The sequence below is a fragment of the Camellia sinensis genome, chromosome 9 (genome assembly GCF_055761805.1).
Source record: "Camellia sinensis isolate YWXY chromosome 9, ASM5576180v1, whole genome shotgun sequence".
NCBI lineage: Eukaryota > Viridiplantae > Streptophyta > Magnoliopsida > Ericales > Theaceae > Camellia > Camellia sinensis.
Window position 1 is genome coordinate 178352695 of NC_138969.1, and position 72089 is coordinate 178424783.

Sequence of the window (72089 nt, forward strand, 5' to 3'; positions counted from 1 at the left end):
CATAAACACAAAAAGAGTAACATTTCAAAATGTTCATTTCAAAGTGTTCATAACACAAAAGGAGTAACCTTTCGAAATGTTCATTAACAAATTGGGAGAACCATTGAACAGTTACCACCAACGGTTTCTCTGTTCTGTCTCTCACCCACACACATACACACACACACACACACACAGAATAGTTACCACCAAACCTCACCCCCGCTCACCACCCAACCATCGCTGGCCACCGTCGCACGCCACCGCCTCAAATCGCCACCGCCGCTGTTGCAGGTTTTTTTTTCTCTCTCTCTGTCGATCTGTCTCTTCTCTGTCGATCTTCGTCGATCTTGGTCTCTTCTCTGTCGATCTCCGTCGATCTTGGTCTCTCTCTGTCGATCTCCGTCGATCTTGGTCTCTCTCTATCGATCTCCGTCGATCTTCGTCTCTCTCTGTCGATCTCCATCGATCTTCATCTATCTCTTTCGATCTCCGTCGATCTCGGTCTCTCTCTCTGTCGATCCGTCTATCTCCGTCTCTCCGTCTCTGTCAAATGCGAAGCTTGAAAGCTAGGGTAGTTAATTAAATTAAAAACCCTAACAAGAAGAAGTCTCCAAATTTTGAAGAAATTAGAGCTCATCTATTTGATCTTGCTTGACCTTAAGTTAGGTTTCTATAATTTTGATGAATCATTAAGCTTCACCTAATTTTGAAGTTGTTGATGAAATTCTTGAGCTTGAGTTTGAATTTAAAGGTCTACTTTTGAGTGGAACATGAAAATTGTTTGTGTATCATGATTGTTAAATTTTGGTCTTTAATTTGAGCAATTTGTACATACATCTATACATGCATTCTTGAGTATGACAATTGTCATGTTCTCTCTGGCACTGTGAGATCAACTAATGATGCTTATCCATCTGGGTATGGTGTTGGAGTGTAATGGGTGGGAAATTGGTTCCTTTGAGAAGGGAAGTTTATGGCAATTGAAGAATTTTTTAGATTACGCATAGGTTCAGTCCTAAAAAATTTTTTGGGGGCTTTAAGGGGTTTGGACAGTTTCTCTCACTTTCTATGAGCATGATGAATGGTTCATATAGTAACTTATCTATCATGAAATGACCTATTTGTATGGTATTCGTGTTGATGCACTGGGACATTTGTTTGATAGGATATTCTTGACAGTGAAGTACTCAATGGTATTAAATTGGTCAACAGTGCTCTTTTGTCATTGTTTGGCCAATTATTTTATTAGCTTGATTAATTTATTATGTAAATTTTGTAAAACAATTTGTTTTTTGAATTTATGTTTTTAAGAAGTCTTATGACTTTGATGGTCAGGGTCCTGTGGATATGTTAGTAAGTAACTACTCTTAGATGGCCATTGTATATTTTGAACATGAAATCAACTTGGCCTGTTTTTTAGTAATTCCGCAACTAATACGAGTCTACTAAATATGCTCTTACTAAAGTTCATCATTTTCTGGAACACTTGATTTTTTCAACAAATCTTGAAATTTGAGAGGTGGGTCTAGAAACTAAAGTATGAAAAATGTGTAAGACTTCATGGAAAATGCTAGTGGAGGGGTGGCAATGGAAGTTTTTATGCTCACCTTAAGGGTATGGGAATGACCCTTGAAGGTGCAATTACATGGGAAAAAGCACTAGTGGAACTAAAATTTTGAATGCTTTTCTTGTAAATTATAGTCACTAGGATGGGTTGGAGATTTTTTGGAATTACTTTTCTTATTGAGAAAATTGTGCCATTGGGAGGTAAAGATTGATATAATTTTTTTTTATTTTTTATTTTTTGGTTAGGTTGAAATCCATTAATGCGCATAGGATTGTGCTTTGGTTTGGTAAGGAAAGTGAAGAAAATTATTATTTTTTAATTAATCCATTCCTATTATTTTATACTTTGGATGATTTTACTATTTTGGGTGCAGTGTTTAAATAAGATCCTGACAACTGAGTCTTTGGGTTGGTTGTTTCCAGAGAGGTGCTTTTTAATCTTTCAGAAAAATTGTTAAGTAGTGTCTTATGTATTTCTTTTTTTATGGGGAAAACTTAAAGCTTTATTTTAAGTCCTACCTTTTCCTCAACTTTCCTATTTTTGATCTCTTTGTGGTAGGTGACTTTATGTTGCACTCAGTTAACAAGTAACACCACTTGACATTATGTTATGAGGTCCACTGGGAAGAGTAAATAATTGGCAACCCTTTGAAAGCTCTGGAGGTCTTTAATTGAAGTTAAAGAATATCATGAAAAGATAATTGTTCTTACAAACTTTTTATTCTAATATTTCTTCCTCTTCTTGCAGTATAGTACTTACATGTATGCTTATTTATTTGTTATTTGATGTTTAAATTTGTTTGCTTTAATAGGTCTAGCTTTGTTAGTTGATGTTCCAAGGGATGAGAATATAACTGGTATCCATTTATAGTAAATTGCTTTACATTTGATAGAAAACAATTTTTCTTTTTTCTTTTTTACTTTCCTTGTTTCCTTCTCTATAATTTGTTGATGTTTCTAAGAGACAAGAGCATAACTGGTAGCCATTTGCAGTATTTTTCTTTGCATATGATTGGAAACATGCCTTTTTTCCACCTCGTTGTTGCTTGCTCTATTAGTTGAATAATACACATTAATTGGTAAGATTTTGGGGTTCTTAGCAAAGAGATTGAAAGCAATAATATTGGACAACAATAATACAAAGGGGATTTTGGCCATAGCCCTTTACTGATAGGAATTTATTGTGAAAGTTAACAGTCAAAAAGTTTCACATAGAAGGTCCCTCATTTAAACAAATGCTTGCTGAATGATATAATGCCTATATATATAATTGTAAATTTACTCACTATCTCATATAAATACTCACTTAACAATAAGGGGCATTCTGATAAGTGCTTATCCAGGTTTACTTTATAGAGTAGCTATTATGTATTTAATGTTTTCCATGTTTTTCTAGTTTGGGAAGACTAAATAAGTGCACTTTTTGACTTTTTATGAAATATGGGTTGGGTTTGGGTTGGGTTTGAAGTGATGTGTTAGAGAGGTGATGTGACTTAAATAAGATGATGTGACTTAAGTAGGATAGCGACTTTTTGACTTTTTGTCTTTTTTCAATCATGCCAAACTTGGCCTAAAAATTAGGTGATTAAATTATGACTCTCTCTCTCTCTCTCTCTCTCAGCTGAAGTTATGAAATCCTTACATATTCCCATGGGAGTACGTCGTGTGCTTTTCAGAACATTAAACACTGACAGGTAAATACATGACATTTAGTTTTGCAGAATGATCGTATGTGTGGACCATGTTTCGGTTATGCTCTTCAAGGAAGTCTTGAGTTCTTGGGTATTTACTACTTGTCAACTATGTTGATTTGGAATGAAATTGTTTCAGTTGGACATATAATACCACTGAAAGTTGCTGTGGAAGTTAATTCAATTGGTCCGTGTTATCATTTTTTACTATATGAGGTTAACTGAGAATGCTTTATTACAATTCATGTAAGAATTTAATATAGAAAAATAGGGCGAGTCGCATGGACAATAGTCTTTATTGAAGTTCCATATTTGGTTGAAAGCCTAATGCTAGTGACATTCTAAAAGTTTGTTTCAGCTGAGCCTGTGTGGCTACAAATGTGTTGCGGCTTTCAACAGTCTTACTAGTGCTAGTCTGCTCCAATTCAAGTGTATATGGACGTAGTAGACACCCAGAAAAACTTATTGAACTCTATGAAATTATAGGAGATATTGGTAGAGATAGCCTTTTTAGGCTCAAATTTAAGAATCCGAAAGGGAATATATGGTTCATGAGGTATGCCACAGCCTGTTGGGTGATGTTTTTATTCCTAGAATCCTGGTTAAATAGTAAGGTATACATCAGTATTAATAGTTAAAATCAAGCGCTGGTGGCCTTGTGGCCTAGTGACATGGGTGCAACTCTTAGGTGCTTGCAAGGGTGAGGTTGGGGGTTCAACTCACCCAGGGTGCTAATTTAACAACTAACAACTGACAAAAAAAAAAAAAAAACAAAAAAAGTTAAAAAAGAAAGTCTGTGTAAAATACAACCGATGTTAAACAGATGGTTGTTTCTTGTACTGTACTTTTTAACCACCTTATTTGTTACTACTTCAATGTTTGGTTACCTTTTTTGTATACTCCAATTCAAGGGCAGAAGTTTTGCTGCACTAATGAGCTAAATTATGTATTACTTACAGATGACTTATGTGGAAAAAGGAGTTTGACACAAGCTACGTGGGATTCACGAAAGATGGGACACAGTGGTTGGTGGAGAACACTGACATCAAACTTGTTGGTAAGGACACCCACTAGTATAGCTGAACACATTTATGCAGCCAGTCTATTTGTTGGTTGAGAATTACATGGCAAGGACACTCGGATTCTTGCCTAAATTACTTGTTGAGTATCTTAAATATGCTGCATACTGGCTGTAATAATTCTGTCCATAACTATAATGGATATGGTATGTGTAATTTGTAGTTCAATCTCTATTAGAGACTTGCATTTATATGTCACATGTGATGCATGCTCAAATTGTTTGATTTTTTTTGATCGAGTTGCACCAGGAATAACTTTCTACAGTTGAGAAATAAAGGCACGACAAGTTTTTATTCTGATTGACTTGTATGTTCAACATGTGTGACCTATTTGTAGAAAACCATAATAAGAGAAGTTTGCAAAATTACAATCTAAAGGCGAATTTTTTTGTTTGATTACTCAAGATTGTCGTGTTCTCCCTTGTTTAGTTTAAAAATAGATTGTTTTAGCAGTTAAGTTGGGTGCTAACCCATTAATTGGCATATTTCTAATTTAACAAAATCTAAATTCTTTAAGTTCATCCAGAAGTGAAATTGTTGTCAATAATGTCTTAGAATGTTGTAACATTGAGCCCAACTAGGACCTGTTCGGCATTTCCTGGAATTTGAATGGTCTCATTGAGAATATATGTTGCATTTTCATGTAGACATCCATCACTTTGTAGGGAGCCCAAAAAAAAAAAAAAAAAGAAGGAAAAAGAAAAAGATTTCCAGCATATTTCTTGTTACATGGTCATTTTAGGTTTCCTTGAAATGAAAAACTACTAGATTTTATGCATTCGTGTGTTTTGGTCATGTGGTTTTTAATATTATAACTCTTGTCATAGGAGTATCTTTCTCTCATTTTCCTTATATTTTTCTGACGAACGTGTAATGGTTGTTGTACTTATGCGTGTATATATGTGTGTATATAAATATATATATATATATATATGAATAGCAATGTCATCTGAATGCACAGCTCAATGGACACTTTGTTTTTACATAATAGCTTCCGCTAGCCCCCTTTTGTTTGCTTTGTCAGTTAGGCCTTCGGTAATCACGAATTACTGGCCGGTTACGATCCTAGACCTATGGGGGCGGGTTGGGGTCGTGATAGTTTCTTTGTTGGAAAGGACATTGTTATTGAAAAATATATAACAAGACACTAATCACATTAAAAAAGTATATAGTTCATAACTTAAAAGTCAATATATCATTCAGTAATAATTATATTCTAAAGAATACAAAACAAATTATAGAACATTGTAATACACATGATGTATTCATTTTATAAATATTTCCAAACATATTTAGAATGCATAAGTTGTGTTTTTTTAAGAATGTAGGACATTGTTATTGAAAAAATTCATCACATAGGAGGTATTTAGAGGGTTCAAAAAGTGTCACTGAAGTATCCACGAAGTTTTAGTGAAGTGTTCGCTGTCATGGATTTGTTTTTTTAATTAAGACACGTTGAAGAAGTGTCTGAAGAGTGTCGGTGTCGGACACGGATGTTGGACATGACACGCTTCCTTTGCAGAAGTGTCCATGCTTCTTAACTGAACACATATCCCATACCCTTACCCAAGTGTTGAGTGTCCAAAATGGATACACATTTAGAAGAGTTCGTTCTCTCTTCTTTCTTAAAAAATTAGGATTTTTTTCTTTCTTTCTTTTACTCTAAGAAAACTTAACTGAATAATGCCTTATATCATCACTCCACATTGGCCGTTTCAAGCAGGCCTTCGAAGTGCCCTTTACTACAATTTCCAAGAAGATACTTTTTGAGGATTTGTTGCGACTGTTTCCAGTTGCATCTTCACCAAAATCTGCATCCTTAAGTTTTCGTACATCAGTATCATATTACCAGGTATGTCCTTCAGCACATAAGGTTTTCTTTCAAATTTGATACCTGCTAGGTTACATGATAAATTGAATATCTGTTTTTCTTTGAAATTCGTGGAACTTAAATTGAATAAATTGCACTGATTTTGTTGGTCGTGTTGTGGTTGTGGATGTTGGTGCTGGTAGTGGTATTCTGTCAATATTTGCCGCTTTGGTTGTCTAAGTTTTATCTATGTTTGCGCATGAAAATATACTGACATAATAGATTTATCTTTGTCTGTTGGTCTTCTAATAGTTTTATCTGTGTTGGTCTTGTCAAATCTTTGTCTGTTGGTCTTCGATGAGAACATTAGTGATCATTGTTGTTTGTTGACATTGCATATCTTTCAAATTCTCGTTTATATTGCCTTTGGTTATAGTTAGTAAATTTTGTGCCCCCCTTTTAAGTGTAACTGTGTTCTGTGATGTTCAGGCAACTGAGATTCTTGCGAAGGAAGGGATCAGTGCTGAGGTATAAAATACATTAAATGAATATGGTAGTGTTGGTGTAAGACCTAAAATCATTCAAGTATCAGTTTTAAATATGGTAGTGTTGGTTTACTATTTAAACAGGTTATAAATCTTCGCTCAATTAGGCCACTAGATAGGGCCACAATCAATGCTTCAGTTCGGAACACAAGTAGACTGGTGACAGTTGAAGAAGGGTGCCCTTAACATGGTGTTGCTGTTGAAATCTGGTGTGTATCTCTTCCCACGTGCTTTCCTCATGCAGAATTTGATTGTGATATATAATTTACTTGTACATAGATGGATATACATATACATGCACACACACATGATATTGTTGTTTTGATTATGTGCTTGTTATTTTAAATAGTGCCTCAGTTATAGAGGAAAGCTTCATGTATCTTGATGCTCCGGTAGAGAGGATTGCTTATTTCTGAAAATTTAATTAGTGCATCACTTATGTCTGTGCCATTGTTTTATAGAGTGGAAAAGCTTTTACTGCAAAGCGAATGCAAGTGCTTGAGCTTGTAGGCAAGGAGACCATGGATCTTCTGATTATAGAAACTGGTATTGAAGTTCATAAGAAGGGAGCGCAAGCACAAGATGATGAGGATCAATTGTTTGAAGAAGTGACATTTGATAGATGCTTCTACATATACGGAGGTCCAGAACAGTTGGAGATCACCTTCTTTTTCTTCTTGGTTGAATGTCTTTCAATTCAATGCCATCTGGAATGATAGTTCTGGCTGAAGATTCTAAATTTCTATCATTTGCAGGAATTGGAGTCTTTGTCCAACCACTATGCTTTGTTATTTAACCAAAGAAAAGCGAAGCAATTATCTGAATAGAAGTCCTTTTATGATGGAAAGCTAAAACAGGTGCAACTAATTTTCAGTTCAAGTTCTAAAATTGATGGAAGTGCCACAGCATCAGAAAATGGAAAGAAAATAGAGACTGGAGTTGAGGGGAGTGCTGATGAGATGAAGAGTCTACACAACTCAAGTGTCAAAAAGGTTACTGAAATGGCTGCGGCGTAATCTTGCCTCAAACAATGTGTTTCAGTTTTCAACTCTATTAATGCTATTAAGTTGGTATAACCTGTGTTGTCTGATTCCAATTGCAGATCCAAGCCAGATCTATTCCGCCACTTTTGGAAGGCAAATATATTCTTGGAGCTGCAAGGACAGGTTTTGGAAAGACCCTTGCTTTTCTGATACCTTGCTGTGGAGAAGTTACATCAAATCCGAACAGAGGTAATAGTCATCTGCCCAACTAGGGAACTTGCCATACAGGTAAATATTCTGGTTTTTATTTTATTTTTATTTTTTGACTTATCGATATCAATCCTTTCCGAAGATAGCTTGTGATGTGATTCCAATTATTAATCCTACACTCCAATCCTCTCAATTACAACTCTGTTTGTGATATATGTACTTTCTAAACAAGCAAATTGAAATGACAAAATCATTATAGAATAAAGCCATCCCTATTGTATCCTTTTTTCTGCAACGATAATAAATCTAGAAGGTTAATATTGATATGCATTAACAAACTCATTATTTTAAATTTCAGTTCATGTCTATCTGAACAAGTAATCTTTTAAATGGTTACAATTGTGTTGGAGTTCTTCATGGTCCTTGATTTTTACTTCCACAAGATTGTGTATAGGAGATATGGAAGGCTTCTCTATAATGAAATATGTCTTGAGCACAAAAAGGAATAATTTGCAACTGGAAAATTAGTCTGTCACGCTGGGAGCTGTACTGTGTACTCAGTTACTATTTATCATAAGGAAATACATTCTGGATTTTTAGGAAATTTTGTGTATGTAACTTTATTCAATTCTGTGATTAGAATTTCTTTTGAATTAGGTTACCAGAAGAGAGAGAGCTTAACGATTCAGTTAAAACTGAATCTCTTAGATGACATTGGCTACGAAACTGTTTGTAAATGCCTACTTATTTGGCTTGAAGAATGGATAAGAACTACACTGTGTCCCTCGTTTGAATAGGTGTTACGTGGAACGACAACATGTCTAATGAGAATTAATGTTGTATGAGTTGTAGTAAGTGGATGCAAGTATAGTTGTTCCCATTTTGGTGTTAGATTTGTTGCTAAATGGATTTTGGATCTGTCATTTAGCAATCCTAAGGCTGTGTAAAGGGGCCACAATTGTATTGGTGTACAAGATCACACAAAATTCTTTCAAATCCTAAACAATAATAACAATATTTCCATTCGAATTTTTGGCATTGTTATAATTGAGTAATTTGAGTGATATGTTTACCTCATATTTTGTCCTTAACTAAGAAGAAAGAAGTTTACCTTATATTTTGAGCAAGCAACAATACTTCCATTCTCTTAGAAATGTTTCCATATTTGTCACTAAGCTATTATGTATACTTCATTATGACCATAAATTACCCTTATTTATTTATTTATTTTTAAACTACACTTTTCGTTATGTTGCATGATATTTCCCTTATTTGTTGGCTGATTGGCAGTTTTGTTTGCTTTGTAAAAAAGCATGATTTTCCTTTCTAATTACGTGCCTACCAACGTCATTTGAATTGTTTTACATAAAAGCTCTACTCCGCATTATTTGGAGGTTACCAATTTATTTTTTAAGCTCTGTATTGTTACTCAAAAGAGTGGACATTTTAATTTGACTATTGTTATTGTGTTCTACCACTTACAATCAATGTTTACCATCGCAGGCCACAGCAACTGATGGAATCCAATGAGTGCTCTAATAAATAAGGTCTGAGTATCTTATCCTTTTTCTACACTTCACATTCCTCGTTGTTTTGACTAGTTACATGCACGCTTGTAATGGTGGATGTAAAAGCTCTACATTATATATTAGCAACAGGGTCAGAGCTTCAAAATATCCACATTAATTGGTAAGATTTTTGGGTTCTTAGCAAAGAGATTGAAAGCAATAATGTTGGACAACAATAATACAAAGAGGATTTTGGCCATAGCCCTTTACTGATAGGAATTTATTGTGAAAGTTAACAGTCAAAAAGTTTCACATAGAAGGTCCCTCATTTAAACAAATGCTTGCTGAATGATATAATGCCCATATATATAATTGTAAATTTACTCACCATCTCATATAAATACTCACTTAACAATAAGGGGCATTCTGATAAGTGCTTATCCAGGTTTACTTAATAGAGTATCTATTATGTATTTAATGTTCTCCATGTTTTTCTAAAATTGGGTGATTAAATTATGACTCTCTCTCTCTCTCTCTCGCTCACAGCTAAAGTTATGAAATCCTTACATATTCCCATGGGAGTACGTCGTGTGCTTTTCAGAACATTAAACACTGACAGGTAAATACATGACATTTAGTTTTGCAGAATGATCGTATGTGTGGACCATGTTTCGGTTATGCTCTTCAAGGAAGTCTTGAGTTCTGGGGTATTTACTACTTGTCAACTATGTTGATTTGGAATGAAATTGTTTCAGTTGGACATACAATACCACTGAAAGTTGTTGTGGAAGTGAATTCAATTGGTCCGTGTTATCATTTTTTACTATATGAGGTTAACTGAGAATGCTTTATTACAATTCATATAAGAATTTAATATAGAAAAATAGGGCGAGTCGCATGGACAATAGTCTTTATTGAAGTTCCATATTTGGTTGAAAGCCTAATGCTAGTGACATTCTAAAAGTTTGTTTCAGCTGAGCCTGTGTGGCTACAGATGTGTTGCGGCTTTCAACAGTTTTACTAGTGCTAGTCTGCTCCAATTCAAGTGTATATGGACATAATAGACACCCAAGACACTCGGATTCTTGCCTAAATTACTTGTTGAGTATCTCAAATATGCTGCATACTGGCTGTAATAATTCTGTCCATAACTATAATGGATATGGTATGTGCAATTTTTAGTTCAATCTCTATTACAGACTTGCATATATATGTCACATGTGATGCATGCTCAAATTGTTTGATTTTTTTTGATCAAGTTGCACCAGGAATAACTCTCTGCAGTTGAGAAATAGAAGCACTACAAGTTTTTATTTTGATTGACTTGTATGTTCAACATGTGTGACCTATTCGTAGAAAACCATAATAAGAGAAGTTTGCAAAATTACAATCTAAAGCCCAATTTATTTTGTTTGATTACTCAAGATTGTTGTGTTCTCCCTTGTTTAGTTTAAAAATAGATTGTTTTAGCAGTTGAGTTGGGTGCTAACCCATTAATTGGCATATTTCTAATTCAACAAAATCTAAATTCTCCCTTGTCGTGTTCTCCCATGTTTATTTTTTTCTTTCTTTCTTGTGCTCTGAGAAAACTTAACTGAATAGTCATGTGGCTTGTTTCTAGTTATTAATGCCTTATATTATCACTCCACATTGGCAGTTTCAAGCAGGCCTTCGAAGTGCCCTTTACTACAATTTCCAAGAAGAAACTATAGCGACCCCGGTCTTCACCCATTTGATTATTGTATCCGGACTTAGGTTCCGTAGATTCTGTCATTATATAACGGTTGTTGTTGTCCCTTATTTCTCATTTGGAATTATAGGATGTGTTGGGCAGGTTTGTTTCAGGTTGGTTGGGTTTAGAAATCAAGTGTTGCTGTCCAGTGTTTTGGATCTTCGCTCGAGCGAGGAGTTTGTCGCTCGAGCAAGCTGTTGTTTTTGGTTCTTCGCTCGAGCCGGGGTTTGGTAGCTCGAGCGAGAGTTTGTTTCAGGTTTGGACCTGTAGCTTTGCATTCTTGGCTCGAGCGAGCTTTTATTCGCTCGAGCAATTGTTCCTTCGCTCGAGCGTATGTCTGGTTACAGACCTGAGGGTTTGAGTTCTTCGCTCGATCGAGCTTTCTTTCGCTCGAGCGAGCTTTTGGCTTGTTGGCTCGAGCAAGGCTTCCTTGGCTCGAGTGTAGTTTCTCTGTGTCTGGTCGCTCGAGCGACCAAGTCTTCGCTCGAGTGAGCCTGTCCAGTTTATATACGCAACAGCGGATTTTGATCAGTCCTTTTCACATTCTTTTTGATTCCAAACCCTAGGTCCGACTTCTCTCTCTCCCTATTCACCTTCTCTCTTAGATTTGATCCACTTAGGGTGTATTTCTACCCTAGATCCTTCATTAGAAAGATAGAGGACGGCTTGGGCTTCATTCTAATCTGAACATTTGGTGATTTGGAGCACATTGGAATTTGGGCATTTATCTCTATCTTCTCCATTCGGGTTATTTTCTTTGAGGTAGGGATTTCCTACTCCATTTTATAGGTTTTGTTCTAAGTTTTGGTATTTTGATATGTTGGGAAGACTTGGGTAAATTTTGGGAAAACCCCTAGTTGTATTATTGAATTAATTTGTATAAGTAATTCATGGAATTGGGAAAAGAGGGTTAAATTCATGGAATTGGGGAATTTATTGATTAAATGGCATAATTGGGTAGTTGGTATCATTTGTCTATTGAATTGTTGACATGGTTATTTTCAGTTTAGAAATAACTGTTTTGGGCTATCGGTGGAGGATAGTCGTGATTGTTGTAGACATTGCATGTGGATTAGGAATAACTGAAACTAATCACATTGGTTAAATCATTAATTTTGACTATGGCATTGATACAGAAAATACGTGTATTGATTGAGCATTGCATTTGCATACATTGTTTTGTGTGTGGGAGGAGATAGGGGATGTACTCCACGGTTTAGGGGAAGATAGGGGATGGACCTCTAAACCGGATTTTGTTTGGGAGGAGATAGGGGATGGACTCCATTAGCATCACTTTTATGTGTGCTTATTTATATAGAAGTGTTTTATTGATACAGCACTAAAATGTGTATCAATCTGGAAGTATGAAGTGTTTGATATGAGCTTGAGTCTCATTTGTTGTTGATAATGGAAGGATGTGAATATGATATATGTGATTCACTGTTGTAACTTTGGCCAGGTTCTGAGCCATATGGATAAAATTGGAAAGTAAAACGTATCTTTGGCAATAGTGTCATGAGACTGTAAAATGAAGTAATTGATTATTTTGGTTGACCATCTGTTGAATGGTATTGCTTTATTCATTGCTTATATGTGGTTTAGTATATCTCTACTGGGCTGTGGCTCACCCTTTATGGGAACATCATTTTCAGGTTCAGGCGATAAACTACCTCCAAGGACTTAGCTTCGGAGGGTTTGGCATCTAGATTGAAGAAGATTATCTTCAGTTAATAGTTGATATTTATTTGTACATGTAAACATTCAAGCCTAGGGCTTTTCTTGTATTGAGATTAGAACACATATTTTTGAATCCAAGTGTTGGCTTGGAAAGATGTAAGCCTGTAGGGCATTTTATTCGATGTTACATGTAATGCTTTATTTAGTAATACTCTGATGAATGAATTAATTAATTGTCTTCTTTAAATAATGCATGTTTATGATATATATAATGGGTTAATTTTGAGGGCGTTACAGAAACTTTTTAAGGATTTGTTGCGACTGTTTCCAGTTGCATCTTCACCAAAATCTGCGTTCTTAAGTTTTCCTACTTCAGTATCATAATACCAGGTATGTCCTTCAGCACATAAGGTTGTCTTTCAAATTTGATAAATGCTAGGTTGCATGATAAATTGGATATCTGTTTTTCTTCAAAATTCGTGGAACTTAATACAAGTTTTCTTTGTAATTCCTCTTTTGTATGTTTGAAATAGTTCTCTTTTTCTTGTCATCGTGGAATTTATTAACCATGAGTTGCTGATAAAAAATAAAAAATTTAAATAATAGCTATGACTATGAGTTGGTGCATAGTTAAAAAAAAAATTTTAAAAAAAATAAAAAAATAAAAACCTTCTTAGTTAACCAATCAAATCATCTTAGTTGCGTTGATATCATCGTAAGTGGATGGTCCAAAGAACTAGATCTCTATCACCTTTTGTGCTGGAAGAGGTGGCTATCAATCAAATTTTGAATAAGATTACAGACGCTCTATTTTCTACCGTTTACTCACAATGGGAGTGGGGCTCACATCTTCAATTGGTGTGGGGCCCAATCCACCCATTTTTCCATTTATGTTTATGAGATGTTGATTGGCATGATGATTTGTAAATTTAAACCATTAATATAGAGCGTGATGATACGACTTCTTTATTATCGCAATTGTAGCAGCTTCAAGCACATTTTAGTTGACCACCACTTAATACAGGAGAATCTCATAACTGGATGAGATAATGAAATAAGTATTGTTCTGTACCTAATATGGAGACAAACATATACAATTAATATCAAGCAAATAAATGAGGATAAAATAAACTTGCACCTGGTTATGTAAGGCTCAAACATATCCCAAGGGCTGGAGCATGACACAATTGACTCATTCTGTTGCCACCTCTACTCATACAACCATTTTTTTTGTTACTCTCAAGATGTCTCGGGTAAGGACTGCTGTCTTTTTTAATTTTTTTTATTGAATTGCCCCCCCAGTGCCAAAGTTGTGTGGTATAAACTGGATTACTATGTCTGAGTTGGAATATTAATTGAGAACATATAAGTTTGATAGTAACCCAACAAAACAGAATATTTCATTCTAGGTAATGTGTGTTAACAACATGATTTCTTTCACATGCTCTAACCTTTAAACTGTAATTTGCGTGAGCCTGTGGAAAGCCTTCGACCAGATATGGCTTCATTCCTAAATGATTTAATTTTAGTCTGTACTGTAATTACATAATTATTATTTTAATTTGATTCTCATTACCTGCTTTGTCTTCTCTGTTTTTTAATCTTTGGCAGTTTATATTTGATGCTGCTGCAAAGTTCTGCGTTGATATTGCAACTCATCAGCATGGATGTTGTGTTCTGAATCGATGCATTGATAAGTCAGTTGGGAAATATCAGGAAAAGTTGGTTGCAGAAATTGCTGCTAATGGGCTTCTTCTTGCTCAAGATGCTTTTGGGTAATTTTCTTTGAAAAGTTTGGATGATATCTTTGATTGAATATTTTTTATGTACTATGTATGCATGCTTATGGGTGTATTTTGATAGAATGATCCACATAGAAATATATCCAACAAATGAGTATTTTTGCCCACTAAAGCAATAATTTTCCTGCTGTGATACGGTTTGTTTACATTCTTGTTAGGAATTATAGCGACCCCGGTCTTTTCTCTTTAAATTATTGTATCCGGACTTAGGTTCCGTGGATCCTGTCATTACTTATTGGTTGTTGTTGTCCTTTAATCTCTTTGTATTTAAAGTATAGGTTGTGTTGGGCGGGTCTGTTACAGGTTGGTTGATTTTAGATGCCAATAGGTGATGCCCAGATTTTGGCCTTCACGCTCGAGCGGAAGTTTTAACGCTCGAGCGGTCCCTTCGTTGTTGCTTATCCGCTCGAGCGGGAATTTTGACGCTCGAGCGTGATTTTCCATCTCCCAGTATTTTGCTCTGCAGTTCTTCCGCTCGAGCGGTAGTTTTTACGCTCGAGCGTGATCCCTTGTTTTTGCTCCTCCGCTCGAGCGGGGAGTTTGACGCTCGAGCGGGTGCCAGCGCCTGCAAAACTTCTGGAAGGGTGCAATCGACGCTCGAGCGGCTTTCTTCTCGCTCGAGCATGATTCTGTGTCTTACGCTCGAGCGGGGATTTCTACGCTCGAGCGTAGAGTCGATTATATCAGTCCGTGATTTCACTTTTTGGATCACTTTTTGACCTACTTTTCCTTCATAACTTTTTAAAAACCGCCCCTGGAGTGTTTTTATCTCTCTCTCTCTCCCTCTACACACCTTCTCTCTTTCGATTGATCTACTTAGAGTGAGTTTCTACCTTAGATCCTTTATTAAAAAGTTAGAGTGAGTTGAGGGCTTTGTTTTAATCTGAGAAACTTGGGATTTGGAGCACGTTGGTCTTTGGTCTTTATCTTCATCTTCTCCATACGGGTTATTTTCTTCGAGGTAGGGATTTTCCTACTCCATTTTATATGCTTTGTTCTAAGTTTGGTATTTTGATAGGTTGGGGACACTTTGAAAATGTTGAAAAAAAACCTAGTTGAATTGCTAAATTGATTTGAGTAATTAACTTAAGGAAATTGGGGAATTTGGTTAAATCCATGAAATTGGGGAATTTGGTTAAATCCATGAAATTGGGGAATTTATTGATTAAATGGTGTAGTTGGATAATATAAATCACTCGCCTATTGAATTGTTGGTATGTTTATTTTTCGAGTCTAGAAATAACTATTTTGGGCTATCGGTGGAAGATAGTCGTGCTTGTTGTAGACATTGCATGCGGATTAGGGAAAATTGAAACTAATCAATTTGTTAAGTCATAAATTTAGACTATTGAATTAATACAGAAATTACATGTATTGATTGAGCATTGCATATGCATATTGTTTGGGAGGAGATAGGGGATGTACTCCACGGTTTAGGGGAAGATAGGGGATGGACCTCTAAACCGGATTTTTGTTTGGGAGGAGATAGGGGATGGACCCCATTAGCACCATTTTTATGTGTGCTTATTAAATTGAAGTGTTTTTACATGATTATTGATACAACACTAAAATGTGTATCAAATGGGAAGTATGAAGTGTTTTGATATGAGCATGAGTCTCATTTGTTTTGTTGATATTGGAAGTAATGTGAATATGATATATAATTCACTGTTGTAAGTTTGGCCAGGTTCTGAGCCATGTTGATAATAATGGAAAGTGAAATGCGTCTTAGACATTAGTGTCATGAGACTGTTTAATGATAAAATTGATTATCTTGGTTAACCATCTATTGAATGCTATAGCTTTATTCAATGCTTATATTTGGTTTAGTATTTTTCTACTGGGCTGTGGCTCACCCTTTATGGGAACATCATTTTCAGGTTCAGGTGATAAGCTACCTCCACGGACTTAGCCTGGAAGGATTTGATGTTTGGGATTTTGAAGACTTGTCTTTAGTTATATGTTTTATTTTTTGTTATTTTTTTTAGATTTCATGTAAACATTCAAGCCTAGGGCTTAACTTGTAAATGAGTTAGTACTCATCCTTTTTGTGTGTCCAAGTGTTAGCTTGGAAAGATGTAAGCCCTTAGGGCATTTATTTTGATGTTGCAGGATGTTACATGTGATGTCTTTCAATAAGAATACTCTGATGAATAACTCAAATGATTCGTTTTCTTTTATAAATGCATGTTAATGTTATGGTTATTATGGGTTTATTTTGAGGGCGTTACAGGAATTATTGATTTCTTTGTAATTCTATTATTTGTTACTCAAAATCTTGCCTTTTGAATATCACTGCATTTAGTAATATGGTAACGGAAAAAAAAAAAAAACAAACAAACAAACAAACAAAGCTTTCATGATTTGAGCAGTGTAAAGAAGGGAAATGCCTCACTGGAAGCTGTCTTGTTATCTGTTCCTGATGGCTACCACTGCGTGGATCTCTGTCTATATAAAGTAATGATCTTAAGAGTTTCCATGTTTATGCCGTTAATTTTCATAACTGGTTGTCTATATGACCTTTTCTTGTCGAAAACAGGAAAGTCAAATCGTACTATTATTAAACGAATCAACTACCAGTTCTGAAAGCTCCAATAATGGTTGTATGATGATTGTACAAGCAAGTGACCTTCCATTTGTATCTATTTCAAGATCCACTGGTCTAAACCGTTGGAATCTGCATGAACTGAAGATATATTCTTGTTGAGTTTGATAGAGCAACCTGATACACATGGGTTTATTGTGCTTGCAAAATCTATCAGTTTTGTTGTGTTGCCATGTCTCTGAAATTCTACTATCTGTGAAATTGAACTTCTGCTTCTCCTCACATGCAATTTTGTTTGTGTTGGTACCACTCCGACATTTGGGCAATCAACTTCAGCTTCTGCTAATAGCAGCTTTTTTGGAACTGCTTTGCCTTCTTTTGGGGATCAGAATTCCTTCTTGGGTGGGTATTTAAATAAGTTATTGCTGGTTACTCTATAATATGGTTACATATTTCTTTTGCTACCAATATGAATCATTATTATTTTCTCAATCTATTTTGCAGGATCCCAGTCCACAACACCAACATTTGGAACTACAGGCTTTGGACAGTCAGTTTTTTGCAGTCAACATGGACGAAGTATAGCAGCTTACACTGCTACTGCTGAAGTAGATGACGGAAGTAGTGCTGCTAAACTGGAGTCCATTTCTGCCATGACCATTAACAAAGACAAAAGCCAGGAAGAATTGAGGTGGGAGAGCGTTTGGAAATTACTGGTGTTGGTGATCCATCTGGAAGGGGTCTAGGTTTTAGCTATGTTCGCACTGCTCGAAGGCTCCAAAATCAAATGCAATGGTGAAGAAAAAGCAAGCTGTTAGTCGGGGAGGTTCAACTGTAACTGGAACAAATGCTGAATCTGTGTGTTCTGAATCTGTTGTGAATCTGTATTTTAAATTTAGATGTTGTAACTGGCGAATCTGTTTTTAAATTTAGATGCAATGGTGAATCTGTGTGTAACTGATGAATCTGTGTGTTCTGAATCTGTTCTAAATCTGTATTAGATACTGAATCTGTTTTAAATTTAGATGTTGAATCTGTGTGTTCTGAATCTGTTCTGAATCTGTATTTTAAATTTAGATGCTGTAACTGGAACAGATGCTAAATCTGTGTGTTCTAAATCTGTAACTGGAACAGATGCTGAATGGCGAAGAAAAACCAAAGGCCTTAATATTTTATATGTTCTGAATCTATGTGTTCTGTATTTTAAATTTAGAGCAACATGTAGTCTAATGTGCTGCTTTCGTTTTTCTGGTCATGGACTGATTGCTGTGGTTGCCTACTATTGGAGGCTTCCTTCAAGTTGGAGACTTCCTTCAGGATGATCTGTGTGACAGGTAGAACAAAATGTGTAAAATCTAAAAAATGTGTAAAATCTGCCAAAATGTGTAACAGGTAGAACTAATGTGGATGTAAATTTGATTTTGGTAATCAATGTATGTGTAGATTATTGATGTGTAAGGTTATGAATTTGATTTTGGATGCCGATCTATTCGGCATAAAATGCATCCATATTGCAAGAGTACAGAACAATTGATTGCACAAATGATTGTGAGATTGGAACATTGCCTAGTGCCTAATAGATTCACTATGATTTGATTGTACACAATATTGAAGCAAATTATACAAGGATGCCAAACTTTGGCATTTTTTTGTTTGTTTGTCATGGCCATGGCCTCCAAAATGATTGGCTAATTGATTGGTGTTAACACTTTTTTTGCAAAAATTGATTGACTAATGGGTCCCCAATCAATTTTCAGATCTATTGGAAAATGCACTGCCTTGATAGAAATCAATTGGCCAATCCATTGGCCATAATCCAAATAAAAACTAAAACCCAAAATCTTGAGTGTTTAGTCAGGCTATGGACTTCCAAATTAGATTTTTTATAATGACAAGGTTTGAAGTTAAATTAGATTTTCACAATCTCCTCATAAATTACTATTCAATACATTAAAACATCAAGCAAAGTACATCATATTTCAAACATCAAGCAACTTATCCTCATTGACAATTTTCAAAATTTTAGAAGAAGAAGAAGAAAAAAAGAAAAGAAAAAGGGCAATATACTACCATATTTCAAACAATAAACAACCAGGTGAGATCATATTCACCAAAACACCAACCATAAGAATTTTTTTATACACAAAACATATCATACTAAACTCCCAAAAGTAAGCAAAAAGTGTTCATAAACAAATTGGGACAACCATAAAACCCATACCATAACCTATTCAACTATCAATTTAGTCTTAAGCATAGTAAAACAATGAAAAGGCCAAGGTCAAGGCTCCTTAGAAAATTCATCTCCGTCTTCAACATCTTCTGTTCCCGACTCTTCTTCGTCTCCCTCATCGTCATCATCTTCATCTCTTCCCAACTCTTCTTCGTGTCCCTCATCCTCACCTTGTCCTCCATCCTCGTGAGGGGTATCTACATTTTTTTTGTCAATTCATTCAATGTCACTTACACAGATTTTAGATCATTCTTTTCTGTCTCCTACATCTCTTCTGAAATTCTCCAACTTGAATGTCATCCCCTCCTTAAATTTCAAACCAACATGCAACTCTTCCATCTTTGAGTTTAAGCTCTCCATATCCAATCTGGTAGCAGATACAGTTGCTTCCAAATGCTTGATCATAGCATCTATGTGAAAAACAAGAAGCAAGTCTATTAATAAAAATTCAGATCATAAGCCAATTGTTGTTATCATATGATAAGACTTACAACTCCTAGACACTAATCCACTAAAAAGACACTTCAAGCACATGAGTATAGAAGTATGCCTCTGTTTCCAATTGGAATAGCCTATGTAAAACTCCAAATGCATTAAAATTCATTAAATAAATCATTAAGTTAAATGTGTGATATTACTACTATCACTAATATAGGAAGAGCGTGGTGGCAGCAGCAGCAAACTGGTAACAGAAACCGAGCTCGATTCAACTCACTCAACACTCCTTATTGTTACAACAATTGTTCAGATTGTCTTCAAATGTTAATGATATTATGACAACCCATATTTTGGTCAAATCTATTAATTTCTCAAATAAGGAAAGGTGGTCACGTGAGGCATGGACCTCGGCTGCACCTTACTCTAGGCAAGATGTGAACCATTAGGTATGTTAACCTCAAAGTGTTTTCATGAAGCTTTTTTAGGATACAAGCTTTAATTTGCTACTCATTAATACATTATTTCAATGAATTGGTCTTGAACCAAAGTAATTTGAGTCCTGATGGGGTAGGCAGTCCAGAAACAAACCATAAGCAGAAGCAGTCAATGAAGCCGCTACCTTTTTCCTCAATGACATTGGTAGTTTTGCACTGTTCATCTCTAAAACATTTCTCGCTCTCGTCTTTTTCAATGCTGAGTTCTTTCAACTCCCTTTTGCCTACATTCAGAATTCAAACACATTTCATAACTCTAAAAAGAAGTGAAGCAAATGGAAATACCTAGTTCTTTGCTTACAAATTTATGATAAGCTTCTGTTTGGCAGCATCAACAGTTCTTATTGTTGGAAATTATCTGAAAACCTTTTATGATATACGAAATAAGGATAACTTACAATTTCCAACAACTTCCTCTGAACACTCAAATCTCAAAGACAACGTCTTCATTTAGTTGTGCAAATTATCAAGAGCTGCTACACTGGAAGATAGCTTATCTTAAAAAACTTCCTTGTCTTTCTCAGCTGGTAAAGCAAATGTAGAATACTTACAACTTTGAAAAATATCATAAAGCCAGTTGTCGGAAAGTTGAATAAACTAAAGAATACCTACCATCATGAACCTCTTTGTGCCAACACAGTTTTTTTTTAGTTAGCCATTTTTTTCAAACAGTTAAGAAGACCCTTAATATCAGATAACATTTACAGACTACCATCTATTACATATATACAGATATACATAGCATGTATATATTGATGAGAATTAAATATATACGAGAGGCTGAAATGTCCAATTGAAATTAAACTAATTTGAATCAAATTGAATATTTAAAGGACAAAATTAAAATTAGAGGTTGAAAGTGGCATGAACTTATTTTAGGAAGCATAAATGTATTTTATCTGGAAAACAAATTAACAACTTTTAGGTCCAAGATACTTACATGGTCCAGTATGAGATTTCCATGCCTTTCTTCCATCTTCCTTACCTGCAACGACAGATAAGAGCAATGATCCAAATCCAAAAACAATTTCAAAATGGGAATAACAAAAAAGTTGTAACGCCCTAAAACTTAACCCATTATATATATCATTGACATTCATTATTTAAAGAAGATAATCTATTAATTCATTCATCAGAGTATTACTAAATAAAGCATAACATATAACATCGAATAAAATGCCCTACAGGCTTACATCTTTCCAAGCCAACACTTGGATACCAAAAATATGAGTTCTAACTCAATACAATAAAAGCCCTAGGCTTGAATGTTTACATGTACTTATAATTTAAGACAGTTATCTAAAGTAGTCTTCTTCAATCCAGAAGCCAAACCCTCCCAAGCTAATTCCTTGGAGGTAGTTTATCACCTGAACCTGAAAATGATGTTCCCATAAAGGGTGAGCCACAGCCCAGTAGAAATATACTAAACCACATATAAGCAATGAATAAAGCAGTAGCATTTAACAGATGGTTAACCAAAATAATCAATTACAACATTTTACAGACTCTTGACATTATTGCCAAAGATACATTTTACTTTCCAGTTTTATCAACATGGCTCAGAACCTGGCCAAACTTATAACAGTGAAATCACCTATATCATATTCACAATCTTCCAATATTAACAACAAATGAGACTCAAGCTCAAATCAAACACTTCATACTTCCAGATTGACACACATTTTAGTGCTGTATCAATAAAACACTTCTATAAATAAGCACACATAAAAGTGATGCTAATGGAGTCCATCCCCTATCTCCTCCCAAACAAAGATCCGGTTTAGAGGTCCATCCCCTATCTTCCCCTAAACCGTGGAGTACATCCCCTATCTCCTCCCACACACAAAACAATATATGCAAATGCAATGCTCAATCATTACACGTATTTTCTGTATCAATGCCATAGTCAAAACTAATGACTTAACCAATGTGATTAGTTTCAGTTATTCCTAATCCACATGCAATATCTACAACAATCACGACTATCCTCCACCGATAGCCCAAAACAGTTATTTCTAAACTGAAAATAACTATGTCAACAATTCCATAGACAAATGATACCAATTATCCAATTACGCCATTTAATCAATGAATTCCATGAATTTAACCCTCTTTTCCCAATTCCATGAATTACTTATACAAATAAATTCAATAATACAACTAGGGTTTTTCCCAAAATTTACCAAAGTATCCCCAACATATTAAAATACCAAAACTTAGGACAAAACCTATAAAATGGAGTAGGAAATCCCTACCTCGAAGAGAGTAACCCGAATGGAGAAGATGGAGATGAATGCCCAAATACAAAAGTGCTCCAAATTGCCAAAAGTTCAGATTAAATGGAAGCCCTCGACTCCCTCTATCTTTTTAATAAAGCAACTAGGGTTGAAACACTCTCTAAACAGATCAAACCTAAGAGAGAAGGTGAGTAGGGAGAGAGAGAGGTCGAACCTGGGGTTTTGAATCAAATGAATATGAAAAAGACTGATCAAATCCCGCTGCTGTGTATTTAAACTGGACAGGCTCGCTCGAGCGAAGACTTGGTCGCTCGAGCGACCAGACACAGAGAAGCTACGCTCGAGCCAAGGAAGCCTTGCTCGAGCCAACAACTCAAAAGCTCGCTCGAGCGAAAGAAAGCTCGCTCGAGCGAAGAACTCAAACCCTCAGGTCTGAACCCAGACACACGCTCGAGCGAAGGAACTATAGCTCGAGCGAAGGATGAACTAACTCGCTCGAGCGAAGAAAAGCTCGCTCGAGCCAAGAATGCACAGCTACAGGTCCAAATCAAACACTACCTCTCGCTCGAGCGAACAACTCCTCGCTCGAGCGAAGAACCAAAAACCTGGACAGCAACTCTTGGTTTCTAAACCCAACCAACCTGAAACAAACCTGCCCAACACATCCTATAATTCCAAATGAGAAAATAAGGAATAACAACAACAACCATTTTACAATGACAGAATCTACGGAACAGTCCGGATACAATAATTAAATGGGAAAAGACCGGGGTCGCTATAAAAGTGCTAGAAACAATTGCATGTTCTAAAATTACTATTAGATGATGCACTAATCTACTTCCTGTAAGTCTCTATCAGAGTTTTCAACACATGGTACTGTTACAAACTTCATGAAGCTTTGGATAGTTAGCTAAATTGATGCAAAAAAATTCCTATGTATTCATTCTAAACACAAGAGGAGAGATTATGAGGGAGTAGGAGAAAGCATTGAAGCAGCAAAAAATGGGAAACTCATACAAGGAGAATAGGAAGATTGAAATGACGTTATCTATACAAAAAAAATGCAAAAGAATAATTTAAAACAGAAGAGAAAAAAAGCCCAAAAAGGCTGTTCACACCAACTGTATAGACAAAACAAATCATTAATAAGCCTCTAGGGTGGCCCAGTGTTAGGCCCTTATGCCCAGCTCACCGGAGTTGGGGGTACAATCCCCAGCTCTACCAATTAGTGAAGCTATATCATGCAAGATAATTTATTTATAGCTTTCGAAAAAGGTCTCCAATGAAATTTTGATGAAATTGCAACAAATCAATGGAAAAGATATGAAAAGGAGATAAAATGGAAAAAAAAAAAAATTTGTGACTTGAATCGGAAACCAATATCTTAGATCACAAATAAAGGGTTCTAGATCTTTGAGAAAAGTAAAGAAATGTATGTGCCTGGGAGTTGAGTTCAAACACACTCATCATCATGTGCCAATTGGATCTATAGAATGATGTGGATTTGCAAAAAGAAAAAGTAACACTTTTTCCATGACTTGAGTCAATGAGCAATCAATTGCAGCATTTACTGTTACCGACTTGATGCATTTAGATGCATATGCATTTTTTGACTATGTTAACCACGCAACACTATGTACCATAAATTATAACAGACCTTATAAAAGTCGTATAAAACAAGTTAGATTTCACACTTGGCTGCTAGCCTTTGCTATAGAGATTAAAAATAAGAAGTGATCTATTTTGCACAAGAAGTAATCAAACAGAAACCCCACTCTTATATCTTTAAACTTCTTACCCCTTTAATAATGAACCAGAAATCATTTTATGCAACTGGCATTCTATGAATAAGATAGAACCACCATAGAATCATGACTTGTTTTCAAGTTTTTGAACACTAAAGAAATAAATGTAAACAAAAAAACACCATTAAACATTAAATTTAAGCAGATTTTGTAGACAAAGCATAAAGCAATTATGAACAACTCTAAAGTTGTTTATTCTTTCTTAGTCAATCTTTAAACTTCTGCCAAATCATATATTTTAAGAAATATAAACGCAATCCATGAAATATCCGGCGATTACAAAAAATATAAACGCAAACGTCACACACATAAATCAATTTATATAAATTTTTTGGTAAGAGTGTAAAGGCACACAGCTACAAAATGTGAGAAACAGTTATGCACATGTACAAACCGTGAAACAGACTATATGAAATGTGACTAAAATAAAACAAAACAAAGCTGCAACTGTTATACCACAATGGGGAAATGACTGACTTGAACTAATTTACCGACTACAAAAAAGTAAAAGATAGAATGACAATTGTTCAAAGCCTCCACATCTATAAACATTGTATTAAGTTTATCTTAACCTTGAACAAAACAATGTAGACAAAATTATATTGCAAAATTTAATTGATTGGGCTTTTCGGGGCATAACTATATCATGCAAATTTTATGATTCACAAGACCAAAAAGAAAAGGGGGAGGGGGAGGGAAGGTAATACTTTAACAAATATGAGCTTCAAAGTTGCACCTCAGTCTCTTGTGTGCTTCTATAAGTTGAGCTCGCATCATCCTCAATTGGTTGGATAATTCCTGTCCATAAAAATTTAAATAAGAGATGTCAAAAAAGTTCACTGGGATTCTAGCAATGAATAAGAACTCAAATTCAAAACATTACAGTGACAACAGTGACAAAGGGCTAGCCTCAATTCATTGAGTGCTGTGAGAGGAAAAAAAAACATTAGTTCTTCCATGAGGGTTAATCCCTTAAGATTTAAAAGATTCATCAAAATAAACACAAACCTTGAACCCAAAAAGTCTTGTATATTTACATCATGGTCCAACTTCTTAAAGGTTTTCTTCGGTGCCTATATTCTCAAATAGAACACCAAAAGGCTTGAATGAATATGATACGTTTATCATTTCATATTTAATGAAAACAGAGAAAGAAAGAATGAATTGGTTTACTAGAGAACGGGCAGTATTAATCTTACTTCAAGGCTCTCCAACTTCCTGGTCATTCAAATAAAAATTATTTAGTGACATTGTGAAAATGCAGTTCAAATTTAACCCAAAAAAAAAATAAAAGAAAAACAACTCTTCTTCCTCATAGATTTAAAGCATATCTGTACTGAGCTTTTTGTCCTTTCTTGTGGTGTCAGTTGAGCAGATTTTGTAATAACCTCTTCAATGTTGCTGAACAAAAAAACACATGACTTCAAGAAATGATAAATGGTGCACATAAATCCAAGTGAATTTTGTTTAATTTTTCATGCCATACATCAAATTTCACAAAACATTTTTATATAGGCACAATTGGAGACTTGAAAATACCTGCGCTCTCTACGGAATAATGTTGGCTTTCCAATTGGAGAAAACATGAGAAGGGCAATGTCAATGTCACATAATATGAATAATTCTTTAGCTTTCTTCAAGATTCCATTCCTTTTTCTCAAATAGGTCACTTGTTGATTGCTAGTGCTCTCTAATCTCTTTGTCTTTAACTTAACCCTCCCTATATTTTAAACAAATGAGAAAGACCCATAAAACACCAATGCAACTGATGCATCTATGTTTGGCCAATCCTAACCTACTTCAATTCTCCAAGCCAAACACTTGTCTAACAATAGAACGAATTAATTCCAAGAAGCTCCCACATGACCATGGACACAAAGGGCTAAGATAAATTTTTTAGTTAAGAATTAAGAAAAAATGATTTAGTTGCTCAACCTTTATTAAGAAATTTAGTTAACGCTTTAGAGCTCAACCTTTATTGTTAAAACCTCACTTTTCTATAATATAAACTAGCAAAAATGTCAATACTCCTTATTTGCAATCTTCCCAAAAATTTTGCAAGTTAAATTAGATGGGAAAAAAACTTAAATCAAAGGACACTAGGGTAACTAAGATGATTTAGTTCTATGGATATAGATAAGATGGTAGCATTAAACGATCCATAGGGAAAAGTTGTTACTAATGGTCCAAAGATGCAAAAGTAATTGTAAGGAATTTCATTAAAAGTAATGGTAGTTAGAAAACTATGAATTTGTGGGTGAATGTAAATCATATAACTTTAAATTGTTTGAGGTTTATGTGTCATGCATATTCACAACTACAAGTACTTGAAGAAATTGTTCATACACGAAGGAAGAAATTGAAACTAATATCTGAATGGCTAGCAGATGGGAACGATTATCACCAAATGATGTTAAAAAATTGTTCCATTTTGAACTCAATATTATATAGATAATTAAAATTACAAAAGGAATAGAGAGGAGGAGCAAAAAGGGAGCCTTGTAATTACTGGGGTGGAAATGTTAGGGATATCATTATCTAATATCAGCCATGTGCATCCAATTCAATTCAAGTTAAATTCAATAATATGTTCCAAAAGCCTCTCTTGACTTTAACCAAAACCCAAGTTTTTTTGAAAAGGCAAGTTGGGTTCCATGTGAGCAGAACTCATAGGCATGTTCTTTCCAACAAGACAATCACCTTACTAAATAAAATTATAATAATTTTAACAACAATTAAAATAAACAATGTTTTTTTTACGAAGGTAGGTCCGCAGATAATGTGGCCTGCAGTATGTGCTTCTCAAATTCATTGTACTATGCTCAAAATTGTTATGTTGCTGCATATGGAGAGGTTATAGTATCTTCGACTATGCTCAAATATTATTGTGCTGCTGCACATGGTGGTCAACTAAGAAATGCAAAACAAACTTGTAAAGATGTCCTTTTTCCCCTAATTTGATCACAAATCTGTGGAACACACCAAAAGATTTTATCAACAAAACAATTTGAAGAAATTGAAATTAATATCTGAATGGCTAGCAGATGGGAACGATTATGACCAAATGAAGTTAACAAACTGTTCCATTTTGAACTGAAAATTATATAGATAATGAAAATTACAAAAGGAATAGAGTGGAGGAGCGAAAAGGGGGCCTTGTAATTACTGGGGTGGAAATGTTAGGGATATCATTATCTAATATCAGCCATGTGCATCCAATTCAATTCAAGTTAAATTCGATAATATGTTCCAAAAGCCTCTCTTGCCTTTAACCAAAACCCAAGTTTATTTATTACTTTTCTATAGTTTTTAAGTTCCATGCAAATGACATTTTTTTTCCTTTTCGTATTCATATTTTCAAAGCTTGGAGCATTCTTTGTATCACATAATTAGTATGAAATCCCGTAGGCCTCAAAAACTGGAGAAAAAGGCAAGTTGGGTTCCATGTGAGCAGAACTCATAGGCATGTTCTTTCCAACAAAACAATCACCATACCAAATAAAATTATAATAATTTTAACAACAATTAAAATAAACAATGTTTTTTTTAGGAAGGTAGGTCGGCAGATAATGTGGCCTGTAGTATATGCTTCTCAAATTCATTGTACTATGCTCAAAATTATTATGCTGCTGCATATGGAGAGGTTATAGTATCTTCGACTATTCTCAAATATTATTGTGCTGCTGCACATGGTGGTCAACTAAGAAATGCAAAACAAACGTGTAAAGATGTTCTTTTTCCCCTAATTTGATCAAAAATCTATGGAACACGCCAAAAGATTTTATCAACAAAACAATTTGCAGAGTCTTAAAAACTAGTGTTGGACTCATGCAATGCATTGGATAATTAATTTTAAGCAGGCATTTCTTGCTAAATATATATTATAATGCATTTAAACCACTACATGACAAATTTATTTTGTAATTCCAACAAACACACTATTCAGTCAATTAAACAAACACATAAAGTGCACAGTTAAGACTAGAACCAGTAACCCAAGAAACTCACATTGAGGACGACTATATCATACTTACATTTGAGCAAAAATGGAGAGAAAATTGAGGGCAAAGATGAACTGTCCATCTTCTGATTTCGTTTCTGATGCGTTAATGTGCCTCGCCACCTGGTCTTTCTCATCACAATCAGCCCGTTCGAGATCGCCGTTCTGACGAGTCCGAAGATAGTCCTTTGTAGACAAAGGTTCTGAAACAGTTGAGGGGAGTGTAGGGTCTGGATTTGAACATATGGCTTGTGGAGGGATTGGAGAAGATCGAAGGTAGGGTTAGGGTTTTGGATCCGACGACGAGAGTGGAGAAGACGAAGTAGATGGGCGATAAAGAGAATAGGAGAAGAGAGAGAGGGCAGTGAGGGAGGAGGTGTGGCGGCGGCGGCGGTGGTTGCCGATGGCGATACCAGAGGCGACGACGTAGGAGGCGGAAGAGATAAAAGAGAGAGGAGAGTGAGAGGAAGTGTTAGGTTAGGGATTGGGGATTTGAGATGGTGACAAACAAAAAGGGGGGGGGGGAATTCGTGCACGGGAAAACAAAAAGAATTTTTTTTTGTATTTTATTTTATTTTTTTTGTAGTTAACGATTTTTATTTTATTTTATTTTATGTTTAGGTTACTAAGGTTGAAAATTTATTTGTTTCATTTTTATTTTACTGAAAAAAATTATTATTTTTTTATTTGGTAGAAGTACGGGTAAAAGTATAAATCTAGATACATTTAGAAGTATAAATCTCATTAAAAAAAAATAAAATTACACCAAATATAAAAATATATAAAAAAAAACATTTATTTTTTTATTTTTTGTATTCATAGTTTTTTTTATAGGAAAATTTGATCTAACATCCCTCTCTAACTTTTAGTAATGGAAGAGGTCCGCAATAATTTTTTTTTTTTTGTAATCTAAGGTCCCTCATTCACACTCATATATATGACACACTCTCTCATTCTCTCTCCTATCTTTTCTTGCACCAAACAACTCCTCTCTCTTTACTCTTCGTTCGCAACATTGTTCAGAGCTTCATTAGCATTGACTACGACGGAGGAATTCGCATAAGCAACATTTATAAAGCTTTGTTGATGAAGATCATCGATTTACATGAAGATTCCTGATAGTGCTTTATACAGCAAGATTTATATGAAGTAGAGCACTAGTCCTCATTGTTGTTCCTCCAATCACTAGTCCTCCGATCAAGACTCCTCCGTCGACAAATATCACTACCCTCGGAGGACAAATATCAAGAAGCAGAGCACTAGTAAGATTTATAAAGCATTATAGCAGATATGAAAGCAGAAACAAAATGCATCAACAGAGAAATTTGGTTTAAAATTGATTTAAAACAATTTTCTTTCATATCTGCTATAATTGATTTATGTGAACAAACATAGAGAAATTTGTGAACAAAGTCAGAGGAATTCTCTGTGAATAGAGCCAGAGAAATTTCAATTCTATGTGAAGAAAGCCAGAAAAAAAAAATGTGAACAAAGTTGGGATCATGAATTCGTTTAGTAACTTGCTACTGTGGATCTTTGGCGAGGCTTCATCTGAAGGGTTCAACTCATTTCTTTCGATGTTTAGAGACGTGCGAGATCAAGGTGGCTAAGTTTATCCAAATCTAACTAGGTAGGAAAATCATACAACACAAAATGCTCACTAAGGATTGAAATGTTGGTTGGTCCTTGTATTTTTTGAATGTTTAATTCTAATGTCATTGTAAAGGGTTTTGTAAAAATATTAGTTTACACATAAATGGTTGCATAAACTGGATATGGGGTAATGGTCAACAACAACAGTATTTGTTAATAAACAGAAGTTGAAATAAGAAAATGAAAAGGGAAAAAAATTTCTCTAGTTTGAACTCAGAAATTTCAATTTTCTCTAGTTTGAACCCAACGAAATTTGGTGTTGGTGATGTGTTAAAATTTTCTCTGTGATGTGTCTAGAGAAATTTGGTGTTGGAGATGTGTAAAATTTCTCTGTGATGTGTCCAGAGAAATTTGGTGTGGGTGATATGTAAAAAATTTTCTGTGATGTGTCCAGAGAAATTCTGCATTGGTGATGTCTCTTTGTCTCTATTTTGTCGATAGAAAAATTAAAATTTGTAGAGGCTATTGTCAAAGGGTTCAAAACATACTTTTCTCTCATTGAACTTGTGATTCTTTTACAATTCTATGTCATTATATGTCTCTCTTCTGCTATACAAAAATGTCCCACACCCCTTGTATTATTTAAGGGTGAGCATGGTTCGGATTGGGGTAAAATTAGAACTAATCTATTTTCTACGATTTTTTGAAAAATTGGAACCAATCTAATCCATTTAAACCGTGTAACCAATCCGAACCAATCAATTTAAACACGAATTAGATCGATTTAGGACCACTAATTCACATAATTAAATAATAAAAAAAATATATAGAACATTTTAATTTCATTAAAATATGAACGTAACATCATATTAGTTCTATAATAACAACATATCTTTTCATAATTGCGACGTACTGTTTTAGAATTTAAACAATCATAGGAAAATTGGTTCTACCATAAGTATTTAGACCATTACAAATTAAAACTAAAAACCAACAAACAAAAGCAACAAAAGAAGATACTATGCGGGTTTAGGTTTTATATGGAATAAGAGAAAATATTTTATGTGGGAGAGTGTATAATATAGATGTAGGTTATTTGTATACGGTCCGAATCGGTTTCGAATGAAATTGATCCGTGGAATACGACTTTTAAATTTTTCAATCCGGAACCGAACCATTGATTCACAAAACCAATCCAAACCTACCGGATTGAGCTGGATCGGATCGGATTATAGATTTTACGCATTTCTTACCTCAGCCCTAGTATTATTTGACCTTCCTAAAGCTATCATGGTGGTGGTGATGACAGTGACAATGATGACGGTTGCAACAATGTTAGTGATGATTGTAGCGATTATAAGGTTATAATTGTGTATGTTGATATTTGTGTATAAAAATTTATAAATTCAATTAGTATTAAATAATTATGTAATTTTATGTGAGAAATTAATTATAATTTAAATGACTTTTATCGTACAAACTCAATTATAATTAACTTCAAATGGATTGGAAAAAAGGTACCGCCTCGTATACGAACACCACCAAATTATGAAAATGACTTTTAAATGACATATACATTGCAAAAAAATATAAAAACCATGTTTAGTCACCAAATAATCATCAACGATTTTTTTGACGACTAAATTTTTTGTAGGTAAAAACTTCAAATATTTCGGACTACTAAATATTTAATCACCAAATAAAATTTATTTTTCATTTATTTTTTTTGGGCTACTAACTATTTAGTCACCAAAAATCTTTTATTTCTTTTGGATACCAAATATTTAGTCGTGAAAAAACCTTGATTTCCTTTTGGTTATCAATTGATTAGTTGCCAACAACTTCACTTCTTTTTGGCTACTACACATTTAGTCGCAAAAAACTTTATTTAGTGTTTTTTTTTTATTAATTTCGCCACAAGCTGTATTTATTCTAAGCAACTTGTACCCTGTATATAAACAAAATAATAACAATCCAAGAAAAATCAACTTTTAACGTCAAATTTGAAAAATAATAGAAATTCCATACAAACCAAGCATAATCCAACTTAAAATAATAATTCTATACAAAACCGAGGATTATACAAAAACCATGTCTTCCGTACACAAGAAAGAAATATCCACAATACCATGTCAAATGGTAATCTATACGACGCCAAAAGTAATATGTAATATGCCAAAAATAATTTGTACCACGCCAATAGTTATCTATACAAACAATAGTAATCTACAAAAAACAAAAGACAACATAATAACGGATTATAAAAAAACAACGTCCTCCGCACACAAATAAGGAATATCCACATTTCCACGCCAAAAGCCATCTGTAAAAATAAATTAACCATTAGTATTGATTGAATAACATTATCATTTCAAATTATAAAAGAAAATTACATAAAACTCAAATGTATATAATCTTTTCAAAATTGTATAATTATAGTCGTAATCATATGTTGCATATCCGAACAAGTTTCTACTAAGTTTCCCTCTCTCGAACTGCGATTTTTCAATTAAGTTGAAGGCATTTTCAGCTCTAATTCCCAACCAATGTGTCTCACTCACAGTCCATATGTCCCCATATGTTCTATTAGGCATGAGGAAGCTACCCGCGCAATCCCCTGAGTGGTTCGAGATTGTCTTGCATTTTCAGCCCCCCAATGCACTTTTTTGACTAAATTGAAGGCGTTTTTTACTCTAACTCTCAACATACGTGTCCTAATTACATCTCATATGTCCCAATAGGTCGTATTTGTCATGAGCAAGTTGCCGGTGACATCCCCAGAGTGGTTTAGGCACTGTTTCGTATTTTTGCCCCCTCAACGCACATTTTTCAATTAAGTTTAAGGCGTTTTCAACTCTAACTCCCAACCTACGTGTCCTAATTACATGTCGTCTATCCCCAGAGTGGAGGAGGTCCCGCAGGCCTTGATTGAAGTTGCTGTTGATGCTGTTCGTAAGTGTCTTTTGTTTCTGTTTGGTTTTCCATCTAAAAAAAAAGTGACAAAATATTAGAGTTCTCATATTATCAACATTTTAAATCATGCATTAGGATTGGAGATGCTCTATCTAACAGGAAATAAAGTTCTTTAACCAATCAATTTGTAACCACAAACAAAACCTAGCATTTATATTCAATTTAAACTAGAATTTTTATACAGAACATAGCAAAACATTTTTCTTTTCAATCAAAACAGTTGCTCAAGTTTGGTATACATTGTGCATGCAACGGTACTCTTCAGTTAATTTCATATCCAAACCAGACTATTCTATCAGCTTCATGTTATTCGATGTGTGTGATGCTTCATGTTAGGATGTTAATGCAGAGCCTCTCATAAACTGCCAGCGTATCTGATCATAGATGGTGGGATTTAAAAGGTGAAATTTTAGGCCATTTTAAGAAAATAATCAATAATGAAAACAAGGGAAGAAAGATCAGGGGAGCAAGATACAACTGATCTTCCGAGACCGGAATTTGGGTTGTCTAAAATGGACTTCCAATGAGAAAACAAATTCTGTGCAGTGTGAGACACAATCCAAAGAAACTTCTTGGTGGAATGAAGAGGTTCAAAAAGCGATCAAAACAAAAGGAGAGTGTCACAGAACTTTCTATATATATATAGGAATAACAAAAAAATTAAAAGATAAATTAGCAAAAAACAAAGTTAAGGAAGTAGTTAGTAAGGCTAAGTTGAAGTCTTCTAATGATCTTTTATCATAAGTTAAATTAGAAGGATGGAGAAAAAGATATATATATATATATATAAACTTGCCAAGTTAAGAAGAAGAAAAGGAAGAGTCCTAAACTACATTAAGTGTATAAGATAGCAGTAGTTAAGTAAGATGAGAACAAGGAACAGTGAAGGAATTACTTTGAATTTTTTTTTTTTTTTTTTGATAAATAAATAAGGAATTACTTTGAATGTATTTAAGAAATCATTCAAGAAACTTGAGTTTAGAAGAACTTGATAACTCTAGCAGTAATACTAATCATAGGTTCTTTCGCATTTTAAGAGTATCAAAGGTAAAGGAGAGTACAAAGAAGATCAAAGTGGGAAAAGTTGTATGACAAAATGAAATTATTATTCAAGAGAATATCCTCCATTTCCTCCCCCTTCTTCTAAGGATCTACGAAGGCAGAGTGTAGTGGAATGTTGAACCATTTTGTCCTTTCCAGCCATTTCATTCACCTTCCTAACCACTTCTTCAATCTGCTCAACTCAAACTTCCACCCTTATCATTAGTGAGTACAAACTTCTCAAAAAAACCAGTATTCTTGTCCATTTTCTTTAAAACAAAAGAGCCATTAGCTTCTAAGTCAAAAGAAATTCAAAATGATAAAAAAAAAAAATAATAAAAAAAAAAATTAAAACTTAAAACAAAACCTTCCTCATTACACATTCCTGTCTCTCCTTCAAAAAAAATTTAAGCTGGAGTTGGCGATGGATTCCGTTAAAGTCCAAAAAGTCTATCAACATAAACCAATTGCCCTCAGACCGTTAAAAAGATCAACCATAAATTAGTGACAAAAATGTTAGGTATTTTTCTATAGAGAACAATTTATTTTGGTTCAAGTCAATGGGATGCAGTAGCCATGCCAGGTCTCAGTTAAACAAATCAGATCAACAGGTTAAACTAGGCCGTTTAAGCTCTACACAAAATCTTGCATTTTCTTTCTCTGATAATGCTATTAGATAGTTGCACATTACCTGAACAATTTGAAAAAAGTCCCTCAGGAATAACTCTTGTGTTGTCTTCGATTGATGGCCACAGGCCAGGACTTCCAATATATGATTAATTGCCACATCAAACATCCCAAGAAATGCATACCATCTGTTTACATGTCAAGTATGTTAAATATCTTTGCACATTACTAATACCACAATTGCTAATGTGTTTATTATGCAAACTACTAGCAAATGCTTTAGAACATACTTTCCAATATGGAAATGAACATGATCCCTGATATGGTTCCATTTAGTTCCTTTAAAAACAGTTAAAGCACCTCTGTATGTGCGAATTGCATGCTTCATCTGATGACAAACAAGGGAGATATTTTCAGAAAATTACAGCATTTACGCACAAAGAAACTTTTGCATGATTTGTGATATAGTTACCTGATCACATTTCTTATATAGATCACCTGAAAGAACAAGATGGAATCCATATTTGCGTAACATTGGTGGTTTCGCAAACAAGTAGCAATAAGATGCTTGCTCCAGCATGACAGCCGAATGTAGGGGTTCCTAAAAGAAGTTGCATTTCTGGAGCAGAGCATAGATATTATTATTCAGTGTTGTTATAAAAAAATGTGGGTACTACCTCACTAGAAATACGAAAGTAAACAGTAGTAGCCTCTTTAAACTGATCCCTTGTCTTCAACATTTCTACCCACCAAAGACCACAACTTGTAGCATTTCGCTGACCAGATGACCCAAGTTTCTGAATAATAATAAATTACGTAATTCAGTAAAAATGTGAATGCATAAAGTCCAATGAAAAGGCAAGAGTTCATTCTAACTGCAGGTATTAACCAAAATGATAGAATTGCAGCTCTAGAAAAGGTTAGTTAAAAGTAATGCAGCCCCTCACAAGGTCATAAATCTTGCGAACTAAAATCACTTACGGACACAAGAAATCGCCTCCTAATGTAAAACCAGATCAGTAACAGCTAATTAGTTGCCAGTTTCCTTTTTCAATGAGTATATACAACATGTCATTATGCTCTTTCAAAAGCCTGTGCTTTAATACTGCCAACAAGACAATTAAAATTCACTGGAAGATGTAATTTGGAGTTGTTAGGAAGGCAAGGCCCAAGAATTAATCAAAAGAAAAGGTGGAAGCTTGAGAAAGGAGCACTTTTCAAGGACTATTGCAGTCCTGAGGATGCCTCAATTAATTGTAATTGAGGACTCTACGTTGTAACAAGATCAAAATTTTGTGTACTTCATCGTTTAGTTTAATAAGAATTAGATGTAGCAAAAAAAATTCACACAGATGAAGAAACATTTCTCTAGCAAGGGTCTATTTTCAAATATTATTCATTAGAAGTTTAGAGCATCTAAGTAAATCATTCATAAATTATAAAGCTAGATCTTTAAACATAAAAACGAAGAACCAAAATATAGAGGTAGTGGACAATAGATGAGAGCATCATCTAGAAAAACTAAGAACAAAAGGTGGAGCCAGTGTACTAATTGAATGTCTAATATTGCTTTTTGATGGTTTTGAATACGTGATGAGCAAGACTGTTCTGTTTCCATCATCAAGTTTGAATAATATGTCAAAAAAATTCATGAAAATTCTTGAAATTGGCATAAGACAACCATTTTATTCTAGGGATTTAAGGGGGTAGGAAGTTGAGAACATCATGAAAGATTTATTGCTAATGAAATTTAAAATAAAAAAAGTCATGAGGCATCAATAATTATCATAAAGCCAAAAACAAGCATTCATATGGGAACACTTAGTGGCTTCATTTTCCTTGAAACATTGATCTTAAAAAAATAGCCCTAAAAACATAACAGCATTAAACTGGGAATTAATCTTTGCTCTAAAATGTCTAAAGAAAACACAACTCTGTAATATTTTAACATCATTAAGAAATAGGGTTGATTACATTTTCTACCCCTAAACTATTGCCAAATTGTCTACTTAATCCCTAAACTATCGATTGAATCTATTAAGTCTCTAAACTATATAAATCAAAGTCTATTTAGTCCCTAAACTATTAAGTCCTAAAATATTTAATTCAAACCTATTCAATCCCTAAAAAGATTACACGAATAAAATATAGTGCCATAAGTATTATAAATTAGTAAAACACCTGCCCAATTAAGATTTTATTAAGGAAACATCTTAAATTTTTATTTTGTCTGTAACAGGTGTTTCATTTCGTTCTGTGTTTAAATTAATATTAAAGTCCCGTTTCCCATTCTTGTCAATAAATTATATGAATATTAGATATACTAAACAAGTATAATTAAATAATTTAAATAATAACACTTCATTACAAATAATAGTATAACAAACTAATACATGAATTAAGTAATAAAAAAAACTTACGACAAATTTAAAAACAATCAATTAGAAATTATAAACGAAATCTAGCATATAATACTAGATAAAGGCGAGCATGTAGCCATTGTAAAAGATAATTAAGAAAATACTATAGATAATTACACTTACCGTTATAAAGGAAATTCACCATAAGGACTGACGCCACTTTTCAAAGACATTAAAATTTTAAAGTTTTTTTGAAATCAAATTTTAACTAGATTCGGTATTTTACTAATTTATAATACTTATTGGTTTATATTTTATTCTTCTAATCCTTTTAAGGACTAAATAGATTTGAATTAAATACTTTAGGGATTTAATCGATTCAATCGATAGTTTAGGGACTAAATAGACTTTGACTTATATACTTTAGGTACCTAGTAGACAATCGATAGTTCAAGGACTAAATAGATAATTTGACAATAGTTTAGGAGTAGAAAGTGTAATAAACCCTAAGAAATATGACCTAAATAGGTCGTACCCATTACGCAAGGCTCCCGCTTTAAGCATGGAATGGAAGAAGTAATAGGTACGCAGTCTTCCCCCACTTTTTTGTTGGGAGGCTGACTTCGTGACTCAAACCCTCTCCACAAGGCTCAAGGCAGGTAGCACTTGCCATTGCATTGAGTCACAACCTCTTCTTTAAAGTTGGTGACATTTGTTGGCAAAATTCACTTCACCCCATGTGACGTAGAATGTGCAGCCTACCTCCTAATATTAAGAAATAAGCACATCACTACTTGTGGTTTGTGGACTAAAACACACAGGTAACTTTTGTTAACAGTTCTTGAAATCACCTAAATACCCTCATCTTCTTCCTCTCCTTTGAACTAAACTCGTATTCACCCACATATACGTAATGTATACATATAAACCAACAAAAATAACCACCACTAATTGCCACCCCCACTGCAATGCACCCATTACCACCAACCAACCCCTTCTATTTCCTGCCAACTGCCACCCCCAATTCCCCCTTCCCTTTCCCAACACCCTACTTATTCAATAAGAGTGATAGAGCACAATTTGGTATTGTAAACTCTTTTATTATTGCAATGTTTCTTCAATGCAAGGATTCCCTGGCCATGGTTCCAGGCTGCCAAATTGAATTTATGGCTATGCTTATTTCAGAATTAGAAAAAGATGCTACTACTATAACTGGATGGGGTAAACTATTGTAATTATAACTATTTTGGTAGGCTATATAAGTGAAAAGTGTTTTGATAAAAATATGTCAATTTTCAGAATATTTCGGTTGGAAACAATGTTTATTTTCACAATAGTAATGATCTGCAGATCAAATGTCATCCAATGAAAAGTACAAAGAGCGTGGGGGTTGAAAACAAGGCAATTGGTTTAGTAGTGACAGCACTAGAAGTTCGCAATATCAATGTTGATCAAATTTCAGTAGAGGTCGAAATCTATATATTATAGAAACTGGAAATTTTTAGCCTTTTTTTCTTTCTTTTTTTTTTTGATAAATAAGCCAACTTTATTTAAAAGGTATCAAGACGATGTAAAAAATACAAGGAAAACAGCAACCCACACCGACCCGCAAAAGCTAACTAATCAAACCCTTCACAAAATGTACAAAAGTCAAGACATCAAGATCTATCGAACCCGTAACCCAACTATGCAACACCATAAAGAAGCCTAACACATATTCTGAAAAATGCATCAGTTACGCTCCAACCAAACCAACCATAACAAACAAAGGGAAGCATGTAACCAAGACTTCTGACTCCTCTTACCCACCCTCAACTCGCCCCAGCTAAACAACACACCCCGCATAGACCCCAGCTACACCCAAATCACACCAAAAAGAGTAAGAAACAATCAAACACCAAAGCCAGGACACAATAGGGCAATGAACCAACAAATGATCCACCATTTCTACATCTCTACATCTCTACAACACGTACAACACCAATTTACTAACACATGGCGCCGCCGAATCAAATTGTCAATAGTAAGGATACGACCCAAAGCTACCCTCCAAATGAAGAAAGCCACCTTGGATGGAGATCCCATCACCCAAATATTCTTCCACTACTTCAAACCTACGGTTCGACACTAATCTTTCATGGTTGCTAGGAAAGCCTCCACACTTAGAGGGAAGACAGTAATTCATGGATTATCTTAGCATCAACACACTTTGAAAAAAGTATGCGGAGGAAATTTATTTTTTTAGACATAAGCTTCATGTGGATTAAAAATTAAAATTAAAATCGTATAACAAAGGAAATTCATTTTATTAAACATAAGCATGTTGACTGCATTTTAGCTAAGATTAAAATCATATACTTCAATTCTTTTTAGCTTTTCACACTTTTTTGTTGGTTGGAGTCTTTTCCCCATTATCTTGTCAACTGCTCATGCTTAAACAAGGATACAAGCGAAGTTCAAGCACTATTTGATTAGCATTTTTAGAAGTATTTCTATTCTATGTGAAATACGTTCGCTTATATATATATATATATATATATATGTATGTTTTTAACAAACCAATTAAACAAATGCTTTACTTGAGATGGCTACTTAATTCAACTAGAATAACAAGTATTAAACATTACCAAAAACACTTACAAATTGGGAGGTCCCAACCACAAGTTATAGTTGCTTTATGTGAATATCACTAAATATATTTTGGAATAAATCTTCGAGAACATGTTAAAGTCAATCACAAGTTTTCAACATCTAAATGCAATGAAAATAGAGTTCCAAAATACATTTGTTTAAATTGCTAACAAACTAGGCATTTTTACAAACATCTTAAATGCAATCAAAATTCAAATAACAAAATTAGACCTATAATTTTAATACCAAAATTTCTTATGAAATATTTCGCAACATCTCAAGAACAAGTCATGGAAGCAACAATATGGTTACAAAATACTATATTAATTAATGTAAAAATGGATTATTTCATTAAGAATGTCAACCGAGATATATAAACAGCAAAATAGAACAAAATCATTACCAAGCCTTGGTTCATTACAAATTTCGAATCAGTGTGAGCCAAGAGAGACTGGAATAGAAATTCATATAGCACTAGAGACAGAAAATAGGGTAAAAATCAGAGAGTATAGTTTTAGAAGAGGGAGGATTTCAGAAATATACACAGAGTAAAAAATAGGGAAGAAGAGAGTTTTAAAAGAGGGTTTAGGGTTTCAGAAATAATCAGAGGGAGGCATACCTTGTTGATTGCACTTCAAAAAAAAATTCCTTTGTTTTCTTACAAACCAAACAGAGGCTCACTGGGTTAGATTAGAGTTTTAAACCGAATAGCCACTTAGAATCTGCAGTCAGTCGAACTAGAGGAAGACAGACGAATGAGCGTAGTAGACAGAGAAGAGAGAGAGGAGCAAGGGAAGAGATCACTCGAAGGAGGGAGTAGTAGAGGGAGAGGGAGGGAGAGAAACAAAAGAGTGAAATTAGAGAGAGAGAGAATACCCTGTGGAAGAAGAAGAGAGATGGTCAACCAGTTGCTCTCCGGTGGTCCAATTTTTCAAAATTAAAGAATTCAATGGTCAGGATGTATTTATGTGAGCCAATGGCCAATAATGAAGTTGCATATGGTGTGCAACCCTTTAGGGTGCACACTGCAACAGGACCCTAAAATTATTGTTCATGAAAGTTTCTTTTATCCTTATGTTTGGATTATTAATTTGGATAGAAATTTAAAAAAAAAATCAAATAAGCAAAATATAATTATTAAAATTTTAAATTTTATTTTTAAATTTTTTTTAGATATTTACGTTAGAGTTGCATTCCATTTCTATCTAGTGTAATTATTTTTTTGACTTTACTACTGATTTGCAATTTCCTCATTTTTAGAAGGAACTTAGCTTCTTTTCAACATAAATACTTAGAAAAAATATTTGAAAAAATATATTTATGAATCACAATCATTTTAAATGTTATTTATATCTCACCAATTATAATCCACACCATCCATATCATTTTTGGTATATAAATTGAGACACAAACTCATGATATGTAACATTTTTTGGTTTCCAAAAAAAATAAATAGCATGTATGTTTTTAAATAGGGTAATTCTATAATACACATCCTTCTTTGGGGTTTGTACCATATGTCCAGTTATGATTTTTGTGGCATTTGATAATGATCCATCATGGTGTTGGTTTTAACTTATTTATAACTCATTATGATTTTAGTTATGACTAATTATGATCGTTTGTGATTTTTATTTTGGTTATGACCCACAGGTCTTTGATTATATTTGCAATGGTGTTTGGTGATTAGTATTAATTATGATTTGGTTATGAGTTATTGTGGTTATTATTTTGGCTACAATCCAAAAAGTCTTTGGTTATGCTTTAAATAATGTTTGGTTATGACTTATTATTTTAGTTATCAAATAAAATCTTTGGTTATACATCTAAAAAGTAAAATATTAAAAAAATCAATAAATACACAGTATACAAAAATTATAAAAAAAATTAGTATATTTTCATATTATTGTTATATATTGAATTTGTTTTATACAAATATTTACTCTTTAGGTGCATTCAGGTTATGTGCATCTAAAAAGTAAAATATATATATATATATATATATATTAAAAAAATTAAAAAATTGATTAAAAATGAAAAACTCAATTTTTCAATAAAATAAAATAAAAAGTCTAAACCCAACAAGGAGATTGATTCTTGTATTTTCAAATATAATGATATATAAATTGAGTTTTATAAAAATTCCTATATAAAATGATGTGGTTTTATGTGATGTTTTTATCTCCAATTAAAACTCCTATTATTGTTACTTATAATTTTAAAATATTTTAATCGCAGTGGTGCTATATGTACCAATTAGTATATATACTAGTGTACTAATTAGTGTTATGATATCACCAATGACCCTATTTATTATACAAATTACAAATATCTAAAATTTTTAAAATTATGTCATATCATCTGTTGATACACTAGTGTATACACTAATTAGTGCATATAACATTATTCTTTTAAACGTTACATTATTTTGGATGAGTTTCAAGAATGAATATTTGGTTTGTAAATTATTTTTCATTTAAAACACACCATTAACATGATTTAAATGAGGAATTTTGTATTAAAAATTTGTATTATTCTAATTTTATTTTCAAAAAAGGAGCCATGTGTTCTTTCTCTGTTAATTAGCCATGTTCTTCCTCCATTATTGATTTAATTGTAATTGGAACTGCTGCCATGATAAGACGTTCAAGGTTCCAAGTTTGAGGGAAATGAGATGATGTTAGCATATCCCAATCAGCCTCAATAAACCAAACGGTTCTCTCGTGTATTAAACTCGATCATAGAATTATATATAATTTCTATACATCACGTGATATTCATATGTAATAAACCCACCTCATGTGTGGGAGATTTATATTCAATTCTATAATAAAAATTTGTGCACTTACGACTTTCTCAATAATAAGGCCTATGAAAAAGAAAAGCACAAAATAAACTAAAATAAATAAACCTCCAAACAAAAATGACCTCATTTGAATTTTGGGCTGAGGCTAGGGCACTAGAGAGAACATGAACCCTATATTTTATTTTGAATCTTTCAAATGTTGAAATATATCATTCGTGTCCTACTTTAAGTCTATTGCTGTTCATCTCATGCCATTAATCTCTCTTTGAACCTTGATATTGCCTTGATTTCTCACATTATCGAGGATCTAGTTCAATAATCGATAATTCATTCATAGAACATCGCATTGACTTGCTTGTAGACTGATTCGAGTCTAGGCCCTCTAGTGTATTTGACCCCATTATGCTATGGGCAAAAAATGCTGGTTCTTAAGGAACTGATAGAGTAAATGAGTAACTATTGAGTATCAAAACTACCGTTGCCATGGAAGGCCTGACATTAATATTTTCTTGGACACACAACAAGCCTATATGGATGCATCTAGAGACCTCATCTCTTGAGTAAGATTTTTCCAAATTTGGATCCATCAATTTCAAAGGTGTTCCATCTCTCCATAGTTTCCAAGCCTGTAATAATTCATTATATGTAACATGTGGATGTGATTATATTATCCCTAAGCAGGAAAATAATAGTTAGAAAGTATGTAATCACTCACGTAGCTTAGCAAGTCCTTAGCGTAGCTTGATTGGTAAAACTACTGATCTTCTTGCCAAGTGTGATCTCCAAAACTAAGACACCAAAACTAAATACATCGGATTTTATAGAGAATTGTCTATGCATTACATACTCTGGAGGCATGTAACCACTACAAACCATTAACAATTAGTTTAGCATAATAATAAGAATATTACAAGAAACTTTGCTTAAAACAATTTTTTGGAGGATAAAATCGCATATATTAAACCACTGAGGGCGCATCAAGATTTAATAAATAAATAAAAAATTGTGCCAACAAAGATTACTCTCATGAGGAGCTAAACAGATGGGAGTTGCTACATTGTGCATCTTTAAAAAAGTATATATATCCCATGCATTCTATCACAACAAACGTAATATAAATACATTATTAATGTGTGGGGACCAAGTTGTTTAAATTAAAACTATAGAGATCAATGTAAAAGTATAATTAACCCATTTTTATTTGTTTAAATTAAAACTATAGAGATCAATGTAAAAGTATAATTAACCTATTTGTATTTTATTCCAGTCCAAGGGGGAGTATTTGAAGAAAAAGAAAGATGTTTTTACTGGAGACTGCATATATAGCGATCCCAGTATTTTCTGTTGTTGTTTAACTGTAATCCGGACTCGGTTCCGTAGATTCGTTGTTGTCTTATCCTCATTTCTATCCCTTACTCTTTTAATTAGAGTTTTGGGTTGTGTTGGGCAAGTTGGGAACAAGTTGGTCGTGCTTTAAAACTTAGAAATTTTGCCCAGGTTTTGGTTACTTCGCTCGAGCGGCGATTTGACGCTCAAGCGGGATTTTGTTGTTGCCTCTCCGCTCGAGCGGCAGTTTGGACGCTCGAGCGTGAATTTCCTTCTCTCAACATTTTGGACATCTGCAAAAAATTCTGGGAGAGTGCATCCGGTGCTCGAGCGGATCTTGGGACACTCGAGCTTGAACCTGTGTCTGACGCTCGAGCGGGGTGTTGTACGCTCGAGCGGACCTGTTTTTATATCAGTCCGTGAAATCATTTTTTTGATCAATTTTTGATTTCCTTTCTCTCTCTTGCTTTTTCAAAACCTCCATTGGAGAGCACCTCACTCAAAAACCCTAACTTCTCTCTTAGGGTTGATCTAGTAGGAGTTGTTTTCTCACCTTGGGCCTTTACAAAAGTTGTGTTGATCGTCGAGGGCTATCTTTTAATCTGAAAATTTCGGGATTTGGAGCATTTCCATTTCTTCATCTCCTTCATTGAGCCCCATCATTCGAGGTAGGGATATCCTACTTCTCTCTATGAGCTTTGTCTTTAAATTTTAGCATTTTGATATGTTGGGGTTGTTGGGTAATTTTGAGAGAGTTTGGGCCTTTATGTAATTTTACAAAAGTTGGGGTTTTAAATATATAAACCTATATGCATGTTAGGCATAGAGAAATGAGATTAATGTTGGGACATTGATGGAAATGGAACCTTAGGGTTGTTTTGTGAATTATGGTAATTTGCCCTAATTGGATTAATTAATTAATGCATATAATCAATTGAAGAAAACGAGGAATTGAATTGAAAATGTTGAAATTGGGAATGTATGGGACTAAAGAGTGTAGTCGAATCTTTCATTGCTCATCTAATTGAAATGTTGATATATTATCCATTTGTGCATTTATTTTCTGCTTAGAAATAATTGCTTTGGGCTACCGGTGGAGGGTTGTGGTGATTGTTGTAGACAATGCATGATGATTAGGCAAACTAAAACTAAGCAATTGGATGTGTCATAGAGTATGACGGGTGATAGAATACACTAACTTTATGTGTTGGTTGATTGTGCATATGGCCAATGTGTTTATATGCATCATGTGTAGACAGTTGATAGAATACATTAACTTTATGTATTGATTGATTGCGTATGTGATTCTGTGTTTACATGCATTACTTGTGTATGGGAGGAGATGGGGGATGTACTCCACGGTTTAGGGGAAGATGGGGGATGTACCTCTAAACCGGTTAATGGCTAAGGGAAGATGGGGGATGGACCCAGGGATGCAGCTCATATGCTCTCCCATTGAAGTGTTGATACGGCTCATATGCTTATCTATTGGAATGTTGATACAGCTCATATGCTTATCTATTGAAATGTTGATACAGCTCATATGCTTATCTGTTGAAGTGTTGATACAGCTCATATGCTTATCTGTTGTAGTGTTGATATAGCTCATATGCCTATCTATTGAAAAGTTTGTTTAAGTTGATATAGCACCTAAATGTGTATCATTATCGTTTGCGAAGTATGGAAGCAGTTTATGTGTTATTGATACAACACCAAAATGTGTATCCACCTTGAATTTCGAAAGTGTTCTAGTGATGAACTATAATCTCATCAAATGTTTTGGCCAGAGTACTGGGCCTTGTTTTCTAACTCAAAGTTGAATAAGAATTGGAAAGTGAATTGTAACATAAACTTGACTGTCCTGGAATTTTAATAAGATGTAAATGGAAGTGTAAGTGTTGACCATCTACCAGTTACTAATCTCTTAGTCATTGTTCATAGTTGGTTTAGTATATTTCTACTGGGCTGTGGCTCACCCTATATGGGGACATCATTTTCAGGTACAGGTAGCATGCCACCTCTAAGGACATAGCTTGGGAGGCTAAAGGTGGACATACTTTGGCTGTCTTCTTTTCCTTGATTGTATTATATATAGTTTCAAGCCGAGGGCTTAAGGTGTAATTGAGTTAGCACTCTCTTTTGTAACAAAGTGTTAACTTGGAGAGCTGTAAGCCCGTAGGGCATTTGCTTTTGTGTTGTAAACATGTGATACTGTTGTAATGAAATACCCTGATAAATAGATGAATGTGGACCTTTACGTATCAATGCATGTCTCTTTATGGATGGGTCTAATGTTATTATTTTAAGGGCGTGACAGCATAAAGAATTATTAACTAATCCAAAATATGGAAAATCAAATTAATGGGATTGGGGGACACAAAACTTACTATGTCCCAACGATTCGACTTGTATTTCCTTGAGTTTGATCCACACCGACGATCCTAGCCATTTCAAAATCTGAAATTTTTGCATTCATATTCTCATCTAATAGAACATTGCTAGCTTTGAGATCACGATGTACAATTCTAAGTCAGGAATCTTCATGAAGATAAAACATCCCTCGAGCTATCCCTCCTATAATCATGTAACGTTTTGACAAATTCAACTTTTCTTGTTATGGATCTATACATTGATTAGAATATATGCTCAAGTTAGCAGTGAGGAATTAGACTTGGGTATGATATGTGTCAATTTTATTGAAGTTGAGATGGAAACAATAGCAGAGGAATGCATTAAGGTTAGATTTTGATCATGAATCTGGTTAGGGATTTAAAAAGACAAAGGAAAAATGTGAATAAAATATAAGCTAATTTTGTTTTTCTTCATTTCCCTTTTTCTTTTCAATTTTCAATCCAAATCTATAATCTAGATAGAGGTGTAAATGGGTTTCTTTTCTTAGCATGCATTGCAATACTAGCCTACTAGGTCAGTTCCTCAATAAATTCGACTACAAATAATGTATATTCATCGAAATCATGTTTTATTGTGAAACAAAATAAAATATTAAAAAAAATATTATAAAGAACTAGAGCTGTTCGAATGTGCCAAACCGAATAGTAAGTAGTCCGAGCTTTCGTTGGGCACAAATTCATAAATAAGTATCTTTTCTTCTCCTTCTAAACAAAATCCCAGTAGCCTCACTAGATTTCTATGTTGAAGTTTGGCTACCAATGCAACTTCATTCTTGAATTCTTCTGCACCTTGCCTTGAGTTTTGAGATAACCTCTTCACTGCTATCTCTAATCTGTTAGGAAGTATACCCTGAGACTATATGACACTTACTAAATTTTGGATCCAAAATTTTGAAACTTCTAATTTTTATTTATTTATTTATTATTATTATTATTATTATTATTATTATTATTATTATTATTATTATTATTATTATTATTATTTTTACTTTAGAAAATGTTTTACACAAATGAATTTTTACCACTAGACATAAAACTAGTGAGGCTTATTGGTTTATGGTAAGAAATAGTTGTGGAACCTATTACTTTGTATCTACTATAAGAAAACAAAGTAGAAAAATTGTTTATGTAGAATAATATTATTGTATTTTATGTCGTTGAAATCATATACAAGTACAAATGACATCTAACCTTGTAGACATGTCCAAATCCACCTTGACCAATTTTGTTTTGGTCAGAAAAGTTGTTTGTGGCAGATTGAATTGTACCCAAATCATCATATTGCAGGGATTGTTCCATTGTAATTTCATTCCTACCTAGACAAATCAAAAGGTAAATGTAATGGATTTGTTGATTTATGAGTAGAAGAATAAATGGTTAAAGCAAAAGAAGAATGTTTTTTTTTTCTTTACCATTATCCTCTACAATGGAACCATATTTCTTCTTTGTTTTCCTACTTTGGAAGGACAAGCATACAACAAAAAGCAAAATAGAGACTCCAATTGGGACAATGATAGCAATGAGTACTTGTGATGAGATTCCACCCTTTCCTGCATCAACAAGAAAAAAAATGTTTTTGTTGAAAATCTTCACAAGTAAAGAATAGCTCACATTTGAAAATTATGCTTGATATAGAAGATTATAGTTAGAAATCAAGTACGAAAAAACTATAAATTTGAAATTCAAAGTCAAGAACATGATTGGAAGACAAACTTGGAATAATCAAATGATCTACGTACCCAAAGCAAATGATTTTGCAAGTTAATATTATTTTTTTGGGGAACAATGTATAAGAAGAGATTTAAAATATTAACAGATCAAATCATCTAAATAGGATTTGTATTGGGTCTATGGTCCCGAACTGGAGTGTTTCGTCCTCTTGGTGGATTGGAGACAAAGCAGTTCCATTATTTAAAACAAATCTCATCCAATTATCTAATTATTGATATCCAATGAATCATTTAATATGTGTGTAATCTGCTTAATAAACCTACGAAATGAATAATTTCAATCACTAGATGATACCCAATAACTTATCAGGTTTAATTTTACATAAATTGCTAGTAAGAGGACCTAGAAGAAGAGAAAGAACCAGTGAAAGCGGTGGTGCAGTGGCGGTGGCCTTATAAAAAGGGCACAATTCATACCAGACAACACAACTTGGAAACCAAAATCTTAAACCTTACCTTCCTAGACAACAACTAACCAAATTTGAGATACTAGATCTAAGGCAATTATTGCAATCATAACTACAACAAGCACATACAGTGTTTGAAACGGTGTAAATTTAGCTTATTCAGTTGCAAACTTCTTGCCATACCGACTATCCGAAGAAGAAGAGGAATCCCAAGTGACTATATCATCCATTACACCTCCCAAGACTTCTAAAAATTGGTTTAATTCTGTTACATTTTGCATATTAACCAAACTAAGTGCAATTGTCTAATCCACATAAGAGAAGATAGATTGGTTTGAGTATCGCGATATGTATCGTTCGTACCAAATTGTGGCAACCTCCAAATTGGGACACTTTTGAACTACTTCTTTAGTAGTAGTGGAGATGCAAGCTTGACAAACGGTAATGGAAACATCACCATGGCAGAGGAAGAGGCCATATGCTATATCGAGGGGTTGAGGCCGGCGGTGAAGTTGGAGAAGCCATTGGTGGTGGTGGTGGTGGTGGTGGTGGAATTAGAGGAGAGAACAAATAAGAGAGTGTTGAGGTTGTTTGGTATGTGTTGTTGGGAGTGTAAGTTGTTGTGTTTAGACAGACATATAAGAGAGAATCTGAGCTAACTTTGGTGCTGCTAAGGATGAGAAAGAAAACAAAAGAAAGAACAAAAAGGGTTGTAGGGATATTGAAGGAAGTGATCATCATGGTGATCAAACTCTTCCTCCACATATTTTTGTTTATAGAAAATATGGGTTTTGATTTTCGACCACACAACCAAAAGGAAAACTCAGCTGGAGAGCACCGGCAGAATAAATTAAGCCCAACAACCTATAACAAGAAGATAAGAACTCGACGGTGGTTTGTCCACCTAGGGGCACTCCGACAATCAAGTCAGTAAACAATATCTCTCACAGATAGCAAATAATACTTAAAACTCACAAGTTAGAACTTACTTCAGACCCACAAGGGTGCCATGCTTTTATAACCAGCAGTGAACAAATCCCCTAGAAGCCTCACTTCATTGGGTTCAGACTCAATGCTTATCTTGGACTCTCAGCTAGATAGGGATAAACTCCTCATGAGCCTTATCCTTATCCGGACTGAGATGCTCCCTTGTTCTAGGACTCTTGTCCCTTATCCGCTTTATCCCTGATTTTAGCATCTCCGCAGATAACCTCAGCCTAGCCGAGATCATCTTGGCAAGCATGACCAGGCCACGTGGCACCTCAGCTGACACTTCAGTGTCACCTTAGCCACGTGCTGTCATTCACAAAAAAACTTCCCCACAACTGCCCCCTAAGTTTTATTACCTCGGCAACCTAAAGTGATGGAACCTATATCATCTATTCACACAACATATTGCCCTGATAGAGATCTTGACTCGTTGACTTCAAATAACCAGGACTCAGCTACCCATTTTATCAAGGATCAAGTACCAAGAACCATGTTCTTTTAAACATTTCGACCGAGATCGCTTCTCTAGCCGAGGTTATTACCTCATCACTTCAAGAATTTCAAGAGTTCCAACAGCGCATAAGCTGTCACGTAATCTTTTCAACCGTTTCTTCAATGTGTCCCTGTCCCATTAGTTCGTACCTAACACGTGCTATCAAATTACGTCGTTTCTGCCCACGTCGCCTGACAGGCATGTCTCCCAAGGTACCTTCATTACATTTTGCCGCCTTTTTGTGTTTTTGACAAAACCTTCCCCTTCTCTCACCTTCTCTTCACTTTGCAATTCCAATTTCTCTCTCTAAACTCAAATTTTCTCTCTCTTCAATTTCCTTCTCATACCGCTATTGTATTGTGTTCAAGCTTCTGCAATCACTTCATTCATCATCCCTAGTGGACTTTTCACTGTTCCGTTCCGTTTGACGTCAACGTCTGACTCCGGCGATTCTGGTGCTCTCGTCTTCAACTTCATCCTGTAAGTCTTCGATTTCTTTATTTCTATTTTTAGTTTTTTGCTGTTCTTGAGTATAGTACTGTTACAAATTGTTTACATATGCCCTATTGTTCCAACTTCTTCATTTATTCCCTGATTAGCTTGCCATTGTTTATGTTATTTGATATCGCAAATTGATTCTTGTTCTTGAACCTGTTTACTGGTACTACTTATGGTGCTTGCACATTGCCTTGCACACACCCACTTAGTGTTTACGGATTTGTAACTTTCCATGTTCTTGGGTCATCATTTCTCACCATTGTGCTCGTCATATTGTTGCTTTTCTCTGTTGCTTTCTTGGACTTTGAATCATGTTCCTTTTTTGTTTGTCTTGTTTGTTTTCAGATCTTTGCATTTGATTCTTGTTTCTGCTTAGATTTAGGTTTTGGGATTTGATTTAGAGCTTTGTTTTTTAGGAAAACTGAAACAAGAACCGTATTTGGGCCACCAGAACTCCTTCATTAGTTGGTAGCCGAGGTCTTTAAACCTTTACCAAACTTCCCACAAAAAATCTGTTACCAAACCCATTTTAGCCGAGCTAATGCGTATGTTCCAGTGGAGAGTAAACACCCTTGCCAAGTTAGAATACTTTCGACAAGAGTTCTCTATCCCAGCCAACATTCAACTCCGGTTAGCTGGGAAAGAAGACTCTATTAAGCCTAGAGAGGACTACATGCCATTCCTCGTAGTCTCCATCATTGAGGGCGGAATTAGGTTCCCTGTTGACATCTTCGTTAGGAAAGTCCATTTTTACCATCTTAGTCCCATGCAAATGGCAATAAACACATTTAGGGTCATTAATGGTATTGTTGAGTTAGCACGTCAGCAGAACGCCAAAATAACCCTGTCTGATATCAAGTACTACTACACCATGTGTGGCCTCAAGTTTGTGAAAGGCTATACCTACTACCTCAAGCCAAGATCCACAAAGTACAAGTTAATAACCAACATTCCAGACTCTAATAAGGACGCAGGGAACGACTACCTGATTATCTCGGGCAATTAGGAGTTTGCACCAAATAATGAGCTCCACCTTTTCCCACTACGCCGTGAAGTCTTTACGGATGATAAGGGTAAGTACTTAGGTGTGTTTGTTTGGATATACTGTATAAGGGGGGATTGGAATCTACCGGACTGTTAATCTTGGGATACATTGTCCCCAGACTATTTGGTTGAACTAGATTTGTATCCCATGTTTATTTAGTCATAGGATTAGATGTCAGGAAATGACTATTTGGTTTGATAGGATATGAATCCTATGTTTGTTTGAAATATTATGGAGAAGGATAAATGTTCAAATGACTATTTTACCCTTTTCGATTATTTACTAAGCAATAGCAATATTAAACATATCTTTAATATTTTAATTATTTTTAACTAGATTAAATAAAAATTTATTTTATTTTATTTTTACACAATTAAATAAATTAAATAAATAAAATATCAATAAAAATATATGTTATTTTTAATTAAAATTTTAAATAAATTTATTTAAAAAAATTATAATACTTAAATAATAAAATTAAATAAAACATCTATTAAAATTTAAATAATGAAATTAAATGAAATTTTAAAATAAAACATCAATAAAATATCTATAAAAAATTAAATAAATAAAACATCAATAAAAATTAAATAAAATTATTTTATTTTTAACTTGACACATTTAAATTTTATTGAATTTTACTAAATATAATACATAATTAAATAGTAGAGGGTCAAAATGTTCATTTCACTACATAATCCCATATCCTCTCTTATCCTTCCATTTGTGTCCCACCTCCACCCCCACCCTCCATGGGACACAATAGTCCAATGGATTTGGGACTATTAGTCCGATGGATTTGGGACTATTAGTCCGGTGCAAAAACTTTGAACCAAACAATGGACCATTAGTCCGGATAAACTAATAGTCCAATCCCATGGAATAATCCCTCCAAACAAACACCACCTTAGTCCCCCCAAAGTCCCTTTTTTGTTCCACACTTAGCAATCTTTTTGTTATCCGTTCTAATGTTTTCTTCTTGTCTTCGCAACCCTTCCTCAGCCACCAAAGAAATTTCGCCAGGAGTATATCCCAAGCCGAGATCTTATTCGGCTTCTGGGTCTTCCCCTTGAAAAATACAAGGCACCCATTCTGTTGAACTACATGCCAACATACCTCTCCCTGCTCCCCAACATTCCTAAGAGAAGCCAGACTCCTCCAACTGCCTCAACTCCACCTACTGCTTCCTCACCAAGGATAGACCATGCTTTCACCTCAGATCCAGTAGAGTAGCTTTCATCCTCTACTGCTGCTCAGCTCATTCCAGTATCCCAATGCCGACGTCACGTTTCAAACGCCCATGCCGATCGTACTCAAAGTCGCAAATGCCAAGGCTTTGACTTGCCGGCCTACGATCTGGTGAATCCTTCAATTGCCCTGCTAGCAATGAATTTTGGTACTAGAGTTACCATTGTTGCAACAGCCGAAGAAATGGGTCAGAAACCTGCTGTTGCCAAGGACCTTCTAGCCGACATTCCCGGAGTTGTGACGCTCCAGTTCTCTCAATCTCAACCCTAGAAAAAGCCCAAATAGAGAAAGGTAAAAAAGAATAAGGCAAAAGCCACTGTCACTGAGATCTCTTCTAACTCTAAGAAGGATCCATAAGACTCAATCCCTATATCCAAATTGGCCGAATCCAAGAAGAGGCTAGCCGAGGCCGTATCATCCGATATGGTCAAAAATCAACACCCAAAGAACTTAGTTCAACTCTACCATATGGCAAGTCTAAGTCATTCATTATGTTTCATACTGAAACATCGCAAACTTAGTTTAACTCTACCATATGGCAAGTTTAGTTCAACTCTACCATATGATAATTCTAAGTTATTCGTAATGTTTGATGCCGCAACATCGCAAACTTAGTTCAACTCTACCATATGGCAAGTTTAGTTCAACTCTATCATATGGCCACTCTAAATTATTCATCACGGTCACTATGGGAACAACATTATAAGACTGTTTAGTTCTATCATACAAGTTTTAACAATAATTCATAAAAACAAAATCTTGTTAGCACTTTATTAATACTTCGGCTAATTACATAAATCTATAAAATAGAAATTAATGGTAAAAAAACTTTAAATTGCTTGTGTTCCAAGGTCTTTGCAACTCCTTTCCATTAGTGTCTTCTAGTCGATAAGCGTCATTGTCGACGACCCAGATCATTCGCTATGGTCCTTCCCAGTTTGGGCCAAGCTTGCCCTTCCTAGGATCTTTCTTATTACCGACAACTTTTCTAAGGACAAGGTCCCCAACCAGAAACTCCCTTGGATTGACCTTCATTTTGGAGGCCCTAGTAGATCTTCTCGACGTAGTCTGATATACCCATAGGACATTAGGCAACTCCTCCACCCACTTACCTTTGGTAGCTTCCAACCTCTTCTTGATCTCGTCCAGGATGGTTTTGTTAAATACCTCGGCCTGACTATTATTTTGGGGAAAGTTAGGAGTAGAGTAATAGTTTTTAATTTTATATTTTGCACAGAAACTCTTGATTAGCTTACTATCAAACTAGGTGCCATTATCTGCCACAATGGCTCTTGCGATTCCAAACCTAGTAATTATGTTCGTCCAAATGAAATTCTTCGCATCAACATCTCGAATCTTTGTAAGGGGTTCAACCTTCACCCACTTTGTAAAGTAGTCTATTGCTACTAGCAAGAACTTCCTTTGTCTAGTTGTTTAGGGTAGTTGTCCAACAAGATCCATGCCCCATTGGGCAAATGGCCAGGGACTGGATATTGAATTCAGATCTACAGCTGGCTAGTGTATTAAAAGTGCAAACCTTTGACACTTCTCACATTTCCTCACATAGGCTTTAGCATCCTTCTGTATGTAGGGCCACCAGTATCCTTTAGATATGGCCCTATGAGCAAGTGATCTGCTCCCAGCATGGCTTCCACATACTCCCTCATGGAACTCATACAAAAATTCCTCCACCTAGGATCGATGCACACATCTCAAAAGGGGTCAAGTGAAGGATCTTCTGTAGAGATGGCCTTCTGCTAACAAGCAAAACTTGGCCAACTTCAATCTGGTCTTGTGTGCTTCTTTTCTGTCTACTAGCAATCTGCCATCTTTGAGGAACACCACTATGGCATCCATCCATCTTGGACCCATCTCCACATACATCGCTGCGTACTCTGTTATCAACAGTTCAATACTTGGGTCGGACAAATAACCATTATTGTTATTACCTCACCTGATTTCATCGCTGGCCAAGTTAGCCAAGGCGTCAGTGTGACTATTATAATCTCGGCTAACTTGCTGTAGCCGGTAACTTTCGAACAGTGTTAGTAGCTTGAGAACCTCTTTGACATAGGCTATCATTCTCTTATCTCGGGCTGCATACTCGGTTGTTGCTTAATTCACAATGAGTTGTAAGTCACAGAAGACTGCCACCTCGTCGGCGTCCATTGCTGCTGCTAACCTTAGCCCAGCAATTAGTGCCTCGTACTCTGCTTCATTATTTGAGGCCTTGAATCCCAAACGTATGGACTACTCGATCATTCACCCATTTGGCAATACCAGAACCATTACAACGCCCACTCCTTGCCGATTTGAGCTGCTATTGGCAAAGAGGTAGAAGAAGTCGCCGGTGTAAATGTTATAGGGTTTTAGCCTTTCTTTTGTCTTCTTTTTCTCTGTTGGTAGGGGGTTTTTATCTCTAGTTAGGTTTCTTCCTGTTCTCCTGGACATCCCAAGCCGCGGCTTACCGGAGCCCGCCTTGGGATTGTGCCATGAGTGAACTCAGCGACAAAATCAGCCAAAACCTGGCCCTTGATTGCTGTTCTAGGTCTGAATTCCAAGTCATACTGGCCAGCATCACTGCCCATTTGGCTACCCTGCCTTTCAAGTCCCCATGTTGCAGTAGGGACTTTAGGGGGTGCTCTGTTAGTACCACCATCTTATGGGCTTACAAATAGTGGTTCAATTTTTGTAAAGCCATTACCAGGGCTAGTGTTAACTTCTCCACGGGCAAGTACCTGGTTTCGATATTAGCCAGGGTCTTGTTCACGTAGTATACTGCCTTCTACTCTGCCTCTCTTTCTCGAATTACCACTACACTCACTGCGTGGTCCGAAACTGCCAGATATAGAAATAATTCTTCTCCTGGTATCGGGTTCGACAGCACCAATGGGGTTGTCAAGTATCTCTTCAAGTTGGCCAAAGCGACTTCGTATTCTTTTGACCACAAAAAATCTGTGGCCTTCTTCCGCAAACCAAAAAATTGTTTGCACTTATCTGAACTTCGACTGATGAACCTGTTCAAGACCGCAGTCAGCATATGTACTTGCTTGGCTATTGTCGGGCTCTTTAAGTCAAGAATAGCCCCGATCTGATCTAGCCTTGCTTCAATGGCCCTCATGGTGACTAAATATCTCAAGACCTTACCGGATGCAACTCCAAATGCACATTTTGAGGCATTGGGTCGGAGCCGATATGATCTCAGGATGTCAAAAACTGCTTTCAAGTCAGCTAAATGGTCGCCAGGTTCTTTGGTTTTGACAACCATATCATCAATGTATACCTCCACTGTCTTCCCAATGAGGTGTTTGAACATTTTGGTGACGAGTCTCTGGTAGGACGCTCATGCATTCTTCAATTCAAAAGGCATTATTCTGTAGCAATAGAGTCCTTTAGAGGTGATGAATGCTGTCTTATCTTCATCTGGGCCACACATTACTATTTGGTGGTGGCCTATGCATCCAGAAAACTCATCCTCCCATGTCCTGAAGCAGCATCTACTAGTTGATCAATTTTGGGCAGTAGGAAACTGTCCTTGGGGCAGGCCTTATTTAAGCTCATGAAGTCCACGTAGACCTTCTATAGACGCGCCCCGAGGGCTTATACTTCTACAGTTCGAACTCAAATGTCACGGTTCTGAATCTAATCCCGCAAAGTGTAATACGAGACCGATAAATCACCAAAGAGTCCAAATCCGGCAAATCGTTTAGGAAAACTGATTTTTAAGAAAGAAGTGCCAAACATGGACTGCTTTGCCAGATACAGAGTCGCCACCTAAATATTTTGTTTTTGGGAAATTTAGGAAACCCTGACTCGTGCCAAAGGCCACGTGTTCGTCATCACCAAAGTTGCCTCGGCTCGGGAACTTGGGTACGATTGGGGAAGGTCATGAAATGAGCACCCCCGCTCGCCCGATCAAAGATCGGCCACTACTAAACATGATATCTTGTTTTTGAAAACATATGCGTTCTTATTCCGGTTATTAGCTAGAATTTACTATGTGATGCACACAACACACAAGTATAGACTAGATCGCCTAAGTTGGAACAAATCATCTCGTGTTTGTATGAAAATGGTTTGAAGGTGCTACTCGCAAGTAGGCTAAGACATGGATTTGCCACCCTCAAGTGGACTTAAGAAAACATGATTTTGTCACCCTCAAGTGGGCTTAAAACTCGCATTTTGATGAATTGTTCCAATTCAAGCAATGAAGCCTTCATCCACAGGCATTCATGCAGTTAATCACTTAAGCAGTTAGCCTCATGGGAAGCATGCTATCATGGCAACACTAACACACATGCAGGATGCTAAAACATAAACACTTACAGTGTACTCCGAGCCAAAACAATAGCTACTTAGTAATCAATGCATAATCCTAGCTATGTTAAGATGGCTAATGCAACACATGCAAAATGCAACTAGAAATAGACTCGGCTATTTTAAAATGGCATATGAGATGCAACTCGATAATCATGTATTCAAGTAGGAATTGAAATACAATGCAGTTAGTATGATGCGTCGAGCCCGGTGCATGCAATACAAATGAATGGATGCAAACATGCATAGCATAAGGAATGCTAATTGAAACATGACCTAGTACTAACCATCATAAGTGGTTAAGTAAAAAGGAGAAAGACGTGGGGTTGGAAGACATTCACACACTCATGCACACTTATTACAAAATTCGCCCTCTCGACGGAGGGTTCGAATAAATAATACAAATCAACTAATTAATTAACTACCCTAGCTAATTAATTATTACAAAACCCTTAACTAATTTAAACAAATTAACTAAGTTATGAAACTAAAGAGGCCGTCGCAGCTCCACCTCGGAATGATTGAATGATGCATGCTCGATCGCCTCGCTTGGAAACCCGTTGCCATGCCACATGTTGCCTCTGTTTGCACTATTTTACACCTCTAAAAATTGCACAAGTCTCAATGATGCTTCCAAACCACTCCCTGAACACTGTGGGATGTCACCGGCCAAAATATAGGAACACCGGCCATATGTAAATGGTCATTGACCATTTGTGAGGATCTCGACCAAAAATGTTTAGCCGATCAGCACAGAAGATGGCCGACCAGCCATATCTTCCTGCACAATGCTGTTTGGCTACAACAGAGGACAAACAGAGCATGGCAATGCATTTTCAAGGCAATGTGTGCACAAACTCCCTCCCTATCATGTCATGAACTGAAGGGAGTGTAGTGCTCGACCCTCGAGCCATCAATCACGCATGTCGATGCGTGATGGCCAAAGGAGCCAAGTGTGCGAATCAGTGTGGAATGAATGCAAAAAACATATGAATGCCTAGAACTCTATCATGCTTGATCAAGAGCGTCGGCGACCGAGGATTGAGGCACTTTTCGTCACTTCAAGTACAAATATTCCTCGTTCCTCGTGTTAGGTTTGACATCCCAAACCAAACACAATGCAATGCATGCAACAAAGTACTGCAACATGGAAATGCAAGGCAATGTAACATGAGCATGACAAGTGCAATGCAATGCAACCTAACATGTAAACAATATGGTATACAATAAGTATGCAATACGACTATGCAACCTAGATGTGCAAACATACAATAGGATAGGTATGCAACAATGATACCAACAATAGGTATGCAACAACATGCAAGGATCATGCAAGATGGACTTAAACTGAAATGGGCAGACCTCAGCTATGCCCAAATCCGTGGCCAAAACACTAAAACTAAGGCACCAACATGCAAAACAAACATGTGCACGTATTGGTCCATCACTTAGGCACAAAGAGGACAACTTTCGAAAGCACTCAAGAGTGAAAAGCATGCAAGCGTGACAACACTACATGCTCTGAAATGATGTCAAGGATGATGCCAAATCATACATATAAGTCAAGCATAACATGCGAGAAGGCTCAAGGCTTAAGGCTAGCCAAGGAGCTCGTACTAAGGTCACATGAAACAAGCTCCAAAGAGCCAAGGACAACCAAAATAGTCCTAGATCATGCTAAAGGGAGTCTAAAACAAGCAAGGGCCAAAGTTAAAACAAGCCAAAATGAAGCGCCGAAGGCAAGATGCAAGTAAGGCCAACAAAGGGGATTACACTACACCCATTATAGCCAAACATGGCATGACTTAGCTAATGAAAAACAGAGATATGGCATGTCAAAATAGGCCCAAAAACCCACTTAGATGGCATCCCGAAGACCCAATCATGGAGGCATGCACAATGACCCAACCTTAAGGCATAAGACACCAACTCTTCAAAGCTTTGAAAGGATGGCAAATGCAAGTATATGAGCATGAAACATGGACTGAAATAACATATGAGATGATGCCAAATCATGAAAAAGGTCCAAGTAGTGCATGCCAATGACTTGGACCTTCAAAGCTAACAAGCTGGAATGTGTGGTAGCTATACAAAGGGTGGTGTAAATGATCAAAACAACACCAAACAGAGCTTTAGCATGCTGAAATATGACTAAAAGTTCCACTGAGTTGAGCCAAAATATGCAAGCATGATAGTCCAAATGTAAGATGCATGTTAAGGCAATAGGGAGGATTACAAGGCAAGTGCATGGTGCATGCAAGAGACCACTAAACCAACTTTGGACAGAGGTGTAACATGGCAAAATGAGGCCTAACACATGCTGAAATGAGGTCAAAACATGCTAAGCAATCATGCTACCATTATTAGCCAATAATGCAAGCAAATGAGACACAAGGAGAAAGGGGTATCCCTTTCTTATTCAAGACTTTAAAACTACCTTTCCACCATTGAAAATCCTCTAGATTTCAGTGGTATAAAGGTCATGCAAAGGCAAGACCAAAGGCCAAAAGATGTGGCTCAAATCAAGGCCAAACAAGGCCTAAGAGGGGGTAGACAACCCCCAACCAAAAAGAGATCTTAAACAATCATCTGAAGCATATAAAAACAGAACTTTTTCAGTTTATAGTTAAGCTTGAAACAAAATGCAAATAGGTCTAAAAGCTTAAGCCAAAATGAGGAAACAAAAGGTTAGTTGCTCGCCCTTGAAGAACACCTTCAAGAACACAACTCCAACCACTCCCTTGGATCAAAACCAGCCCAAGAACTCTGAAACCAACTTCCTAGTGCCTCAGCAACCAAAGGAAGGTATTCTACTAGGTGCTCTAGTGCAAAAGTATGAACAAAACACACCTTTAAGGCACCAACACACACACAAATATATATAGAGAGAGATATAGAGAGAGAGGATATATGAACTCTATATCAATTTTGCTGAACCTCTGAAAAGAGAAGGGAGGCTCCCCTCTTATAGGAAACCAAATTTGCAAAGCTTCTAGGAGAAGCTAAGCAAGGGACAAATCCCTCCATACACGTGTATAGAGGGGGTGAATTGTGGATGCCAGCTGCACCAGCTGGCACAAAATATCTGCATAAAGCAGATAGACAGGGTTCGGCCACCAAAAATGGCCGATCGACCAACATAAGTGCTGGCCGACCAAATATAGTGCTGATCGACCAATACTTTTGGCCGATGGCAAGAAAACAAGGCCGATGGCTTCAAGCCTTGGCCGGTGGGTTGAGGGTATGGCAAACAAGCCACCCTCTTCCCTTAGAAGCAAAAACACAAGTGTTTGGTCCACAACCAAGCACAAAACAGACAAGTTGAGAGATCTTGAGGCAAGGCACGCAGCCGAGACCGCCGGGAACTCAAAATGAACATGAACATGGATGATCATCGAGTGTTCAAACGATGACGTCTAAGTCTTGAGGACGGTAAAAAATGGGGTGTCTACAGTTGCCCCTCTTTAACAGAACTCGAAAGTCATAAAAATGACGGAAGTGAATGTCAAAGCCCAGAGACGACCCATTTTTGACAAGGCCAAAGACTCAGACAAGCCTACAAGATAAAAAAGATATGTGCCGGAAGGCAAGGGCAAAAATGCAAATGACATGCACGGTGCCGAACATAACTTATGATCATGCAAAGAAAGCTGTAACGAAGCAAAACATGCAACAGTTTTAAGCAGGCGAATACAAATCCAACTACATTACATGTAGAAAGGATGAAAGAAAATTATGCAATTCTCACTGCGTTTCACACCGAGAAGTCTAAAAGCGACTACCAAGAAAGCCCGAAGTCTCTAACACAACATCTCTCAGCGTATCAAATGCACGAGAGGAAAGAGAGCATCTCTCAGCGTGCCACACGCGTGAAAGGAAAGAGAGCATCTCTCGGCGTGGCACACGCGTGAGAGGAAAGGGGTAACAATTCTCAGCGTATCGCACGCAAGAGAAGGGAAAAGCAATTCTCAGCGTATCACACGCAAGAGAAGGGAAAAGCAATTCTCAGCGCATCACACGCAAAAGAAGGAAGAGCAATTCTCAACGTATCACACGCAAGAGAAAGGAAAAGCAATTCTCAACGTATCACACGCAAGAGAAGGAAGGCAATTCTTAGCGTATCACACGTAAGAGAAGGAAGGCAATTCTCAGCGTATCACACGCAAGAGAAAGGAAAGCAATTCTCAGCGTATCACACGCAAGAGAAGGAAAAAACAATTCTCAGCGTATCACACGGAAGAGAAGGGAAAAGCAATTCTCTGCATATCACATGCAAGAGAAGGAAAAAGCAATTCTCAGCGTATCACACGCAAGAGAAAGGAGGCAATTCTCAGCGTATCACACGTAAGAGAAGGGAAAGCAATTCTCAGCGTATCTCACGCAAGAGGAGGGAAGCAATTCTCAGCGTATCATACGCAAGAGAAGGGAGGGAGTAACAATTCTCAGCGTATCACACGCAAGAGAAGGAAAAAGCAATTCTCAGCGTATCTCACGTAAGAGAAGGAAAAAGCAATTCCCAACGTATCACACGTAAAAGAAGGGAGGTATAACACTCAACAAATCACATCGAGCGCGCCGGGGTGTTTCTAACTGAAACAAAACAAACTCAAAGGATAGGAAGGGTCTTACTTGGAATTTCTCTGAATAAACTGCACATACAGTGCCGTCTGGTTGCACCAGCCTCAAATGAACCGTACATACGATATCGTGCCCTACATAAGAAAGAAACTTGACAGGTACAAAATAGTAACAACATGTATCCAACGTCACGTCAAGATACAATCCCAATATGTATAGCAATACAAGTTGAAAGATGCGTAGCAACGTGGGTGAAAAGTTCATAATGATGTAAGTGAAAAGTGTATAACAATGCAAGTGATGGTGTGTGCTACAACGCAGACGAACAATGCATAACAATGCAAGTGATGGTGTGTGCTACAACGCACATGAACAGTACATAACAATGCAAGTAAACAGTGCATAACAATGCAAGTGAACAGTGCACGATTATCATAAACAAGACAAAATATTGTAATGCAACACATTTAAAGCAGTTTTTGAATCTTGCAAGATACAAAAGGATACGAAAAAGGATACACCTTGCGCGTACCGAGCATCGTACTCGGAAGGCACGATTTGAAGTCAACACGAAGGTTGGTTGAGCTTCAAAGTCTACTTTCTTGCACTGTCTTGAGAGATGAAGGTCCCAAACCACATAAATGACCCAACCAAGGGTGTGGGAGGTGCATCAACCACAAGGGGAGACTACCGGCCATCCATCGGCCATGAAATAAGCTCATCGGCCAAATATTTGGCCGATCGGCTAACAATTTGGCCGATCAGCCAAAAATGGCAGTTTCGGGGGCAGTTTTGTTCTTTGGCCACGGGTCTTTAAATATGGGGTTCCAAACCTCATTTCCTCACTTCTCCAAGCTCGAAAAACATTCCTCTTTCTTTCTAGGTGATTTCCCGACCTTCGATCCGTGTTTTCCTCTTGTTTTCGACCCTTTTCTGTCGTTCAATTCGCGAAACCCTTCCCATTTCGCACACTTTAAACCGAACAAAACTCAGTTTTCGGTGTTTCTTTCTTGGTTTTCACTTCTTGGGGTTTGTTTCCCCCCAAGTTTACTTGGTTTTCGTGCCTTTTCCACACTCCGACCTTTTCTCCCATTTTCCATCCTCTCGGGGTTGACTTTTGGGTTGACCTTTCGCATTCTTGCCCGTTTTTCACATTCTCGGCCATTTTCACGCTCCTTTTGAGATGGCAGACGACATTCCACGTGGTGGGACTCCCCCGGAGATGGACGTGGACACCACGGTCAAGCTCCGACCTCTTCGCATCCGGCCGTTCGATCCGGCGACTTACAGGCCGGCGATCCACGTGTTGCCTCCCGATGGCATCCGCCATTTCAGGAGCTATGCGCGGGGCACGCCACTGGAGCTTTTGTTGCGCGAGCCTGAGTCACATCTGTCTTGCGGCACCGCTGAGGTATATTCTTCCTCTGTTTCATTTTCTGCAATATAGAACATATAACTGCGATAGTCGATTTTGTTCTTTAACTGCTTAACTCAGACACACTGATACATCACATGCTGTAGTTCACTGTGAGCACACCCACACCTGATATCTATTTAAATCTAAATACATGCACACACGTTGCATTCTCAACTGAACCATTCGAACACACTAATACATCATATGCTGTAGTTCACTGTGAGCACACCCACACCCGATATCTGTTTAAATCTGAACACATGCACACACGTTGCATTCTCAACTGAACCATTCGAACACACTGATACATCATATGTTGTAGTTCACTGTGAGCACACCCACACCCGATATCTGTTTAAATCTGAACACATGTGCACACACTGCATTTTCAACTGAACAATTCAAACACACTGATACATCATACGCTGTAGTTCACTGTGAGCACACCCACACCCGATATCTGTTTAAATCTGAACACATGCACACACGCTGCATTGTCATCAATTCTGAGCGCATTCAACATTGTATTTCTAACACTTCTTCGCAACTGTTTATTTTCAACACAGGGAATTCTCATGCCTTCCGGGGGTATGGGAACACTGCCGCCCGAGGTTGGTATATGGAGCTGCCCGACGTGGTCCGTCATATTGTTGACCGGGCCGGCTTTGGGACTTTCTGCATGGGACTCTCGCGCCTCACTGCAAGTAGGCCCCTTCTTGCTCCTCTGGTGGAGAGGTGGTGGGACACCACCAACTCCTTCCACCTTTCTGCCACCGGAGAGATGACGATGACTCCCTTTGACTTCTCCATGCTCACAGGCATTGGAGTGCGGGGTGATCCGATCCCCCTTGACACAGATATGGACGAGTGGGACACCGCTTAGCTATACTTGCTTGGCACTCAGCCACCTCTTGCCCGGGCAGGATTTGTGAGATACTCATGGTTCGAGGATCACTTCCGGATCCAGGCGCCTACTACTTGGGATGAGGAGGAGCAGTATGCTCATGTCTTTATCATGTTCCTGTTGGGGACCATGCTCTTCGCCGACCAGGTAAACACTGTCGCCCTTTACCTACTGAGCGCACTTGTGGATGCGATGCGGATCTGTGGCTACAACTGGGATGGCGCGAGCTTGGCCACCTTTTACGGGTATATGAGCTCATCCTCCCACCACAGCGGGCAGTTGCTTGGAGGCTACTGGCGAGCCTGGGAGGTACACGTTCCCTTTTCTGTCTTTTCAAATCTATTTTTCATAACCTATACATCACACACACTGCGCGCACGCAATCTACTTTACACTGGTTGTACATACACACACTACACAATACACTGCACATACTGCGCTCTACTTTATCTGTATACTGCTTTATCTGATAAGCATACTCATATCTGCTTTGTTACACTATACAGTTGTGGGTGTATGCCTACTTCCCTAGGCTTGCCCCAGTGCCAGATGAGGAGATCCCTTTCGGTGTTCCATTTTCTCACCACTTCGATGTGAGATGCGAGCGGAGGCCACGGGAGTCCTTCATGTTCTTTCGCCGCTACTTTGACACCATCACCGCAGCCGAGGTATGTCAAACATTATAGTTTATTTAAGCTTCACTTTATATTGCACTCTCAATAATAGTAAATAACAAACTGTGTTCTATTTGCAGATCACCTGGCAGTCTTGGGCCCCGTTGCCTGACGCAGTTCGGGAGCGGTATGCCGGTGCTCGAGAGACTGGCCGGTTCAGGGTCTTGCTGGAGGGACCGGCCTGCCGTACTTGGTACTTTGGGGGGCGCTTCCTTCCGCAGACCTTGGCCTTGCCAGAGCAGACAGTTCCAGCACCTCCTCTTACCCACGTGAGGCACACTGAGAGTCACACCTTAGAGGAGATGATAGACTACACGATTGGCTGGGACTCTGAGCCTTTTAGGGATGAGGGTGACTACGCCGAGTTCATTCAGGCCTACCTGATGCGGCCTTTGACTGGTACTCGCCGAGCTGAGAGAGAGAGACCTGCGGCGCCAGCGGCAGGAGTAGGAGCATCGAGGGCACCTCAGGCCCGTAGGAGGAGTGGGTCTCGGAGAGGATAGGGGGCTAGATGGCGAGAGCTACCCACGACAATCACATGCCGAGGACAGGGTGGGGAGACATACCAGATCGCTTTTGCTCCTCCTTCGGCTGATCATGAGCTTCTCAGAGTCTACGGCTCGACCCCGGTATGTACTATCACACTTTGCATTCTGTACAGTCATTTCAATTCATTTGATACCCCGCAGAATACTAATGACCTCAACGCTTTTGCAAGCTTCCGTCGAGTACACTCGCCAGTCCCTGGAGTTGGCGGCCTCAGCGATAGGGATGCTGCAGAGGAGCATCGACCTATTGACCATCTATGGCATCCCGGTAAGTTCTTTCAACCGCAATCTTGAAACTCTACATAATCTGTTCCATATTGATCTGAAATACCACACTATCAACACGGCACTTGATACACAACACTCACGGCATTGATATACTGTAACCGACATACTGCTCACAGCATTGCTCGTGGCATTCATACATTGTACTCATACACTGCATTATGTACTGATATACTGCTCGCAGCATTCATACACTGTACTCATAAACTATATTTGGTATTCACACTCTGCTTTGCATTCTCTAATTGATGCATTTGCCATTTGTCCTTTTCAGGCCCCATTCCAGACTTTGGCCGCGGGAGGTGCTCCAGCTGGGCCATCTGTTCCTGCTCGAGGATGAGGGGGAGTCAGGCGGAGGATGACTATCCACAGCCGAGGCAGACATAGGCGCACCCGTGCTGAGAGCAGTTCACGAGAGCCCGCCCTCGATGATTCTGACGAGGAGGCAGCATCGTCCCGAGGCGAGGCCGGAGACAGCTTAGATTCTGACTATGGAGGTGGCGGTGGTGACCTTGGACCCTCGTCCAGGAAGAGGACCAGGACCGACTCCCGCACTTGAGGCCATTGATATTGATCCAGACATTCTGCTGCTTTTTCTTTTCTTTGCCCTGTTCAGACATTTTGTTACTTTTGTTTTTCCCTTTTTGCTTTACTTTTCTTTTTACTGGTAGTTTGAGCACATTGTACTACCTTAGGCAGGTTTTATTTTCTCAAAACTATGTACTTTTTGCAAAAGACATGATAGAAATGAAATAGCTATTTTGTTCAAAAAGTGTTACATTTGCACATTCTATGCATCGCATCGCATCACATAACAATGTAAATGAGATTTGAACTTTTGTTTGAAAATTAAGCACTTGCATCGTAATAATCGGGTAGTGAACTGACTAACGACAAGAACAACTCGATAATCAAAACAAAGAACACGATAAGATAACCAAGTGTAAACACAACTCGATAAGCAAAGAAAAAGACTTAAAGAAAGTAAAATATAACTCGATAAGCAAATCTACAACAACTCGATAAACAAATCGAAGTAACAGGCGCGACTTCGCAAAATTATCACCGAAAGGCACTGGAAGTGGAACCAGTCACCATTCCTCAGCATGTTTAACATTTATTCAGCTCAGATAACAAAATGAGAGGCCATCGGCCAAAGGAAGATGTCATCGGCCACAATAAATGGCCATCAGCCAACATTTTTAGCCGATCAGCCAAAAAAGATGGTCGGTCGGCACTATTTTTGGTCGATCGGCCAAAAATGGCAAGGACTTCCAGAATGTTGACACTTGTCTTCCACTCACCACCTTATCTTCTACAAAAGCCTCAGCTTCATAGTTTTCCTCATTTCAACACTGATTTGCACTAAATTGAAGAGTTTCTTGTCCAAAATCTCACAAGTTGGATTACCAATTTGGACGGCTCAGAAAAGCTGAATTTCCGGGGCTTCGATATAAATGCACTATTCACTTTGGGTCGCACCCCGCTGCGTTTTCCGTTCCTCCATGCCTCAGCAAGGTTTTGGAATCCGGTGACACACGTCTTTAGCTTTGGCGGACAAGAGATGTGTCCCACTTTCAAGGACTTCCAAGCTTTAACGGAATCCGAGAGCGATGAAGAAATCTTACCTCAACTCCGGTTTGGGCACGTCCAAGCCTTAGGAAGGATGTGCGGCCTTACTTTGCATGATGCTCGGTCATTGATTCACAACGGAGAGCTGGACATTCCGAGCTTGGTTTGTTGGTTTTCTGATGTCGGTGACCGCGGCGACCATCATTGGCAAGGTTATCGGCGACACGCGCTTTGCTTATGCATGCTATCTCATTTCTTACTCGCCCCAGGCTCAGGAGGGTTTAGCACTCATTTGATCGAGGTTGCCGAGGGCTTAAGAGAGGGTAAGAGTTGCATCGTCGTGACGCTAGCCGAAACATTGATGGGCTTGGATGCTTTTCATCATCGGGAGACGGCTAGGTTTGCGGGGAGTCCACTACTATTGCAGGTAATGTTTCCCATCCTATCTCACATATACTGCTCACATCACTTGGCCCTCAGGCTCGGTTTTTCTCTCAAAACCCTTTACTCACTTTTTCTCTCAACGCGCACCTCTCTATTCTTTAATCTCTCATCCCTCCCCAGGTATGGCTGATGGACAAGTTGAGAGTGGTGGACTCGTGTCCGGCATATTCAGCTCACAGCTATTTCTTCCGACAACGCTTGGTCGATGCCGTGGAAGAGGGATGGTGGTACAACTGGATGTGCAATTGCTTGGTGCTACCCTTGGCTTAATCTGCCAGCGATGAGCGATAGCATGGACCGTTAGCCCGGGATTCAGTTGATTGGCCTGACACACTGTGTCTTCTATTTTCCATTCCGGTTCCGGCGCCAGTTCGGACATGATCAGACTTGCCCAGAGGAAGGAATAGAGTACCCTGCTACATTTCCGGTCCGAGGTGCACAGTTAGCTCGGTATGCCACAGCCTGGAGGATGAGAGAGCTTCTAGGTCCCGCTCCTACTTTTAGCTGCACCCTCTCTGATGAGTGCTTAGATTGGCTCAATGAAGAGGCCCAGGTAGGTCCTAGCTTAGCATCAGAGGTTTCGACCAGCTCTGGGAGGGGACGCAGGAACATCTAACCATGCCCCAGATTTATTTGCTGTAATCAGAACTTTCAAGTTTCTTTATGAATGTAATGAAAAACAACTTCAATTTTGTATTCAAGAGTAGGAGAACTTTGTGTTGAAATCAATGAAATTGTAGGTTGTGGGTACTGAAAATTTCCCGTTTGGTCCAAAAATGGTCTAAGTTGTAAAAAGATTAATTTGGGCATAAATCAACTTTTATGAAAACTTGTCAAAACCATTTTCGATATGGATCAGAACTGGACACACCTAAGATCTGTCACTGAGATGCACAACCCCGGATCATAGCAACTGGAAAGTTGCCCCTAGTCTGAGTAGCACTGCACCGGAGATCATAACTGAGCTTTTGAATGCTAAATAGACAAAGATGACCAAGGCAATCACATGGACAAAGTTGATCGGGGAAGTTTTTATGGCTGGACTTCAAGATGAAGTAGCCTACGTATCCCAAAGATGGGAATCAAGCCTTACGTAGTTTGGTTCGGGTTCACTCGTGTAATAACCCTCACCTTTTACGCTCTAACTTTTGCCAAGGCTGCCCTTTGCGGGTTTTCAACCTTGCGAGCTCAGTTTTTATCATTTCAAATTTTTTGTGCTCTGACTTTTGCCTAGGGTCGCCCTTTCGGGTTTTTGGCCTAGCGAGCCACTCAGGGAAAATATTTCTTCAACTTGTCCATGCTGATCGGTTGGGAGAACTCTAGGCCATCTAGGTCCATCAGAATGACAGTTCCACCCGACCAGATAGACTTGATGATGTAAGGACCAATCCAATTAGGTCTGAACTTGCCCCTAGGGTCGTGGATGGGAGCTCGGTTGTCTTTGAGCACCAGATCTCCTTCTTTCAAATTCCTGGACTTAACCTTCTTGTTGAAAGCCCTAGCAATTCGTCATTGATAACCTTGAACATGGTACAATGCTTTTAGCCTTCTCTCATCAAAGAGCATGAGTTCCTCGAATCTACTCTGCTGCCTATCTGCCTCAGCTATCTGACACTCAGCCAGTACTCGTAATGACGGAACTTCAATTTCGATAGGTAGAACGGCCTCCATCCCATAAACCAATGAATACAGAGTCGCTCCAGTAGAAGTTCTAATTGAAGTCCGGTAGCCCCATAGAGCAAATGGCAGCTTATCTGGCCAGTCCCGGTAAGTTTCCACCATCTTCTGTAAAATACGCTTAATGTTCTTGTTGGCGACCTCAACTGCTCCGTTGGTTTGCTGCCAATATGTAGATGACTTATGAAAAGCCACGTTGTACTTCTCCAATAAGTCAATCACTTCCTTCTTGAAGTGGGAACCATTATCTGAAATGATCTCGTTCAGGACTCCGTAGCGACAGATGATGTTGTTTCTGATGAAATTTGCAACGTGCGACGCCTTCAATACCGCATAAGATTGGGCCTCAACCCACTTTGTGAAATAGTCTATCGCGACCAGAATGAACTCATGCCCATTGGACCCCTTCGGAGTGACAGCCCCGATCACATCAATCCCCCAGACTGAAAATGGCCATGGCGAAGTCATGTTGTACAGCTTCGACGGCGGGATGTTCATGCGGTTTGCATGGATCTGACATTTGTGGCATCGCCAAACAAAGCCAATACAATCCTCCTCCATGGTGGACTAGTAGTAGCCCTGTCTAAGGATCTTCCGAGCTAGCATCACACCATTCATGTGCGCTCCGCACTCCTCCCCATGGATGGCCTCCATTAGACGCTTCAACTCTTCAGCATCAATACGCAGCTTATGCATTCCCAAATGACCTCTCTTGTACAATTTACCTCCACAGACGATGAACTGAGTAGCCATTCTTCGAATTGCCCTTTTATCCTTAGCATTTGCCCCTAGTGGATACATCTCATTTTCCAAGAAGTTCCAGACATCGTAATACCAGGGGTTCTCATCTTGTACCTTTTCTATGATAGCAATCAGCTCATAGGTCGGCACAAATTTCTGGTCAATGATGATCGGACACATCTGTACTCCAAAAGGGATGTCTATCATGGAAGATAGAGTTGCTAGTGAATCTGCGAACCTGTTGTTCTCTCTCAATAGATGAGCGAAGTTCAGCTTCTCAAACCGAGGAATCAATAAGTCCAAGGTCTAGTAGTATATTCTCATCTTTTCTTCTTTGACTTTCCAATCTCCTTTTGCTTGAGATACAACAAGGTTTGAGTCCCTGATGACGTCCAACCGTTTTGCCCCTAGTTCCAGAGCAGCTTCTAGTCCAGCAATACACGCTTCATACTGTGCCTCATTGTTCGAGACTTTGAATTAGAGTTTGAATGCCAGAGGAATACGAGAATTATCGAGTGCTATCAGCAACACCCCTATCCCATACCCGTATTAGTTTGACGCTCCGTCAAAGTACATCGTCCAAAATTCTTCTTCGACATGCAGAATGGCCTCGTCTGGGAATAGGTACTCAACTGCTTCATCCCCTTCCACTGGGTGATCGGCTAGGAACTCCGCTACCGCTCTCCCCTTCACTGACTTGGGTGTCACATACTTCAGATCGAACTCGGAAAGTGGAAGCAACCAACGAGCCAACCTACCCGTAAGTGCCGATTTTTCGAAGAGGTATTTGATGGGATCTAATCTTGAAACCAACATTACAGAGTGAGCTAACAGGTAGTGCTGCAGCTTCCTGGTAGCCCATACCAAGGATAAGCAAGCCTTTTCCAGCGGAGTGTAACGGGTCTCGTAATCCAGCATCTTCTTGCTCAGGTAGTAGATAGCTCTCTCCACCTTCTCCTCAGACTCCTGTGCAAGCATGCAGCCCAATGTTGTTTCAGTTACTGAAAGGCACAAAATCAACGGTTTCCCCGGCTCCGGTGGTGACAACACGGGTGGATTCTGTAAGTATTGCTTGATCTGTTCAAAAGCAGCTTGGCATTGGCCGTCCCATTAGAATTTCTTTCCTTTCTTCAGGAGACCAAAGAGTGGTTCACAAGTCAAGGTTAATTTTACAATAAACCGTCTTATGAATTGCACTTTACCCAGAAAACCGCGCACCTCCTTTTCAGTCCTCGGTGGTGGCATTTCTAAGCTGGCCTTGATTTTAGAAGGGTCGACTTCGATACCTCTCTGTGTAATCAAGAACCCCAGTATTTTTCCTGCTGTAACACCAAACGTACATTTCTCAGGATTTAGCTGCAACCGGAATTCTCTGATCCTTTGGAAAACTTTTGTAAGGTGGTGTAGTGGCCCTCTCTTTCTTTGGACTTGACAATCATGTCGTCTACGTACACCTCAACCACCTTGTGGATCATGTTGTGGAATATTGTGGTCACAGCCTGTTGATATGTGGCTCAGGCATTCTTCAGCCCAAACGGCATCACCCTATAACAATAGGTCCCCCACGGGGTGGTAAAAGCAATCTTCTCCCAGTCTTCGGGTGCCATTACAATCTGGTTGTAGCCTACAAAACCATCCATAAATAAGAGCAATGCATGCCCCGTTGTGAAGTCCACTAACTCATCGATATGCGGCAGAGGAAAGTCGTCCTTCGGACTGGTTTTGTTCAAATCTCTGAAATCCACACATACCCGGATTCTGCCATCCTTCTTCGGCACTGGAACGATGTTGGCCAACCAAGTTGGGTATTCAGATACCAACAGGAACCCCGCGTCAATTTGTTTGGTGACCTCTTCTTTGATCTTGATAGCCCAATCTGGGCAAATCCTTCTGAGCTTCTGCTTAACAGGTCGGGCCTCTGGGTCAAGAGGGATCCGGTGCTGTACAATCTCAGGATCGATTCCAGGCATGTCTTCGTAGGACCACGCAAAAACATCTTTGAAATCTTTTAATAAAGTGTCTAAGCGCTCACGCTCCTCTGAAGACAACGTGGACCCGATCTGGACCAGCCGCGGGTCTTTCTCAGTACTAACATTAATTTGGATGATTTCATCAACCAACGATTTTACAAACCTCTTCTGCTCTTGCTCTAACAAATGTTTCAAAACCGGAGAAATTTCTTCCTCGTCGTTTTCATCGAAGTTTTGAAAGTATGAATTAATACAATAAATCAAAGGCACAGAAAAGTACTAAGAAACCACAGCCATTCCATTCTCATTAACTGCTTCCAAGTTGCCTGATTCCTCTGTTACAACAGACTCAAAGGAAAAAGAAAAAAACGACCTAGACAGGACTGTGGCATCCGGGTTGTCACCCCCAGGAATACCGGACTCAGACTCGGACGAGCTGGAACCTG

The 72089-nt window shown here is 37.2% G+C and overlaps 1 protein-coding gene, 2 long non-coding RNA genes, 2 other non-coding genes and 2 pseudogenes across 20 annotated transcripts; 3 read left to right on the plus strand and 4 right to left on the minus strand.

Annotated features, from left to right (window-relative positions):
* Positions 1-484: 484 nt before the first annotated feature.
* On the plus strand, positions 485-4313 carry LOC114319639 (cyclase-like protein 2; annotated as a pseudogene). Its single transcript, XR_014341349.1, has 4 exons — positions 485-1148; positions 2309-2405; positions 3170-3242; positions 4199-4313. The product of XR_014341349.1 is annotated as a cyclase-like protein 2 (transcript).
* A 2199-nt stretch (positions 4314-6512) lies between these two features.
* On the plus strand, positions 6513-11081 carry LOC114319640 (uncharacterized). Of its 6 annotated transcripts, none has more exons than XR_014340682.1 (8): positions 6513-6656; positions 6758-6882; positions 7135-7315; positions 7429-7665; positions 7776-7944; positions 9370-9413; positions 9921-9993; positions 11032-11081. It is a non-coding gene; the product is annotated as an uncharacterized LOC114319640 (long non-coding RNA). The 6 variants fall into 6 exon arrangements; XR_014340685.1 differs by having other exon boundaries at positions 7776-7905; XR_014340683.1 differs by lacking the exon at positions 11032-11081 and adding an exon at positions 10996-11013.
* Positions 11082-13286: 2205 nt separating this feature from the next.
* LOC114319643 (uncharacterized) lies at positions 13287-17298 on the plus strand. Its single transcript, XR_014341362.1, has 3 exons — positions 13287-14558; positions 16958-17042; positions 17125-17298. It is a non-coding gene; the product is annotated as an uncharacterized LOC114319643 (transcript).
* A 2095-nt stretch (positions 17299-19393) lies between these two features.
* On the minus strand, positions 19394-21223 carry LOC114319638 (uncharacterized). The gene is made up of 2 exons (XR_014340687.1): positions 20421-21223; positions 19394-19773 (listed from the first exon to the last, which is right to left on the minus strand). It is a non-coding gene; the product is annotated as an uncharacterized LOC114319638 (transcript).
* A 4022-nt stretch (positions 21224-25245) lies between these two features.
* Positions 25246-28812, minus strand: LOC114302384 (uncharacterized). 2 transcript variants are annotated; one of them, XR_014340688.1, is made up of 5 exons: positions 28372-28812; positions 25877-26057; positions 25511-25738; positions 25346-25410; positions 25246-25262 (listed from the first exon to the last, which is right to left on the minus strand). It is a non-coding gene; the product is annotated as an uncharacterized LOC114302384 (long non-coding RNA). The 2 variants fall into 2 exon arrangements; XR_014340689.1 differs by lacking the exon at positions 25877-26057.
* Positions 28813-31968: 3156 nt separating this feature from the next.
* LOC114319635 (uncharacterized) lies at positions 31969-40565 on the minus strand. 9 transcript variants are annotated; one of them, XM_082888117.1, is made up of 8 exons: positions 40439-40565; positions 40182-40299; positions 39966-40036; positions 35249-35368; positions 35044-35172; positions 34862-34959; positions 34636-34759; positions 31969-32253 (listed from the first exon to the last, which is right to left on the minus strand). In XM_082888117.1, exons 3-8 carry the CDS (start codon positions 39978-39980, stop codon positions 32134-32136), a joined length of 606 nt encoding a protein of 201 aa, XP_082744243.1. In that variant the 5' UTR covers positions 39981-40036; positions 40182-40299; positions 40439-40565; the 3' UTR covers positions 31969-32133. The 9 variants fall into 9 exon arrangements, with proteins under 9 accessions (XP_082744243.1, XP_082744248.1, XP_082744242.1 ...); XM_082888120.1 differs by lacking the exon at positions 40439-40565 and adding an exon at positions 32816-32915 and having other exon boundaries at positions 32047-32253; positions 40182-40375; XM_082888119.1 differs by lacking the exon at positions 40439-40565 and adding an exon at positions 32803-32915 and having other exon boundaries at positions 32047-32253; positions 40182-40375.
* A 2099-nt stretch (positions 40566-42664) lies between these two features.
* On the minus strand, positions 42665-48472 carry LOC114273624 (cysteine-rich receptor-like protein kinase 10; annotated as a pseudogene).
* Between the last annotated feature and the right edge of the window lie 23617 nt (positions 48473-72089).

Coding starts and splice junctions, on each gene's coding strand:
- LOC114319635 (XM_082888117.1), bottom strand. Junction 34,760..34,861: donor GTTCATTTCCATATTGGAAA/GTATGTTCTAAA, acceptor ACATGTAAACAG/ATGGTATGCATTTCTTGGGA. Junction 32,254..34,635: donor ACTTTTTTCAAATTGTTCAG/GTAATGTGCAAC, acceptor TTATTTTTACAG/ATGGCTTTTGGCGTGGAAAT.